The 65,558-nt window shown below is 41.2% G+C and overlaps 1 protein-coding gene across 1 annotated transcript; it reads right to left on the bottom strand.

Moving 5' to 3' along the window:
* Window positions 1–36,954: 36,954 nt before the first annotated feature.
* Window positions 36,955–62,574, bottom strand: NAMPT (nicotinamide phosphoribosyltransferase). Its single transcript, XM_063134159.1, has 11 exons — window positions 62,342–62,574; window positions 53,497–53,653; window positions 50,459–50,562; window positions 49,532–49,660; window positions 47,885–48,043; window positions 47,368–47,504; window positions 44,963–45,188; window positions 42,908–43,027; window positions 38,877–39,017; window positions 38,615–38,749; window positions 36,955–38,186 (listed from the first exon to the last, which is right to left on the bottom strand). Exons 1-11 carry the CDS (start codon window positions 62,399–62,401, stop codon window positions 38,073–38,075), a joined length of 1,482 nt encoding a protein of 493 aa, XP_062990229.1. The 5' UTR covers window positions 62,402–62,574; the 3' UTR covers window positions 36,955–38,072.
* Between the last annotated feature and the right edge of the window lie 2,984 nt (window positions 62,575–65,558).

The raw sequence follows: 65,558 nt of genomic DNA, 5'->3' as shown, positions 1-65,558 counted from the left end.
GCAAAAGAGGAGATTCAAGGCCCTCTCAAGCCCCAGCCTGCCCCAGGAGGGAGATTTCACCACCCTTCCCAATGGCGGTCAGGGGCTGCATCGCACTCACTGCTATGGCCTCCACCAATTCCTCCATGGAGCAGGTGAACACCAGGGCCCTCCCCCTACTCTTCTGGGTGGCTCTGCACACAGCAATGATGGCCCTGAGGAAGATGAACTTCGCCTTGCAGTCGAAATGCTGGAAATGATAAGGAAAGGATTGCTAGTAAAACTCTACCAACCCTCACCCCTCCGTCCCCTACCCCTCAAAAAGCTGTTCGCAGGCATCTCCCAGGTCATGGAGGAGGAGAAGAGGAGAAGAGCTGGGCTCCATCCCCCTCCCTGAACGTGACCAGGCCCTCTGCCCTATCAGTCCTGGAGACACCAGCCACCACAGGCCCTAAGAGACATGGACCTTTTCTCCAGCTTGGACCTGCTGTGCAAAGGCGACGACGGTGTTCATCAGGTTGGCCAGATCTTCCCCGGTACGGCTTGGTGGCAAAGACGTTGTGGAATCCAAGCCTGCCATAGATGCAACAGAGGGAGGTCAGGGCTGGAGGAACGGCTGGGTCCTTCCCCCTTCCAAAGACAGGCGGCTGCTGCCTTCCTGTGACACCTTTGGCCTCCGGACATGCCTCCGCCCAGCCCTCCCCCCAAGCCCTGGCCATCACCTCACCTGATCCCTCCGATCCGGCCTGCTGGTCCACTTCCTGGGCCTCCAGCCTCCGGCGCAGGGTGCACAGGTCCAGGGCCTTCCTCTGCGCCGGAGGTTTCAGCCCCAGTGGGGGGACTTGAATCTTCCTACAGCAGCAGAACTGCCTCCAGAAGGGCCTTGGAGGGGCTGCAGGAGATGCCGACCCGTTTCTGAAGCTGCTCCCTTCTTCTGGCCGGACTTTAGCTGTCCGATGGAAAATGGCTTGCAGCTTCTTCAGCCTAAAACAGAAAAGGCGGAAAGTGAGAAATGGGGAGTGCAGGGCCTATTCCCCAGGCAGGCGGCCCAGGCAGAGGGCAGAACTCCAGGTATTTTTCACTTCCACTCCCGGAAGCCCCTTTCCAGCATGGCTAAATAGTCAAGACTGCTGTGAGTGGAGGCCGAAACACCTGGAGATCTTGCTTTCTCCCCCTGCCTCTAATTCCTAATCTGAATCCTGTTTATCCTTGTGTTCCTCTGAGGAATTGTGGGACTTCACATATGTAGTGGTCCTGTAAAAGAGCAAAAGCACACTGGGTTAAAATACATGTATTAATGCAAAAATAATTAAAGACAAACATAGAAATGAAACCGGAATTGTTTTTGCTTGGACTCAGGGATGATCAATTTCAAGAAAAAAGAGGGTTATTATTTCAACATATGGTGACAGCGGCAAGACTACTCTATGCGCAATATTGGGGGGAAACACAACGACCAACAATGGAAGAATCACAATGCAGTCAATCAACTCCGAAGCAAGGATCACAAAGCTTTACTCTTATCCTCCTAGCCTCCTGGTTATGGGATGCAAAAGAAAAGGCATCTCTCTGTGCTGCTCCCACCTCACAGGGATGGTTTGCATTACTGGCTTTGAAACAATCCTTCGCTCACTTCGTTGTGCCCCCAGAAATGTCTGCTGCCTGCCTGCCTGCCTCCCTTCCCTTCTCCCCCTGTGTGCTGCTGTGTTTGGGCATCTGCCGGGACTGACTCCCCCATAGATCTATGGCATCTCTGCCTGTCTCTCTGCCCGCCTGATGCCTGGGAGCTGTACTACATGATGGGCTTTGTGGTTCAACCCCACAAGCCTCCAGCATGCTTGCTCCCAGTGCTGCCTGTCCTCCTCCTCTGTGCCCGCCTTGCAGGGATGGTTTGCATTACTGCCTTAGTTTGAAACAATCCTTGGCTCACTTCCTTGTGCCCCCAGAAATGTCTGCTGCCTGCCTGCCTGCCTGCCTGCCTGCGCCTGGGTGCTGTTGTGGTGGGGCATCTGCCGGGACTGACTCCCCCATAGATCTATGGCATCTCTGCCTGCCTCTCTACCCGCCTGGGGCCTGGGAGCTGTACTACATGATGGGCTTTTTTGATTCAACCCCACAAGCCTCTGGCATGCTTGCTCCCAGTGCTGCCTGTCCTTCTCCTCTGTACCCACCTCGCAGGGATGGTTTGTGTGTGTCTTGCTTTGACTCAGGGGATAAGTCCTTCCTGCACTCACTTAGACTTTTTGAAGTTCCAAATAAATTTTTCAAGTGTGGAAGAAGATTCATATTTAGGTTTATCTACTCCCCAATTCATGGCATGTTAAGATTCCCTTTGAAATGGCCATGAAGGAAGGCCATTGAGCTGTCTGCAGCTTCCCTGTGATACTGGGGTGTCCGATTTTCAAAAATCTCCCCAAAATCAGGGGAGGCTTGGATTTGTTTGAGGCTTGGCATGCATGTGTATACATGGATCAGGTGTCATGGTGCCTAATTTGACGTTTCTAACATGAAAATTGATGGAGTTCTAGCATGGGACTTGAATTGGGGTGAGTTAAAAGGTTAACCCCCCGCCAAAACTCAGGGGATGATGGGATTTGCTTGAAACTTGCCATGAATGTGGATCTAGATGGCATCTGTGAGGGGGCCTGCTTCAAAGTTTTTATCTGTCAAAATCCCATTTCTGAAAATGGGGTGTCCGATTTTCAAAACTCCATGTATACATGGATAAGCTATCATGGTGCTGAGTTTGAGGTTTCTAACATTAACAGGAAAAAGTTGTAGGCTTTTTTGGATTTCAATGCAAGTCTATTGGGGGGGGAGCGGAGCTCCGATCCAGATCCGGAGCTTTGCAGCGAAGCGGAGCGGACCATAGGCGGATCAGAGCAGACCCAATCCAGAAGTTGTGAATCTGGAAGAGAAGCGGATTGGGGGTCCGAGCACACCCCTAGTATGTGTGGTGTAGTAGTTTGCATAGTTTGTAGTGTTTTTTGTGGTTTTTGGGTACCTTTTCTTATGTGTCTGTTTTTGTGTGGAAAATAAATAAAAGTATTACAAAAGGAAAGAAAGCAACTGTCGAAGATCTACTATTGTTTGTTAAATATAGCAACTGCTTGTTAACCTCATCATACTTCTTAAAAATTAAAAATTAGCAACTGCTTGCTATCAACTGCAAATATATATAATTTAGCCATTCTTATGTTCTAAGATTCTATAAAGACCTCTAGAGTAAGCAATTGTCTATTAAGGATCTACTGTTGTTTTTTAAATATAGCAACTGCATGTTAAACTTTATTTTATTTTATTATAACTTCATTACAAATGCAAAATTAGCAACTGCTTGTCAAAAATTGGCTTTCTATCAAACCAATTGCTTGTTAAAAATTTATACCCACAACTGCAGCCTCTGAAAGTGATTACGTTGGTGATCTTTCAGCCACCTATTAGGTCCTTCTTTTGCTATCAGTTTTATTGTGAGAGTCTCTCTCTTCCTTTTTTGCTGTTAGCTCAAGTGGCAGCGGCATCCACTGTGGCCATAGCTAGACCTAAGGTTTATCCCAGGATCATTCTTGGTTCGTCCCTGCCTGAGCGCTGGATGCCCTGTGTGGCACTTAGATGAACAGATTTGACCCCAGGACAATCCTGAGATAAACCTTAGGTCTAGCGATGGCCCCAGTTGAATACTAAACCGAATGACACCGATTGGCCATTGAAATGCATTGTGTCATTCCCAACGGCCATAGGCAATCACTGAAGGAGTTTAGGGATCATCTACAAATTAAAATCAGCGAAGGGAGAGCCTACTCTTGGTATTGGGAACAAAGAGAACAGAGAGTATTCTGGATGAATTGAAGAAGAACACTTGAGGTTTTGTTGGGACTACAACATTTAAGGCTGTTCTGAAGAGTTTAGAAAGCTTAATAGGAAGAAAGAACCACATGGCAAAATACCTGAATATGCCAACTACTCTTTTCTAAACAATTTGCCAACAGGTTCAACTGAAACTATTTTTTCTTTATACGACTATCAAATGTTAATATTTAACAAAGAATAGACATATAAATAAAAATGGCTGCATTCCTCAAACCTAGCATCATGCTATCAGGTAACATTTTTTTTTTAATGTTTACTGTTTTTAACTTTTGTAAACCGCCCAGGGAGCTTTGGCTATGAGGCGGTATATAAATGTAATAAATAAATAAATAAATAAATAAATAAACAAATAAATAAAATACTTAAAGGAGTTAAACATTTAGTTTTCATAGAAAACCACACAGAATCAAAATACAAACTAACAAAGTGGTTTTGGGGAACAATTCCTATGACCCCCAACACAGTGGTTTCTAGGGATCATCTCCAAACATAAAAAGAAAACCGAATACAATAAAGAGAAGGTGACTGCAGTTTCATGCAATGCTTCACAGGCACCAGTTCAAAAAGACCAAAATAAGTGGAGGAGGGGTTGCCAAAAACTGCCACACATTATTACCATATTTACATATGCCCCCCCCCTCCTCACAACAATGCAGGCCTGCATTTCAAAGTAGCCGTAGGAATTTCGTGGGAATGTTACCACAAGCCCCTTAAGAACTAAATGAAGCTGAAAATGCTTGAGGAGGTTGAAATGAGCAACCCCAGCATCCTAAGACTCTGTGCTTGATACATGTTGCATTGAACTTGCCCCCCCCTTGCGCATAGCCATAATATGGGGTGTCATTCAGAATGGCCATAGGAAAGCATTAGGGTGTCACAAGCAGGCACAGAGAAAAGAGGGGGAGCCCCAAAATGCTCATGGAGATTTGAACTAAGACCCTAAGCATCCAAAGAGTTTCTGCTGGAGACATGCTCCCCTGGAATGGCCCCCACATTGCGCATGGGCCCGTTAGGTTCCTTCAGTATGGCCACAGGAAAGCATGGCGTTATCTGGCAGCCCCAGAAAATCAGGGGGAGCCCCAAAATTATCACAGAGGCTTGTAATAACACACTAAGCATCCTAAGAGTTTTTGCTGCTGGCGTGCTCTAGCATGCTCAGAGTCTCATTACAAGTGTCTATGAACATTTTGGGGCTCCCCGTGTTTTTCTGGGGCTGCGAGATAGTGCCAAGCTTTCCAATGGCTATTCTGAAGAAACGTCATGTGCCTGTGCACAACGTGGAGCACATTCCAATGGAGCACGCCTGCAGCAATTTTTTTAGCATGCTGAAGGTCTCATTACAACCGTCTATGAGAATTTTGGGGCTCCCCCTGATTTTCTAGGGCTGTCGGCCATTCTGTAGAAACCTCATGTGCCCGTGCGCAGCTTAGGGGTCGTTCCAATGGAGCACGCTTGCAGCAAAAACACTTAGCATACTTAGTGTGTTATTACAAGCCTCTTTGAAAAATTTGGGGCTCCGCCTGATTTTCTGGGGCTGCCTGACAGCCCAACGCTTTCATATGGCCATACTGAAGTAACCTAATGGGCCCATGCGCAATGTGGGGGCCATTCCAGGGGAGCATGTCCCCAGCAGAAACTCTTTGGATGCTTAGGGTCTTAGTTCAAATCTCCATGAGCATTTTGGGGCTCCCCCTCTTTTCTCTGTGCCTGCTTGTGACACCCTAATGCTGTCCTATGGCCATTCTGAATGACACCCCATATTATGGCTATGTGCAAGGGGGGGCAAGTTCAATGCAACATGTATCAAGCACAGAGTCTTAGGATGCTGGGGTTGCTCATTTCAACCTCCTCAAGCATTTTCAGCTTCATCTGGTTCTTAAGGGGCTTGTGGTATCATTCCCATGTATTCCTATGGCTACTTTGAAATGCAGGCCTGCTGATGGGGGCGGAGCTTGGCAGCCTGAGCGATGGCGGGTTTCTTCTGAGGCTCTGAACGGCGCTTGCCGGAAAAGGCAATTATCTCTCTTTTAATGGGCATGAATCTTTGAGCAACTGACAGAAAATGATTATAAAACCAACAGGAGCCGGGAAAGTGGAGAGATTTGGAGAAGGGAGGTGAGATGAACTATGATTAATGCAATGTCTGTCTAAACGGCAACTCTATGAAAAGTGAAAGTAAACGCTGACTGACGCAGTTTAAAAAGAAGGAATTTATGTTTGCTGGACATTGATCTGTGATATAACCTCTCATCTTTATCTCACATGGGAACGATTGGAATGCTGGCTTTCTAAGGTTAAAGTGGTTGACTGGATTTATTGGCGTGGCGAGAAGGGGGGTGAAGGGGTGAAAAAAGCTGCATTTGGCATTCGGTGAGGGAGATGTGGGATGTGAGAGACTTTGAGTGATTAAATCTGATCCCCTCTAGTGAATGCTGTTGTGAACTGGATTTTTCCCCCCTCCTCGTGAAGAAGGAGCTGTGAGTGCTATATAATAGAGAAGCCAGCATAAGTTGCTAAGGAAGAGAGTTGGACTCTAAGATTTATGCCCTACCCAGAAGGGACCCATGCCCAACGTTAAAAAAAAGATCAAAAGTTGGGAAAAGCTTAATAAACAAAAAAAGAAACCTTCAAATCATAATTTGGCTTACCTCTCCTTCCTGGGAAGTACAGCCCCTGGAGTTGAACAGGAAGAGGAAGATATAGACCCAGTCTCTTTGGATACAATACCAAATAAAGAAGGAAACATGGCAGAAGGGGGGAAAGAAAGTGGTAGTAACCCTCCCTCTTTAATGGAAATCAAGGCTATTATAGCAGAAAATAACATGATTATTTTTAAAAAAATGGATCAGCAAATGAGTGAATTCAGAAAACAAATGCGTACTATTATGGATAAAACGATGGAAAATTCGGATAAGATCCAAAAGATAGAGGCTAAAGTGGATCTGGACCAGAAGAAACAAGAGGCTTTCGAAAAATCAACTAATATACAATTTAAAGAATGGGAATTGCGTTTGATCGCCTTGGAAGATCAATCTCGTAGATCTTCGCTTCGAATAAAGCAGCTGAAGGAGACGCAAGGAGAAGATCTTAGAGAAATTATCGTGAACTGGTTCAAGGAGCTGACGCCTGACATTCCAATAGATGGATCGGATCTGGACCGAGTCCACCGTGTGGGGGGGAAAAACTACAAAGGGACTAGAGACATATTGGTGAAATTTGGCAACTATTACAAAAAAGAGCAAATTATGAAAGAATTGAGATCTAAGGTTCAGATACAGTGTAAAGGCAAACCAGTGCAAATTTACAATGATCTTTCTCAACGCACATTAAATTGGAGACGTAGTCTTAAACCAATAACGGAAACATTAATGAAGAATAAAATTCCTTATGCATGGGGTTACCCGGTTTTCTTAAGATTTACATATGGGAGGAGGGAATACAGAGTAACCTCATTGGATCAAGGTAAAGATTTGCTGAAGAGGCTGGGTCTGGATGGGGAAGCAGATGGGGCTGGAGTGGGTGGGGGAGGGAATGAGGCTGGGACATCTGGAGAGTAAGAGAATTGTTAATTATGTTGGAGATAATTGCAAATAAAAATGCTAATATAGAGACCTGCCGGCCAGGCACAGCACTGCCTCCCCCCTCCCCCTTTAAAGTAGATGGCTGGAGTATTAGACTCACGGGGATATGGGGGGGGATTAGAGTGGGGGGGTGGGGAGGGGGGGAAGGTAGGGGAGGAGGGATCGGGGTAGGAGGGTGTGGGTTTTATGTATGGAGTTTGTGTTTTTATGTAAGCAAGTTTGAATTGCTGAGCACAAGGGATCGGAAGAGATTTCAAAAGGGTGATTATGGATAAAAAGATAAAGGTATCAACACTCAATGTTAAAGGTTTAGGGGCAGTCGTGAAAAGGAAGAGAATAGAACAAATGCTAAATAAAGAGGGATCAGATATTATAATGATCCAAGAGACACACCAAGGCTCCGAGAATTCGAATATGATAAAATTAAAGTGGTTAGCCTATTATGAAAAATCATTAGGGACATCAAAAAAAAATGGAGTGGCCACTTTGATTTCAAAAAAAAGTGGGTTTATATTAGAAGAGGTAAAAAAGGATGATAAGGGTAGATATCTTATGTTAAAAGGTAAAATTGAGGGAAAGGTTTATACTTTGATTAATGTTTATGCCCCAAATGAGAGGCATAGAGAATTTTTTATAAAGCTGTTCAAAGAAATAGAAGAATTTAAGGAGGGGTGTGCATTATTAGCTGGGGATTTTAATATGGTTATGGATAATAAAAGGGACAGGTCAAATCCCACTAATGTTGAAAAGAGGAACAATATGACTATATTGAATAAATTAGTAAAAGAAAATGATTATTTAGATTCGTGGCGCTTACTTTACGGGAATAGGCCTGGATTTTCATACTTTTCCCCAGTTCATCATACATACTCCAGGATAGATTATATATTTGTTTCAAAAGACTTTGCAACGAGGATTTGTAAAATGGAAATGGGGGTAATAAAAGTAACCGATCATGCCTTGTTAAGTTTAGAATTTACAGTTAAGAAAGATTATAAAGAGGCATATAGATGGAAGTTGAACACAAAGATATTGAAATACAATAAAATAGTAGATAAAATTCGGAAGGAACTGTCGGAGGCATGGGAAATTAATGAAAAAGGAGGAACAGCTGGGTCAGTCATTTGGGACACCATGAAGGCTGTAGCAAGAGGAATCTGTATTAGAGAAACATGTAGTTTAAAAAGACAACAACGTGCAGAACAGGAAAAGTTAGAGATAGAAATTAAAAACTTGGAGGAAAGATATTGGCGAAGTAAAGATAAATATAAATTAGTGGAAATACAAGCTAAGAAGAAACAATTAGAAAACTTAAATATAGAAGAGATTCAAAAGAATTTAATGTATATGAAAAGGGAATATTTTGAAAACAGTGATAAGAACTCGAGGTTGCTTGCCAAGCTCACACAAAAAGAAAAAGGGAGGAATGGGATAGAAACGTTGAAAGATAGTCGAGGGAATTATTGTCATGCAATGAAAGCTAAAATAAAAAATTTTCAGGAATTTTATCAGGAATTGTACAAGGGTAAAGAAATTCAACAAGAAAAGGTGGAGGAGTATATTGGAAGGTTTATAAAGAAGGAAATAAAATCAGAATATAAGGAGTTAATGGAGTCAGTAATAACTCAAAGAGAAGTTGAAGAAGTTATTGATAAGTTAAAAGTGGGTAAATCACCAGGAGCAGATGGTTTGGGTCCAGAATATTATAAGGTCTTCAAAGATTGTTTAGTTCCAAAATTAATGGAACTTTATAATAGGATATTATCAGGAGAGAAGATACCTGAATCATGGGAACATTCAGTGATAATTCTGATCCCAAAACCAGATAAAGATTTGACTAATCCTGATTCTTATAGACCTATTTCTTTAATAAATCAGGATGCTAAAATTTTTACATCTATTATGGCCAAACGATTAAATAAATTTTTGGCAGAATATATAGGAGCAGATCAATGTGGGTTTGTGGCAGGAAGACATATGCATAATTTAGTGGGTAGAGTTTTAAATGTAATAAATGTAATAAAAAAAGCAAATATTAAGGCAGGTATTATGGCATTAGATATTTTTAAAGCTTTTGATTGTGTGAGCTGGCAGGCACTAAAGAGTATTATAGATAAATTGGGATTTGGAAATAAATTTAAAAATGTAATAGAACAGTTATATTCCCAAAATACGGCGGTAGTGGTGGTAAATGACGGACTTACTGAAAAGATACGACTAGCCAGAGGAACAAGACAAGGATGTCCGCTCTCGCCGGTCCTTTTTGTAATGGTTATGGAAGTTTTGGCGAAGGCACTAAGGGAGGATAAAGAATTAGAAGGAATTGGAGAGGTAAGGGAGATAAAGCTAAACATGTTTGCGGATGATACTTTATTGACCATTAAGAATCCATTAAGAAAATTAGAAAGAATTAAATATCAGTTGAGGGAATTTGAGGAAATTACAGGGTTAAAAATAAATTGGTCTAAATCAGAGATGATGTTGTTTAACTATACTAAGAAGGAAGAAAAGGATTGGGAATTTAAGGGGATGGAATTGAAAGTTAAGAATGAGATTAAATACTTGGGAATTAAAATTACAAAAAATCTAGAGAATTTAGAAAGGGAAAATTTAACGAGGTTAAAGAAGGAGGTATTAGAGAAATTGGAGAAATATAAAAGATTAAATTTATCTTGGTTTGGGAGAATAGCTTTGATAAAAATGAAGATACTAGCTAAAATTAATTTCGTATTTAGGATGCTACCTATAAAAATATCAGAAACCGAGATAAAAAGTTGGCAAAATATTATTAATAAATATTGTAATGGAGAAAAGAGAGCAAGAGTGAATAAAAATAATTGGTACCTAAGCCAAAAAAAGGGGGGAATGGGTCTCCCAAACATAAAATTATACTACGTAGCAAATAGATTAAGACATGTTGTAGAAGCAATTATGGGAGTAGGAGATTTATACTGGATGGAAGAAAAAATCATAAGTAAGGTAGAGATGAATCTGGAGAATGTTTTTTTTAAAGATGGAGGAAGAAAATGGGTTGGAAGTATAGATAATCCACTCCTGAGGACTCAATGGGAAATTTGGAGCAAATTTAAAGGGAAGCTGCTTCCGAGCAACTCTCCCTTAGCACCGATAATAATGTTAAAGAATTTCCCAGAGGATCTAAAGGGTAGATTATGTAAAATATTAAAAGAGAAAAATAAAATAAAATTAAAGGATTGGGTAAGAGATATTAAAACAAGAGAAGATATGGAAAATTTGTTAAAGGAGAAGAAGCTATCTTGGCTAGAATATGGTCAATTAGAACAATGGAATAAAAAGTGGATTAAAGATAATAGAATGTGCAGAAAGATGACGAGGTTTGAAGAATTAGTAGTAAGTAAGGAGAAAGGAAAAGGAGGTAGTATAGTTTCAAAAGGATTAATGAGTGAAATATATAAAATATTGTTAGAGAAGGAGTTTAGAGAGAATACAGAGAAAGTGATTTGGGAATCAGATTTGAAGATACAAATAGGGCGACAGAGCTGGGAGGGACTATGGAAACAAAGAGTGTTGAGAAGTTTATCAGTAAGAATAAAGGAGAATTATTTTAAAATTTTATGGAGGTGGTACCTAACCCCGGTTAGATTGAACAAGATAAGTGATCAACATTCAGCAAATTGTTGGAGAGGATGTGGGGAAAAAGGAACGTATTTACATATGTGGTGGCAATGCAAATATGTACAAAGATTATGGAAGATGGTGTTCTCAGAAATTGAAGAAATAGTGGGAATGAAAATAGAACAAACACCAAAAATAGCATTGCTGTCACTATTTGAAGATATAAAGTGTGGAAAAGGAACTATAGAGCTGATATCGAGTTTGTTGGTTGCAGCACGATTGATGATAGCTAGGAACTGGAAGATCCAAGGGGAATATTCTATTGAGGAGTGGTATAAAGTAGTATGGGATATAGCCATTAATGATAAACTGACATGTAATATTAAGTGGAGAAAAGGCGTAACTAAAATAAATGAGTTCGAAGGAATTTGGAAACAGTTCCTAGTGTTCGTGTTTACTAAGGGAAATGGGAAACCACCATCAGAAGAAACGATTAGATTTTGGACTCAAGAATGATCCCGAGGTGGGGGGTGCACTTTTATGTTAAGAATGAAAATGTTGTAGTGTGATAAGGCATATGTAATAGTTTTTGATATTTGTACTCAACAATTATTCAATATGTATGAAGCAGATATTTGATGTATTTCTTTTTCTTATTGTGTTTGTTTCAATTATATTTTGGAAATGTTCATTTATGTTTATATAGTGTTGAAAATGAATAAAAATTATTAAAAAAAAAAAATGAAATGCAGGCCTGCATTGTTGTGAGGAGAGGGTGCTGGGGGGGGGGGCATATGTAAATATGGTAATAATCTGTGGCAGTTTTTGGCAACCCCTCCTCCACTTATTTTGGTCTTTTTGAACTGGTGCCTATGAAGCACTGCATGAAACTGCAGTCACCTTCTCTTTATTGTATTTGGTTTTCTTTTTATGTTTGGAGATGATCCCCAGAAACCACTGTGTTGGAATTGTCATAGGAATTGTTCCCCAAAACCACTTTGTTAGTTTGTATTTTGATTCTGTGTGGTTTTCTTTGAAAACTAAATGTTTAACTCCTTTCAGTATTTTATTTATTTATTTATTTCATTTATATACCGCCCCATAGCCAAAGCTCTCTGGAAGGCTTACAAAAGTTAAAAACAGTAAACATTAAAAAAATGTTTGTTACCTGATAGCATGATGCTAGGTTTGAGGAATGCAGCCATTTTTATTTGTATGTCTATTCTTTATTAAATATTAACATTTGAGATTCGTATAAAGAAAAAATAGTTTTAGTTGAACCTGTTGGCAAATTGTTTAGAAAAGAGTAGTTGGCATATTCAGGTATTTTCCCATGTAGTTCTTCCTTCCTATTAAGCTTTCTAAACTCTTCAGAACAGCCTTAAATGTTGTAGTCCCAACAAAACCTCAAGTGTTCTTCTTCAATCCATCCAGAATACTCTCTGTTCTCTTTGTTCCCAATACCAAGAGTAGGCTCTCTTTTCACTGATTTTAATTTGTAGATGATCCCTAAACTCCTTCAATGGTTTCCTATGGCCATTCAGAATGACACAATGCATTTCAATGGCCATTCGGTGTCCTTCGGTTTAGTATGTCCCCAAAATACCCCCACATACCTAGCATCATTTGAGGGTGAGGCGGGGGGGTGATATTGCTAAGCCCTCCCCTCAATGTTGAAGACAATTTGGAGAAAATTCTGCCAAGTGTCCTTTTTGCTGTTGTTCTTACTGTATTTCGACAGCACCCAAAAGCCCAAACTCTCTGGGCCAATTACAGGGTTCAACAGTGGGTACCCTGGGGAAGGGGTCTCAGGTAAGATTAAGAAACCACCCCCAAAAATCCCTTCCAGCCCCACCCTAGGTCAGCAGTAGGAGCTGTGAAACAGAGGCAGGACAGGCCTTGGACCTCAAGCATTTATAACACACACAGATATTGACCTGGCCATGAGAGAGAGGTGGGAGAGCCCCCCTAGGGTGAGACTATAAATATTGTACTCACATCTTTGCGGATTCAATGTCTCCGTCTAGATCCAAAACCTCCCTCTAACAACTGCCTCTAACTGTCTAGAAACTAGAATTCTAACTCTATCCTACGATGTTTCTATAATCCAAATGACATTAACTCTCTAAGCTGTTTCTATCACCCTCTACCACTCTCTGCCACTCTCTCTAGCACTCTCTAATCTTCAAACACACTCCCACTCTCTCCTCCGCTCCCTCTCTCTCTCTCCTCACTACCCACAAAGACCTCCTCCCCCCACAGGCCTCCTGAAGCCCTTCCAGCTGGGGGTCGTGTCACAATGGAAGACATGCCGCCATCACTTAGCAACCTTCCTCAGCCATGGCCAGTGTTCCGCTCAGTACTGGTGGTTTTAGTGGGGGGCTATGGCCTGTGGTTTACAAGGGTGCCCAACATTGGGCTGGCCTCCTTAGCCAGGCCCATTTTGTGGCCACCCGAGTTCTGCCCCTCTCTTCCAGGCAGATGGGTGGTCCTGCAGACTCCTGGATGCGTTGTCTGCTCAGAGGGAGCATCACCAAGGGAAACCCTCCAGCTAGCTAAGGAGCAGACTGGGTGCCTTCCTTGCAGGGGAGGCGGTCATGTGGCTTATGGGAATATGACTATGAGGGGATGAATTTTACAGCTTCCTCCTTAGAGGTCTGATGCTTAGGACCTCTTCATGTTATTAGCTGTAGGAAGATTCTGTCTTTACACTTCTGTCATCAAGCACTTTGGAAAAACCCCAAATAAATATTAATGTTCCCGCAGTTCATGTTACCTCTAGTGCTGGTGCCAGTGTCATACTTTGGATATAACTTGAAAGACTGCCTTCACTTCTATCAACCTGCTCACATGCTCCAATCAGCAAGAGAGGCCTTCTCCTTGACCCACCTGTGAGAGTAGTTGATCACAAGTGGGAGGCCTGCTCTGCAGTGACCCCACATCTCTGGAAGAAGTGGCCCTCTGCGGTCCTCCATGCCCCATCACATCAAGCTTTTAGGAAGGCTGTGAAAACATATGCCTGGAACCTAATGGCACCCATTTAGAGAGAGGAACAGATAAGAAGATTCCCAAGCTGACCATGATGGAAGACCCAGTGCAAACAGGAAAGACCCAAATGCCCTGGATCCATCCTTCAGTCAAGGGAACCTGAGGCGAGCATAAACACCAGCAGGGGAAATCAACCGGACCCAAACTGACTCAAAACTCCTCCCCTTCCTCTTCCTGCCATTCCCCTTCCCATGCGTGTCATTACCTAGGGTGATCATATTTTGGAAATCAAAAAGGAGGACAACATGGCCGGCCCTACGGGGCATGTCCAGCACCAAGAGGATGTGCCCACCTAAACATAGCCTTGGTCACATATCTGATTTTACAGCACACAATTAAGACAAACCTGTTCTACATAACATCATAATGTTAAAATTAGGGCTGTGCATGGACCCCCTGACCTGCTCCGGAACCCGATCTGCAATTTCCAGATCAGGTCCGCTCCGCCCCGCATCGATCCGCCTATGGTCCTCTTTGCTCCACTGCGGATATCTGGATCTGAATTGGAGCGCCATGTTTTCCGCCACAGACTTGTGTTGAAATTGAAATGCTTATAACTTCTCTACTGTTAATATTACAAACCTCAAAGTTGGCACCATGAGAGCTTAGCCATGTACCCACATTCCTGCCAAGCTCCAAGCAAATCTGAGCATGCCCGGATTTGGGGGGAATTTTTGAAAATCCGACACCCCATTTACAGAAATGGGATTTACTCTGACATTTTTACAGATTCAAACTTGCAAATGGGAACCCTCACAGATGTCATCTAGATCCACATTTATGGCATGCTTCAAGCAAATCTGAGCATGCCCTGATTTTTGTCGATTTTAATTCGTTTTGAGCATCACCCCCTAACCCCAATTCACACCCCTTTCAAGAACGCTGTCAGTTTACATGTTACAAACCTCAAAATTGGCACCATGACAGCTTAGCCATGTATCCACCTTCACACCCAGTTGGAAGCAAATCCAAGCCTCCACTGATTTTTGGGGAATTTTTGAAAATCCTACACCCCATTTTCAAAAATGGGATTTACTCTGACATTTTCACAGATTCAGACTTCCAAATGGGCACCCTCACAGATGCCACCTAGATCCACATTCATGGCATGTTTCAAGCAAATCCGAGCATGCCCTGATTTTTGGCAAAAAAAAATTTAAAAAATCATTTTAAGCATGCTAATAGCTCTGACATCTTTCCATACCTGCCCATAAGGATCCATTGCAAAGCACTTGCCCATAGCAATTAATAATTAATTTCGTGGAGCGCTCTGCCCGCCATTTTGGATTTTTTCGCCCACAGCATTGCATTGAGGAAAAGATTAGTGGATAACTTTTTTTGTTTTTCAAGCTAACTATTTGAAACTCACTGTGCTTAGAGAGTCGTGGGTGGGGGTCATTTTGAGCCTATTTTCAGCACTCTGCGTGGTGCAGTTTGCTTGCTATAATTTTTTTTTAAATAGGGTAAAAAAAGCAGGAGAGGTAGATTCAACTCCCAGTCATGATCACCTGATGAAGCATCCTCCAATCCCAAAGTTGGAGGGGGGATAGGCAAAACAGGATACTTAGTAACTTGGAATACTGGGAAACTTCTCTTTCTTAGTCTCTGAACGGACTTTTCCCAGTGTTTTTTTAAACAGTAGCCCCACCAAATGCACAAACACAGCCTGAAATCATATAAATAAATAAATAACAGATAGGAAACACAGCACTGCTACCCACCCTAACCTTGGTGAACAACTGAATAGATGTGGTGCAAGGGGATGAGGTCCCCTAGGGCATGTGGACGTGCCCAGTGCACACACTCCTGCTCTTGCAGGGTCATCCGAACACTCCAAAGCTTAAACAATCTAGAACTTCTAGAAGCTAATGCCTGTCATGAGTTGAAGTGTCAGGTAGCTTCTTAAAGACTGGTACTTACTTAGGGCCAGTCAAATTGGCATATCCCCCTCCCCCTGGGCACGTGCCCTTTCCTCTTACTGGTAAAATGGCCCTGTGGGGAAGAAGAAGGACCGAGGGGACAGGAGCATGCAGAAGTAACATCGGGGCCTGCTCCTGCTGGACTCTTCCCCCCCCCCCACAGGGCAAACTGCCATCTTGGCCCTGTGGGGAAGAAGAAGGACCGAGGGGACAGGAGCATGCAGAAGTAACATCGGGGCCTGCTCCTGCTGGACTCTTCCCCCCCCCCCACAGGGCAAACTGCCATCTTGGCCCTGTGGGGAAGAAGAAGGACCGAGGGGACAGGAGCAGGCAGAAGTAACATCGGGGCCTGCTCCTGCTGGACTCTTCCCCCCCCCACAGGGCAAACTGCCATCTTGGCCCTGTGGGGAAGAAGAAGGACCGAGGGGACAGGAGCAGGCAGAAGTAACATCGGGGCCTGTTCCTGCTGGACTCTTCCCCCCCCCCCCACAGGGCAAACTGCCATCTTGGCCCTGTGGGGAAGAAGAAGGACCGAGGGGACAGGAGCAGGCAGAAGTAACATCGGGGCCTGCTGGACTGTCTCTCTCTCTCTCTCTCTCTCTCTCTCCTCCCTCCCTCCCTCCTTGACTCCTTTTCCTTGTGTGTCATGTCTTTATTAGATTGTAAGCCTGAGGGCAGGGACTGTCTTTTTTGCTAAGTGTAAGCCGCTCCGAGAGCCTTTTTTGGCTGAGGAGCGGGGTATAAGTATGATAAATAAATAAATAAATAAATAAATAATAAAAGACAGACATAGCCTTTTTTAAAAAATTCTTCTTGTTGTTTATTCAGCAACACTGCTGCTTTTATTTCTACCCCTCCTTTGTTTTTGTTTTTATTTATTACATTTTGTATTTATACACCCCATAGCCCAAGCTCTCCTGGCTTTTCCTCTTCAGTGAAGTCAGGCAGGCTTTCATTGTGGTTCAACTCCTTATTGTTATTGTTGTTGCTATTAATATTAATTAGTACTTCTATTATTAATGTTATTATTTTGTTCTTTTATAATGGCTGTGATGATCACAATGCAGTCAATCAACTCTGAAGCAAGGATCACAAAGCTTTACTCTTATCCTCCTAGCCTCTTAGTTATGGGATGCAAAAGAAAAGGCATCTCTCTGTGCTGCTCCCGCCTCACAGGGATGGTTTGCATTACTGGCTTTGAAACAATCCTTGGCTCACTTCCTTGTGCCCCCAGAAATTTCTGCTCCATGCCTGCCTGGCTGCCTTCCCTCCTCCCGCTGTATGCTGCTGTGGTGGGGCATCTTCCGGGACTGACTTCCCCATAGATCTATGGCGTATCTCTGCCTGCCTCTCTGCCCACCTGGTGCCTGGGAGCTGCACTACATGATGGGCTTTGTGGTTCAACCCCACAAGCCTCTGATATGCTTGCTCCCAGTGCTGCCTGTCCTCCTCTGTGCCCGCCTCGCAGGGATGGTTTGTGTGTGTCTTGCTTTGACTCAGGAGATAAGTCCTTCCTGCTCTCACTTAGACTTTTTGAAGTTCCAAATAAATTTTTCAAGTGTGGAAGAAGATTCATATTTAGGTTTATCTACTCCCCAATTCATGACATGTTGGGATTTCCTTTGAAATGGCCATGAATAAAGCCCATTGAGCTGCCTACAGCTTCCCTGAGATACTGGGGTGCCTGATTTTCAAAAATCTCCCCCAAATCAGGAGAGGCTTGGATTTGCTGGAGGCTTGGCATGCATGTGTATACATGGATCAGGTGTCATGGTGCCTAATTTGACGTTTCTAACATGAAAATTGACAGAGTTCTAGCATGGGAGTTGCTAGAACTCTGCAGAGCGGAGCAGACCTGATCCAGAAGTTGCAAATCTGGAAGAGAAGCGGATCAGGGGGTCCGTGCACACCCCTACCATTTACACAGACCATTTTTAAAAAATTTCCATGAAGCAGGTCAATAATTTAAAGGAGTGTGTTCATCAGTGGATATTAAAGACTGTTCCAGTTCCATTTTTTTCTGTGAAATAACCTCCCCGCACCAAAAAAGAAGTGACTACTGGACATTGCCAATATATATGTTTAAAAGAAGCATTAGCTGTATTGCCCCACCAGCAATTAGCTGAATTAGAGCTCCATCCAACGAGTGTTTTACTGCATGCTCTTTACTGGGCACTCACGAATTGCTTACATGACATCGTCTGCCTCTCACACATCTTCCGCCCCTTCTGGCCTTTGTTGCACTGCAAAAAACCCCAGAGAAAGTCCGGTTGCTGCTCTCTCCTACTGGATTAAATGGGGCTAATTACTTCCTGTTTTCAGTAAATGATGCTGGAGCAGCAACTGAGAAGGGACAGGAGCTGCATGTCTGACCTAGATGTGATCCCTTATTCAATCCGTTATTATAGAGACATTGTGGTGACCAATAGACACGAACCAACGTTGTTGTTTTTTCTGAATAAGATGCAGCCAAAGATCCATAGACACGAAAAGTAGACATCAAAGTGGCATCCCATTGACTAGGCATTTTATGGAGGTGGCCACAGCAGTATCTCAAATTCCCAACTGCCCACATGGGTTCAAAAAGGTTGGGGACTCATGGCTTACGATGTGGCATGCCAAGTGACGCACCAATGTTCATTCATACTGAAGTATCCCAGGGTGCAGGACACGGAATTATGGGCTCAAGTTACAGGAAGCTAGATTCCAGCTGGACATCAGGAAAAACTTCCAGACTGTTAGAGCAGTATGACAGTGGAACCGGTTGCCTAGAGAGGTTGTGGGCTCTCCCACACTAGAGGCCTTCAAGAGGCAACTGGACAACCATCTGTCAGGGATGCTTTAAGGTGGATTCCTGCATTGAGCAGGGGGTTGGACTCAATGACCTTATAGTGTCCTTCCAACTCTACTTTTCTATGATGCTAACTATTACATTGGTGTTATTGGCAGATGCACCGTTACATACAATTAGGACCATAGGGATTGTAATTTCACTTAATTTTAGATACATGACAACATTTCCCTGATATTTAACATTTATTCGCTAAGGGGATCCCACCCATTTGACATACTGCATTTCTTTTTAGGGCATTGCCTTTACTTTTGGAGATGCACGCCGTTCAGTCATTCTGAAAATCGTTCCCTGCCAAAGAGTATTCAGTGGAAAGCCTGCTGTAGCTGCCAAGCCAGAAAGTCTTGATTAGGATAGCGATGGTTTTAGAGAGTTCTTTATTCTTCTCAGTTGATGGAAACTACACAGATCAACTCTGAGAGCACTGCGTGCCTCAATATATCGTACTGCACCATTCTGAGTCTGATGCAATTTTACAATTAAACACACCGAAGCCCAAACTAGTCGGAGCGCCCTGTTCGATTGGCTTTGGGATTGTCCTTCCTTGCTTTTATTTATTTATTTATTTATTTATTACATTTTTATACTGCCCAATAGCCGAAGCTCTCTGGGCGGTTCACAAAAATTAAAACCACAATAAAACACCCCACAGGTTAAAACACAATTACGAAATACAGTATAAAAAGCGCAACCAGGATAAAACCACACAGCAAAGTTGATATAAGATTAAAATACAGAGTTAAAACAGTAAAATTTAAATTTAAGTTAAAATTAAGTGTTAAAATACTGAGTGAATAAAAAGGTCTTCAGCTGGCGACGAAAGCAGTACAGTGTAGGCGCCAGGCGGACCTCTCTGGGGAGCTCGTTCCACAACCGGGGTGCCACAGCGGAGAAAGCCCTCCTCCTAGTAGCCACCTGCCTCACTTCCTTTGGCAGGGGCTCACGGAGAAGGGCCCCTGTAGATGATCTTAAGGTCCGGGTAGGTACATATGGGAGGAGGCGTTCCTTCAGATAACCTGGCCCCAAACCGTTTAGGGCTTTAAATGTCAATACCAGCACTTTGAATTGGGCCCGGACCTGGACTGGCAGCCAATGAAGCTGGAAAAGGACTGGCATAATGTGATCTCGCCGGCCAGTCCCTGTTAATAACCTTGCTGCCCTATTTTGTACCAGCTGAAGCTTCCGGATCGTTTTCAAAGGCAGCCCCACGTATAACGCATTGCAGTAATCCAAGCGAGAGGTTATCAGAGCATGGATAACTGTAGCTAGGCTATCTCTGTCCAGATAAGGGCGTAGTTGGTATATCAACCTAAGCTGATAAAAGGTGCTCTTTGCCACTGAGTTCACCTGTGCTTTTAATATTTGGACTCAGTCTTCTCCACTCCCCATGACCAGAGCCAGAAGAGAGCATGAGAAAAGCACAACCAGGACTAAAGGGATGAAATGGCAGCACGATTAGGCTGCCCAGACCCTCCGGAAAATTCCGGAAACCTCCTGGGAGATCTGGGGGTCCGGAGGAACCGGAGTTAGGGCCCCAAATACCGGGGTTGTGGTTACTGGGCCTGCAGCAACCGCAACCTCAATTTTCCGGGCCTAAGTTTCCCCTGCGCGTGGCGGCGGCCATCTTGAATCTCGCCCGAACTCACGCGAGATCTCAGCAGCTGGCTGGGAACTCTCCTGACATCTCACGTGAGTTTGGGTGAGATTCAAGATGGCCGCTGTGAGGGGTGGGCAGTGAGAGCGAGGTGAGTGGTTGGGGGCTGCGTGCAGGAACTTCCAGCACCCACCCCCCGCCCCCCAGCACTGAAGAAGAAGGAGGCGGAAGAAGCAGCAGAAAGAAGCAAGCTGCAGGAGGAGGAGGAGAAGAAAGAGAAGACGCCAGTAGGAGGTAAGAATGAGGTTTGTGTGTGAGAGAGAGGGAGGGAGGGAGGGAATGTATTGGTGAATGGGGTGCATGGGGCCTTTGAGTGAATGCGTGTGTGCATGCGTGTTTTTGGAGTGAGTGATGCTGAGTCTGTGTGTGTGCGCACGCACACGTGTTCTGGCAGTGTGAGTGTATTGATGTCTGAATGGGATGCCTGGTTGTTTGACTGAATGAATGCATGTGCATGTTTGTAGTGGGGATGGCTGTAGTTTTCTGTGAGTTGGGGGATGATTTGGAGGTGATGTTCCTATTAAATAATGCATTTTAGACTCATAGACTTTTCTTTCCAATTTGTTTGCTATAATTGGCATGACGTATATTTTGTAACACTGGCTGACAATTGTCCATCCTTCTTAAAGAAACTTTAAAAAAATTAACAGGGTTGCTATCATCATCATCATCATCATCATCATCATCATCATCATCATCACTCTCTTTTGCTTGTGGTGGTTTTTGTAGATGAACATGATGGGCTTTGCCAAGTCATGCTGTCTTTTACTGATTCAGAAATGTCCTGACTATTGAACATGTTTTAAGTATGACTGCTTTCTGGATGTTGGCATGCATGTATTTTGGTAGGCCTAATTTCTGGAGGTTTTCTGAAAAAAACCCCACCGATGTCATGCTGGTGACTGATGTGACTAACAAATAATGGTAAGTTTTTTCTGTTGCCATAGTTCTTTAACTTCCATAGCCAGTGGTGTATATTTTCCTCTCTTTTCCTCTGCCTTTCCTGCAACATTTTTGTCATTAGGTATTGCAATTTCCATGTAGGTGTGTTTTTCTCGGTTGTTTTTGACTGTTATGTCTGGTTGAAGTTGAAACAGGCTAAGAGGTGGTAGCCTTTAATCCATTTTGTTCCATGGCTAATGTTTGCAGGCTAATGATAGTTTATACTCTTTCTGAATGCTTGGTTGTTTGGTTGTTGTATACTTGTCAACTGCTTCATTTGTTCAGTGGTAGCAGTACGCAGTAAGGTGATGGGGAAACAGTGTTAAATGTTAGGAAAGGTTAGACTATGGTCATCCAGTGAAGGATTTGCAGTCAGAAAAGATATCTGAGGGAAGGGAAGACTATATCACACACAGGGCTCATCTATACCAAGCAAGATATTCCACTTTGAAAGCGGTAGAGAAAAGCCAGGAGCCACACTACTGCTTTATAGCAGTATTGAAGTGTACTGATAACTATTGGGGCCCATGACACATACCATATACCACTTTCATAACACTTTCATAGTGTTATATCCTGCTTGGTATAGATGTGTCATGGGCCCCAACAGTTGTCAGTGCACTTCAGTACCACTATAAAGCAGTAGTGTAGATCCTGCAGTGCAGTTCAATGCCTCTATAAAGTAATAGTGTGGCTCCTGCCTTTTATATACCGCTTTCATGGTGGAATACCCTGCTTGGTGTAGCTGAGCACACAGTATAGCAAAAGCTTCAACGTACAGCAAAAGCTACAGAAGTAGGAATGAGTGAAGTTAATTTCAGATACATTGAATGTCTCACTTATACTTTATTCCAGTGATTTTAACATTAAGATGTTATGTAGAACAGGTTTGTCTTAATTGTGTGCTGTGAAATCAGACCTGTGACCAAGGCCATGTTAGGGTGGGCACGCTCCTTTTGGGGCTGGACATATTGGTGGGCACCCCTCTATAGGGCGGCTATGTTGTCCTCCTTTTTGGTTTCCAAAATATGGTCACCCTACCTTAGACTCTTGCAGTGACATTCCATCTGTCTGCTTTCAGAGCCAGACTTTCAATTGGAGGAAAAGATGCAAGCAAAACCTTGTAATCTTCCAGCCTTTTCTTCTTAATGCAGCTATTTATAAAAGGCCTCTGACTTCTGGGAATTTGTAACACCCTAAGTGTAGCTCCTGACACTCCTGTGCTCTTCTTTGCCTGCCCTTGGATTCCATGATGAAAGAAAGGTGGAGTGTCTATGAAAAAAAGAAGAAAGAAAAATAATTATGTGTGTGTTATAGTGACTAGTAGGTAAATCAGTTGCCTGGCCCTAGATTCCAAGGTCACCTGACATCAGAGTTTGAAGGCCTGCATTGATGGCCATTAGCTGCTCTGACTGCCAGGCCCTAAGGAAAACCAAGATACTTTTTGATTCTGAATTCCAAAGCTCATAGACAGCTTTATTATAAATTAAACCTCTTGTGTGGATATTTATGAATATGACCTTGTAGGCATGGACCAGTTGAGTGAAAGCAAGCCAGTACTGTTGTCTGCTTATGAGGTAGGATTCAGAGGCACAACAGCTGGCTCTTATCTGTGCTCCAGCAAAACCTTTTGTTCTCGTCTGTTTGGATGGGAACAAGTTATATTTGCCAATATATTATACACTCATGTTCTAGCCTTTGTAGGCAATAAAGATTCCCATTAAATTAATCTAAAGTCTTTCCCTTTATTTTTCTCTGAAATTATTAATTAGAATAGACATAACATGATAACTGGCCACACTCTGATATACTTTGAATTGATCTTGACCATATTCTCAAACCTTATGAATAGCTTCAAGCAGAATAGTAAGTTTTCAAGTTAGAAATGTATAGCAATGATTCCTGGAGAAGTGTATGTGTGCCCTCTAGTGGTGAAATAACACAAGGCTATACGAAGAGCCATGTTGAATCAGACTAAAGGCCTATCACGTCCAGGCTTCTGTAACACAGGTGCCCAACCTATGGGAAATCAACAAATAGGACATGAGTCTATTAGCAGCCTTCGCATTCACACTCCATAGTAAGTGGAATACAGAAGCATACTGTTTCTGCTACTGGAAGTAATATATAGTTATCATGACTAGGAACCATTGACAGTCTTATCCTCTATGAACTGCATCAACACAAAGAAAATAAAATTATACCAAAGAGTTTGCATAAGTGATGTAAGATTCGATAGAGAGAGGAAGGAATCCCCCACCATCATCCTGTGAATTCTTAATCCAGTTGGTGAAAGTACCCTGGGGAGGGAGGAAGTGACTGGATTTGCATGATTGGCAGGCAATTAACAAGCCACAGTGGCTTAATTCCCCTTCCCTTTCGTGCATGCTGGTTGTATACTGAAGGGATTTGCATAAATACTCTTGGCAGCACGACTTGACATGTCATGTGAACCTGGCCAAGGTGGCTTGTTGCCATGGGTAACAAGCACCCTGAACCCAGCTACCAGTAGAGTCTGAAATATGTGGGGTTTTATTATATTAGTTTGTGGGTACTTCCGGACAGACTTGTAACATTTTAGAGACTGTTCAAGGATTGCTGAATACAAGTGGTTTGGCTGTTACTGGAAGAAAGCTTATTTGAATGGGGAACAGAACTAATGTGGCACTGGGACTAGTGCTTCCCTGTGTTGTACTTGTTTCTACACCTCCACAGTGCCTGCTGTATTTCTAAATAAGCAGATTACAACTGGGATCTGCAACAAAATTTTGCAGTGTGGAATGTTCCTGTTCAGGGTTCCAGCCAGCAATGCCCTCTTCCAGGCCCCCGTCTATATGACAACGGGATTGCTTCTCATTGAATATAAACCCTAAGTTTCGTAGATTCAAATCTACGCAAAGAGCGTCACACTGCAGCAGTTATACGCACATACGAAACGCTAAAGCTTTATCTGTGGCGCTCCGCAGATTCATATAAGAGGAAAACCGAGGGGGGAAAGGAACGAGGCAGCAGACGAGGATGCGAGTGGGGGACTGAACACGTCTCCTCCCTCTTGCTGCCCATTCCCCTCTCTTTGTTTTAATTTTAAAAGCTCCATCTGTGGACCTCCGCTGATTCATATAATTCAACATGAAAATGTTGAGAAGGAACAAGGCAGCCAGAGGACACGATAGATGGGAAGGGGGGAAATCAACCAATCACTTTGTCCTGCCCTCAAAGTTACACCCACATTTCAAAATGCAATTTAACTCCCCCAAGGACACATAACTATAATGCGGTGCAAATTTGAAGGTTGATTTAAAAGTTGTGGTAAATCGCAACTACGAATATGCGCATTATTGCGTTAAAAACCCGGCACTGCGGCGAATGGGCGGCTGCGTCATGTGTCCTGAAATGCGAATCTGCACATTTAGGTCAGGGTAAAGTAGCCGTATAGAGTAGACATCCCCTGAGTCACAGCGCCACTGTGTAGCCACCATGGGGTAAACAGGGCATATAGACAGCCCCCCTGAAATCTTTTGTTACAGGACCTACATGTATTTTTTTAAATGTTCAACCACCTTTCCGCAATCCCCCACCTCCATCTGTTTTTCATCTACATGAGCAATTGTAATCTTCTCCTATTTTAGAGACCGAGGTCCTGCCGAAGTTTCTGTTTTGTCGAATGGAAGATATCCAACCTCCTTTCTCACTTGCTTTTTTTTTTTTTTTGGCATGCGTCCCACTTGTGATTTTCCAGGAACATGTGCTAGACAGTTGTTAGTTTTGGCACTTGCATGGAAACAAACAATCTGTAACACTAGAAAATCCACAGTGCGCAGTCCTTTGCATGTTTATCTAGAAGCGAGTCCCATGGGATCTATTTCCCTCCTCAGATAAGGGGCCATAGGCTAGCTGCCTTTCCATGAGTGGCTCTTGAACAGCTGGGTTAACATTTAAAGCACCAAACCGTGTAGGTAGGGCAAGAGCTAGTTATGTGGGATTTACCTTCCTGGTGGAGTGTCACATCATTGGTAGGATCACACAATCTTCCCCAGCCCAGTCACTGTGTGTCTGTGTCTGTATACTCCTTATTAACCCTGTAATGGCTGTGCAGTGGCTGCATTATTTATATGATGCAGCCACCAACTTGCAGCCACATCAGGCTTCCCCCCCACCTGAAACTGTGTATTTTCAAAGTGTAAATTTACCTCTACTTTCCCCTTTGCTCCACATTGTTTCTTGTGACTGGTGGCTTTGGTTCAGGTGAGCATAGCTCTGGGCAGATCTGGTAAGCATGAGAATGCAGGGCAGGGTGCGCTGCAGCTTTTCCTGGCGCTCTGTCCTGCCGTCTAGCTTTCTTGTTTTCTCCTCGCAGTAGCAATGCTGCAGGATTTTGAGGGAATCACTTACCACCACTGTGTCGCATAGACACCCCCTGGGTCATTTAAATGATGAGAGTTGCTCCAGGAAAAGTAATGATATTTAAAGGGGCTCTAAATGTGGCTAGGACTGCAGTCTTGAAGTAGAGCTCAGTCTTTTATTTATATGAGAAACACAATAGCTTGCTGGACTGCTTCTTAGGGGTGTGGTGTGGAAGACAAAGTAAAAATCACCCAAATCTCAATGCACATTTTTAAAATTACAACACTTGTATGCCAAAGTACATTGAGATTCATGATATAGTGAGTCAAACTTGATAATTCAGTGCATTTAGCAAATAACTTCTGAGAATCATTAATTAAACACAGAGTTCGATTCTAAGCATGTATACTCAGAGGTCCTCTCTAGTAAGTGTGTTTAGGGTTGCAGGCTTACATTCTTCATGACTTGAAGAAGGGCAAGTGTGGCGTTACCCACATTTCTATTCCCTTAGGTATGTCTGAGGTGAGTGTGTCTAGCGAGTACGGAACATTGGACTGAGTGGGTGCGGCTGGTGATGCTGTGGAAAGGGGGAGGAGTCTATATATGGAGGAACTGGTTTTGAGGTGTTCGGTTGGTGATTGGGTTTGGAGGGTAGATGTGTTTAGCTGTGTGATTTCTTAGCAGGAGTTGTGTGAGAAGTGAGCGAAAAGGAGGTCATAGGGACTAAAGATTGTTATTATTAGATTGGTTACTATCAGTATTATTCAGAATAGGCAGGATTGGAATATAATTCGAAGGAACTAAGAACTGTAAACAGCAATAAACATTTTCTTTATTTTACTACCATGAAACCACGTGTCAGTTTGGCGCTGTCTCCTGCCCTATTAGTTCATAAATAAACACATTACATTAAACCTTCAGCTTGCTATATTCACAGAAAAGCCTTTTCAAAACTCCTTACCTTTTCCCTCTGCTATAAGGGAAAGGTTATACTTTTCTTTTTACCTCTTCCTCTGGTATTTAAGTGGTGGTGCTTAGCCTGAGGGAGGTGTGCGTGTCAAAGCCTTGTGTGTGAGGTGGTGGCATTGCAGCAAGCTTACATTTTGTTTGTCCATTCTTTGGTGAATATTTGGCTATATGGCTCGGGTCCAGGTTATTTGAAAGAACATATTCTCCCTTATGAGCCTGCCCATGCTTTAAGATCTTCTGGAGAAGCCTTTCTTTCAGTGCCACCATCTTCACAGGCGCACTTGGTGGGAACATGTGAGAGGGCCTTCTCGGTGGCTGCTCCAGTGCTCTAGAACTCTCTTCCCGGGGAAGCTAGGCTGGCTCCCTCCTTGATGGGCTTTCAGAAGCAGGCTAAAACTTTTTTGTTCCAGCAGGCCTTTGGTAGGGTGACCATATGAAAAGGAGGACAGGGCTCCTGTATCTTTAACAGTTGCATAGAAAAGGGAATTTCAGCAGATGTCAATTGTATATATGAAGAACCTGATGAAATTCCCTCTTCATCACAACAGTTAAAGCTACAGGAGCTATACTAGAGTGACCAGATTTAAAAGAGGGCAGGGTACCTGCAGCTTTAACCGGTGTGATGAAGAGGAAATTTCCCCAGGTTCTCCATATATACAAAGGACATCTGCTGAAACACCCTTTTCAATACAACTGTTAAAGATACAGGAGCCCGGTCCTCCTTTTCATATGGTCACCCTAGCCTTTGGAGAATAATCTGGCCCTTCATCTATGTTAATGTCTTATAATTTTGTTGTGTATTTTAAACGTTTATGGTTTTGTTCCCCCACACCCCACCCCAATGTATGTTTTAAACTTTGTAAGGCCGCCTTGAGGCCCAGCATTGGGCAAAAGGCGGGATACTAATACTAATACTAATACTAATATTTACAGCAGCCTTCCCCAGCCTAAGACTCTCCAGATGTATTGAGTTACAATGCCCATCATCCCCAGACGGTATTGTTGTGTGCTCCCACCTTCCCTCTCCTCTAGTTCAGCTGCTAAAGGAGATCAGAAGCTTGCCCTTGCCACAATTTCTCATTACACTGAAGACTGTTGACTACCTACTCAGGAAAGGCCGGATTGAACAAACACATATTTAAAGCACAGAGCAGCAAGTAAAGAGTTCCATTAGTGAGGGGCCACCACTAAGAAAGCCTGCCCCTTATACTCACCAATCTAGCTGTTCTACCTGGTAGGCACATGAACAATGACCTAAGCATATGGACAGGATTATACAGTCCTTTATGGTTTAGTATTGTAAGCAAACCAGGCCAATGTGTGAAGAAGCCCTATGGGTTGATTTCAGTTTTCTTTCTCTAAAAGATATCTTGCTGCTTCCTCCAGTTTTCAGGAGATGGAGCTCATGCATCACAAAAAACCTGAAGGAAATTCCTTTTCTCAGTGATATATATTTATTAGTTTTGTAAGCAAATCTTCCTATATCTTAAATTCTGTTTTGTGGGATCATTGCTATACCAAATAATTAGGTTTCTAGAACATACTTCTTAAACAGTGGAAATTATTTTAACAGCTTCAACATAGAAGATGGTTGGTAATAAATTATATTTCTAAGGTTGGTTTTCTTCCAAAAATTTGAGGTTTAATGCAAAAGAACAAGAGTTTTGAACATGTTCCAGTGCAAGTGTTTTGGTAAGTTTTCAGTGGCTGTCATTACTAGAGAAAATAATTATTTGTATAATTAAAGAAGCAGTAGATATCTAGGATCTCCAAATTCTAGTTGCAGACTATGCCATTTAACAGACAAAGGGAGAATTTCTGATGGACATATCTAGGAACATGGGAAGCTGTCTTCTTCTGTGTCAAACCATTGATCCATCTAGCCCAGTATTGTTGACACTGACTGGCAGTGGCTTCCCAGGAGTTTTTTCTAGCCCTACATGGAGTTGCCAGGGATTGAACCTGAGACCTTCTTCTTGCAAAGCAGGTGCTCTTCCACCAAGCCATGGGCCCTCCCTGTTGGTAGGGAAGAGTGAATGAAACTTCCCTCAATTATCCTCTTATTTGGGTGATACATAGCCTCTTGTTTGTCAGTGTGGTGGTGGTCACCCTAGCATGAATTGTGGACTCCACACGTGCAGGTTTGGAAATCCTATGGCGAGATTTACTAAATCCAATGTTGGCCTGGAAAAAAATCCAAAAATCCCATCCATACAGTTGGCTTCACAGTATCCAAATTGGATTTATATAATTTACCTGTCGGCATGCCAGGCTCTAGACAAGGCCTAATGAGACCTGGCATGCTTTCAGTGCAACTGGTATGCCAGAGAGAAAGAAAAAGTGAGAACTCATATCTTCTTCATCAACAGCTACTAGCTCACTGGGCCAAAGTCTGATGTGTCACTGTGAGTCTATGTTGTCACTGACCTATGCTGGTATGCCAGGCCTGACTCCAGGCCTGCCTCATGGGCAGTGTTGTCACTGACCCAAGTTCGCACATTGGCAGAATGACGGCTGCTGCATCATGTGCCTCCTGCATTGCTTGTGTAAATGTGGAACAACTTAGCCACACTAATAGTTCCTGGCAAGAGCAACACAACTGTTAGAAGGACCCTCACTGTGATGTCGTCCCAGGTGGCCTAAATCTTCTGACATTATTTTGGGTGGTTTGGGAGGGGCACATGTCATATTGGGGGTCCTCTTCCCTCAAGCCTCTGCCCATGTATTGACGCCTACAGGATAGGATGTTTTCTGTTATAAAACATCGTTAGTTTTATAACCTGTTATGTGTTCCTGTGGGCTTCTTTTCAAAGGGGAAACCTTCTATTCTGATCAGGTTTTGTCTCCTGCTGCGTGTGTATGTATGCGTTTGACAGTCTGCTATTATTTAACCTCTGATGTAGCTGCTGTTTTAAGCTCTCTGAATTCCCGTCTTTGATTATTTTGACATTCAAAAGACTGTCAGGGTTCTCATCTCACTAGCTGTGCCACCTCCCTGGTATGTGTAACTGGCAGAGTTCTATTTGCTTCTAAAAATAGACTCATTTTATGCTCAGTGATTTGGGCCAGGTTGCAGAGCGAGGAATTTAAGGTGAGCCATGGAGTCAAGGCAAATGTGCTAATAGCGTCTGTAATATAAAGATTGTGTAAGAGCGGTTTGGCAATGGGATTGGGGGGGTGGGGGTCTTTAAGCCTCTTGATTTATCCAGGGACATGATCAAGGATAAGCTTAAAGCAATTATACAGTAGCTGGTTTAACAATGTAATTTCAGCCACAGGGGAACAAATGTGGAAATCATCACCTCTCAGTAACAATCACAACATGAGGCCTCATCCAGCAGCCCTAAGGGGAAAAGATGGACCATTTGGTTTTTGTTTAACAGATGAGAAAAAGCACATTAATTTGCAGCTTACGAATGGAAATGGGAGGGTTCAGCTGTGCTGAAGCCTGCACTGCCATAACCACTGATAAGGGAAGAAAAGAGCCATACAGTGAAGAGTCACTAGCATTGTCTTTGTGCAACCCCCTCCCCAACCCACCATCAGGAGCATTTTAATGAGCCATAGTGTCAGGCTTGGGGCGCCTTGCCGAGAAATTTAGCTAAAGCAAAATGTAGGGATTTCAACCACTGAACAGTGTAATACACGCCCTCCAGAGTCTGGTAAGGTGCCTTTTCGATTTGAAAACACTATTTTGTTTCAAAATTAGTTCACGTATTTTTCATTTGATTGCTCTGCTGCAAAGGCATGTATTGTAATAAAGAGGAAGAAAAGGTAGGAGTAAAGATTCTGATAGGATGTACCTAAACAAGGGATGATAACAATTACAGGATTGTTGAATCTGCAGCCAACACCCACTTGTAACAGTATTTATTTTGACCAATCTTTAAACAGGCATTGCTGACTCCTGAATTGGACACATAATCAGCGTTCATGCTGGATAATGGAACATTCCATTGAATAAACAAGAGAGAGCCTTGTGGCACCTTAAAGATTAACTGTTTTATTATGGCACAAGCTCCTGTAAAATAGATGTCACTTCATCATATGCATGAAGAGTTATTCCCAGTTGGCCATGTGTGCGTACATAGAGCCTTTCTACCAAGTCTTTTATTGTGTGCTCCTGATTGCTCCCTCACAGTAGTTTGTGGGTCCTTTGCATGACACTGCCATCCTCCAGAGCCTCTCCTGTGCTTTGCAACCATTATCACATTTTTTCTCTAATGAGGAATATTATTTATAAATGGCCAAACAAGAGTCTTGTATAATTATGCAATTCTGCTATACCGCATTATACAACCATTATATAGTAGTTGTATAATGAAACATATAGAAAGGTGGAGAAAGAAAAACCCACGAAAAAAGCACATGTAAAGGAACTGAACTTAATCCCGCAAAGACTCAGAAACAGAAGGCTGGTAAATGTGTGGAATAAAAGCTGCATGTAGAAATGATCATCCATAGAACCGCCCCCCGCCACCAAATAATTGTAACGACTGGGGCCAAATGTAAGCTTAAATGTATACAAGTTAGGCACAGTGATATTCACAACACCAGTAATACTTAATACCCATCTGGAAGATATTCCCTGGATAAGATTTTTGGCACAGCATTGCACAGATCGCTTTTTAAGCACATGTAGAATTTGATGACGCTGTCTTTCTCCCCCCCCCCCCCCAAATCCTCATGTAATTTTAACAATCAGACAACAAATTAGGATGAACTGGAGTGTGAGTCATTCCAATTCAGTTAATGCAGTTCTACTATACTGGTCTTACGAAGATTTGTAGTAGCGTGGACAAAGGTTAAAACATTAATAAGTAACAAAATGACAGGCTACTATGATAGCAAAAATACACAATTATTTTAAAAGCCCCAAGAAATTAAAGAACAGAAAAATACCCTAGAATTTTAAAAATCCCAAATCACTGAATGCATTTAGGGTGCAATCCTATGCACGTTTCGATGGGAAAAGTCCTACAACTCTCAGGGTTCCCCTGGCCAGTGAATACTGGCAATTATAGGACTTTTTTCTGTCTAAACACAAATAGGATTGTACCCTTCGAGTATTATTCAATTATCTCTTTCTCAAATGTTAGATAAATCATCACTTTTATCCACACTCTACTTAGAACAACGTTGGTTTTAGATTAGCAGTTTAATTCTACTTAAATACAGGACCAGAAATGTAGATGGCGCTTCACAGAGTAAAGCATTATGCCTTTCTACATATAGATGCTAATGTGGTATTTAGTGGTGCTGCTATATTGCATTTTATAATGTCCTTCCAAAGACTGCAAATTGGCCATTAGAAAACAAGTCTTCTATTCTTGGACTTTTAGATAAGAGTTTCTAATATATCAAAGGGCAATATTCAGAAATACTCTATCTCGGGTGCTGACTTCACAGAGCCTTCACATGGCAGACTGCCAATTTGAAAGTGAAATACCAAAGAGGTGAACCTTGCAACTTGCCAAATATGTGGAGATAGTTGGACAACTCACATTAATTTAATGCCCATGATCCCGCACATTTCTTGCTCGCTAAAAATTATGCATGCTCTAGGAATCACATATGTAGATCTTGCTTTATGGATTGTGATTGCATGTACATTCCCACTTAATAGCAGGAGGTATAGCAGGAGGTATAGATCATGAGGACATGACCACTGATTTCCTGACTAAAGAAGTAGGTGTACCATCATTTCATTATGTTGTTGCCAGTGTGCGTGCTCCAGTTGTCTCAGAGAAACAATAAGAGGGTTCTTATGACTGGTTATGTGGTTTGTCAATGAAATGGCACAGGACAACGTGATTCATGGGATACCATGACCGAGTTAGAAACTGTGCTGTAGAAATGTATTTCCCACTTGGTACTCTTCTGCTGAGAACAGTGTCAAGTCACAAAACAACCAAAAATAGCAGTGTGAGCTCATAGAGCAGCTGCTAAAAATATAAGGAAGAATGTAGCGAACAAGTGCTCTAGCTTAGGGGGGTTATAAGGCAAGCAGTAGAGGCATAGGAGCAGAAATAGTTGGATCCAGTAGCCTCAACTTGGTTTTATATGCTAGCTGATAGCATGAGACAGCTTGTTAAAAGTTGTCTGTACGCCACCCTGAGATCTTGAAGATATAGGGCGGGATACACATGTTTTAAATAAATAAAAGTGAAGCAAATATGTAGAAGTACACTTCTTCATTTGAACATCCTCTTTTTCTTTGCCTCCTCTCCTTCCAAGAAAAGCAGAAAATCCAGTTAAGGGAGAATGGAAAGATTTAAAGAAATTTGTCCTCAATCTTCAAGGCAGTTACGAATTTCTATGCCATGGACAAGGGACAGACCCAAGGGGCAAATTCAGCCCTTGGGAGTCCCCCAGTCATGTTCTCTTCTCCTGCTCCTCCAATTTTTGTGAACTGCCCAGAGAGCTTCGGCTATTGGGCGGTATAAAAATATAAATAAATAAAATAAATAAATAAAACCAATCATTTGATGGTTTTGCAGCTTTTGCAAGGGCTTCGGCTATTGGGCGGTATAAAAATGTGATAAATAAATACATTTTAATTTGAAAGAGTTGAAATGCTGCTCTTAAGGCTTAGTCACTGGCACTTAGAGCTTTACACTAAAATATGCTGGCTTTCTGGCCCTTTCACCTTTGCCACCCGCACCCCAAGAGTTTCCGTAAAATCAGGGGTTCAACGCCACTTCTGTAGAGCAAGAGTGGTGTTAAGCAACACTAGGACCACAGCTAGACCTAAGGTTTATCCTGGGATCATCCATGGTTCGCCCCTGCCTGAGCACTGGATCCCCTGTGTGTCACCTAGATGAACAGGTTTGACCCCTGGACGATCCAGGGATAATAAACCTTATGTCTAGCTATGGCCTAGGGTGAGTCATACCTTGAAAGCAGAAGCAAATAGCTCTCCTTGCCAAACTTCTCCCTATACCACTTTTCCCCCCCAAGTATAAACATTAATCATTGTGTTGTGTACAATAAAGGTGAGAACATAATGTAAATGAACTATTGCAAGCTATGAGCACTATGTGTAAGGGAACAACAGATCCTCCTGTGTCCATCACCCTGCCAAGACGTTGTCTGAACCTGCCTCTTGGCAGAATGCATATTTAAGTCACTAACGTATTAATGTACATTAGCTTCTTACTACATCTAGTGGTTTTCTATACTAGAGAGTGATTTATATGGTTACAATCTATTGGAGAATGTCATGGTTGTCTGCTTCTAAATAAAAGCTGTAGCCTTCAAGGTTTTGGAGTAAAGCATGTGGACAAAGTCTGTTGATTTCTCAAGAACTAAATGGTCTAACCAATCCAAACTCTATTTACTTATGTTGTCTGTTTTGTCTCCATCTTGTTTTATTTTGCTTCTGCCACCCAGGGGGAGCGGCCAGACATTCTGCTCTATTACTCAGTGGAAGCACACAGCTCCGTAAACCTAGTTATGCTTAGCCTCATCTGCCGTGGGGAATGTAGTTTTAACATACCATTAAGTCAGGGTACAAAGCCACTCACTTACACAAAAGGCATTTGCATTTCCCCCTCATTGTGTTAACTACAACTAAACCCTCTACATGAAGGGTGCACAACCCAGAGCCCACCAAGGCCTTAATTGCATCTCCAAATGTGCCCCTGATCCCCACTACCAAATTCCCTTCTCCAGTGTCCCTGATACCGATTGCTCTTTCCTCACTAATAGCAGCAGTGAAGGAAGAGCCTTCACTACACCCCTCCCCTAGCAATTCCCACACAGATGATCACACTTTCCTTAATGCTAGCAGCAGCAAGGAGTGGTTTATATCAGGATCATTAATGGCAGGCAGCACTCAAGACTGAAAAGGTCGTGCACCCCTACTCTAAAGTAATCTTAGCCATTCTATGGCTCAGCTGTTATGCACATGGGTCTGCAGTAAATTCCAGTAGTTCTAGATGAACTACTTAAGAAACTTCATGTAGCTAGACTCAAGTACATTGCATAATATTTAATGCTTTATTTTAAAAAGAAATGGGGAGGCTTTAAGATCTAATTTACATTTTGAAAACAAAACCAAAGCAAACATTTGAGACATATTTCTGCTCAGGAATTAAAATTCATTTCTACATTTACTCTTCAAGGCCTGTACTATATTGATCTGCAAAGAGATATGCTATTTGAACATATGAAATTGCCTTTAGAGATAGATTATTAGTTTGTCTAGCCCAGTTGAAGCTAATGTAGTTCACCTTTTCAACATGTCTGCAAGAACTGTGCCTTGTGATAAGGTTAACTGGGATATGGAAGGGATGACAAACTGGCAGGCTAACCTGGCCTGCAGAGAAAGTCTATGTGGTTCTAGATAGCTTTAACAAACTTTATTCAAGGAGTAGCAAAAAAAGGAAGTGGTGGTCACAGCATTACACATATTTTATAGTATTATTTCATGTGCATTCTAGAAAGGCAAAGGACTACTGCTAATCTGCGTCTTGAGAAAGTATTACAGGAACCTCATAATATCTGAACATGTCCATACCTGTGAGTCCAATACCGTTAGGTGATGCCAACTTGATTAAAGAGCTTGACCATCCAAGAAAGGGTCAGATTATAAATTAGTATAATGGCCTCCAAGTATATAATGGCTGGCTATCCCTTGTTTATAGAATTACAGTTCTCTCTGTCCTAAAAGAGGTTTCACAATAAATATAGAAATCATTTGCTTGTCAAAGAGCGCAAGTCTATAATAAAGTCAAATAGCTATACATTTCACTACTGGAACTAAAACTTTATTTCCATGTTTGTTTACATTTGTCTTTGATGCCAAGTACATTATGACTACTGAAACACAAGATTTGGGTGAAGAATGCTTACTTGGCTAAGTATGTTAAAAAGGAATGTAAAACTAGAGAAAATTCTGTTTATGGTTTGATTTTTGGCAAACAATAAATACATCTTCAATCTTCCAAGATTGATTCTTTGCTATAAAAAGATTTCATATCTGTCATAACCATTCCTCTGAGAAAAAAATAAGTCATAAAAATTTCTTGTTCAATACAGGTAACAAATAAATTATTTTTAGAGTAAACACAAAATGCCTCCCACTTGCCATTTCTAAATACAAGTACTGTACTATGATGAATAGGAGCTAAAGAGATCAATTCCTACAAACCTAATTGTTTAAAGCAAACCCAAACATGCTGCTTGCCTCTGCATGGAAGAATTAGGATATTTTAGGTAATCTTTAGAGAAAGTTGTTGCCAACACCAAACTGATTGGTGTTTTAGGTATCAACTATATTAACATTAGAACCTTGATGGTAGAAGCTCAGGATTCTTTATTAAGTATAGCTGAGGAAATTTATTTAACACACACACACACACATATCTGTATATCTGAAACCCAAACATTCACTCAGGGAATTCATGGTACCCCAGAGTGCCTTTCTATAGCATTCAAGTACAAAAATATAAGTTTTGAGGGAGAGTTACCTAGTGTCTTGTACCACCTATCATACAATTAATTCCCCAGTATATTATGTGAGGAGGTAAAGCCTTGATGACCGTTAATCAGTTTTTAAACTTTTTCTCACCACAACAAACCTAGATCAGGATAAGGAAGGCTATTTCTGGGCATGGAAGTCACTGTTTAGAGAACCGAACCACTGTTTTTAATAATATATCAGTTCCATGCATAGTCACACACATAGCAGTAGGAAACCTTAAGAAAAATAAACTATTGAGACAGGGTGTAAGTGGTGTAAACCACATTTGGGCAATTCAATTTCATTTAGCAAAATATTAAAATATGGCTCTTCAACATTTTAAAAAGCATATTATCTTGGTTTATTCCATTTCATTAGAGCTCTTCTAAAGCATTCTCCAGATATTTAAATCCCTTCAGTGCCACCTGTTCAGTGATCAGAGATTTTATTCCCTCACCAGGGCTAACAAACCAAAGTTATATTGCCTCCTCTAGAAAGGCCGTCAAATCCTTATCTTCTAGCAACCATCCTGAAATATGGCTGTACACCTGAGAATGTGAAATAGCTTGTCAAGTCATTCACTAATCAACTTGTTCTTTAGTAATCAATTCAAAGCAAGTGTAGAAAGTGAATCAAGTGCAGTCATGAAAAGAGTACCTTTCATTACCTTTAGTTTTTAAAATAGTTAACCTCTGCATAGTGTCCCCTATAGGGGAGGCTACCAATGTAAAAGGAGCTTGGCTAGGATAATGTTTTATTAAAGTTGTTTAACAAAAAATAGTTAAGACGTCTATACAATTTAACATCCAGTCCGACAAAAAGGCAAAACCAATGAACAAAATACAAAAAAAGTAAAAAAAAGTGCACTATTCAGTTCAGCATTTTGTTTTGAAGTTTGTCACAATATATGGAAAAATAAACCCAGAAGTGTAGTTACTTTACTATACTACTTCCATACTTGTCAGTATTTTACATGTGTATGTTCTGTAGTGGAAGGAAATCTCTTGGTTTCACAGCCAGACCTCATGCATATTTGGGTGTGCACAAGATTGCAACCTTGCTTTTGGAATATTGAGGTGCACGTGGCAAAGTTTGTTGCAGCAAGAAGTCCTTTCCACATTTGGCATTCCATTTATATCTCTTGCTCTCTAGCAAGGCTTATGTATTTATAAATTTTTTATTTATAGTACCTCACAATTCCAGTAAGAACAGAACTTACTGTCAAATGACAGATAACTACAATGAACAGTGATGTCTGTTTTTCTGTGAGATCTGAGGGAGCTATCCTGATTAAAACTTTCAAACAGTACAGTTGTCACAATAAAACTTAAGGCCATGTTTTATTTGCTGATCAATGGACAAAAAGGCAATGAATTCCCCCATCCCCAAATATTTCCTTGAAAGTCTGTGCTCATAAAAATCATGAAAAGTTGGAAAGACGTAATTATTGAAACTTTAAATATATTTTACACAATCTTGTTTGTACAAAAATACAAGTTAAATATAAACATAAAGCAATGATACTTTTATGCAAACCTGTTTTGTGGTATGCTACTATATATATATATATATATATAAAAAGTCTTGGCTCTGTCTCATCAGTGAGGAGATCAATACCAGATTGAATCACTACTGGCAAAGGGCCCCTAGAAACACACTGAACATGTTTTGAACTGCAAATATTTCTCCAATTCCATCTTTTCTAAAGACCGGCAAAAAAAGAAGATAGGGCAGTGATGTCCATAAACCAACAAATAATTTGGCTATAATGTGGCAAACACAAAACACACAAACTTCTACATGAAACCATTAGTGGTACATAATTGTTACACATATACAAACACGGAATGAAACTTTAGTGAGATGCCGTTGTGAGTTCACTAGTCTTCAGCTTGGCATTTTTTCTTACTTCATCAAACGAGTAAGACTTCGTTACTACTCCATTCTTAAACACCGTATGAAGGAGATCCTGTAAAAAACCCCAAAAGCCACATCATTTTCTTTCAGTAATAGGGTATTTCACTTGCTCATATGTCAAGGACTCTACAGACCCTAGCACAAGAGCGCTAAAGAACTCAAAATAATAGCATAGTAAACATCTGTGGGGACAAGTGAAAGAATGGCTTCAAAGCAATGGGTACAGTATGCTACAGAAATGAAACAAAACTTATAAAGGATATTTGAAAAGACTGTCAGATAAATCACCAAAAACTGTAATTTGTTCAGTTTTCTATAAATTGAGTGCTGAACCCATGGCTCCCTTTGGCATTCTATTTTAATTAGTCTTCAAATTATTGGATAAAGTGTTGGGTGATCTTATAGTCCTCTAAAGCACTGCAATGAGCTATACAAGTATTTCCGTCATGCTTTTCAGTCAAGGTTTTAAGGCATACATACCTGGCCATATTCTTCAAGATCCCCCTTGCCTTCTTCAAGTGTAACAAAGTGTCCGTTTGGTGCCCTGTGTAACGACAACCTGCCTTTCTTTGACCTTTTGTTAGGGTCAGCTACAGGATCTTTAAAGACATTTACCTAGAATTCAAAATAAAAGATGCTGTGAGTAAAAGATAACGCTGTCTCCAAAATGAGCTTACCCACGTTGAAGAGTGAAATCAATGGGTTCATTTCCCCATGTAAAAGCAATGCTTAGAGAACCTACCCCAAGTCCGTTGGTGACCACATAACTGCATTTGAAAGAGCAATTCAAGAAATCCCTAGTTAATTTCTGCAGTAAAGCTCCACCTGATCCAAAGGCAATGTTTTCAATACTCCACTTCTTTTGTTTCATTCCCTCCACCATCTGAAAGTGATAGAAAGTATTTTAAGAGCTGGGCAAAAAAGTACATTTCCAATATTATATATTTAGCACAGTATTGTTTTATAGAAAAGTGTCACTTAGGGAAACAGAAACTTAAGCGTTAAGAGTGGTTGATAGTTAGCATGTTGTCTGAATGTTTTAAAGTCTCATCTGAAGTATTTACGAGAACTACTGCCAAAGAATACCACAATCTGTACATACGTCATTTCTTTTCCCAACCAAAAGACACAATCAGGAAGACTTTGCTATCTCTCTTTAGCTAAGGTTTGCTCACATGTTATTTCAGTTCAAGGTTAGTGCTTTGTATATGCCAAGTGACATCCAGCCAGTACCAGTAGTGTTCAAGCAGTACAGGGTTATCAACCATTATAGGTCTATGACATTTTAGCCATTGTTTATGATTAATCCTAGTTGACTAAGCCTAGTTCAGTTAATACAATCGTCTACCATATTGTCTATAATAAGAGCTTCAGCTATTGAGTGGTATAGAGATGTAATAAATAAATAAACCACCATTCCAGTGTAATTAATGTAATTTCAGGGTTTTAAAAAGTTTATTTATTGAACAGTTAAAACTTTAAACATTACTTTAGAGTACAAGTGCTTATTATACTGCATAAACATCCACATTCCATATTGCAGTTCTAAAGTTACATTAGATAAAGAGTCGCATCCCTCCAAAGTGAAAGATCTGAGGTCCAATTTCTATTGCATTTAGGAGGCTGGTATTATTTGAAACCAGAAGTTAATATCATACACATCCTTGGCCCTCTATCCATCATATTTATTTTGAACCAAGTCTCACAAATTTCAGTGGGACTTGCAGTACAATCCTATGCATGACTACTTAGATTTAAGACCCACCGAGTTCAAAGGGATTTTCTCCCAGGCAAATATGTATAGAATTGTAGCCTTAATACCAAGCAAATGTGCTTAGGTTTCCAACCACAGACATTCTGTATAAGTCCCTTCTGCCAGGCATGCAGATTTTTTAAAATAATTTGACAATGATTTTATGGGCCTTGAATTATGAAGCCTGCCTTTAAAACTAAAGTTTAATATCATATGGTAATATTTCTAGAAAGGGAACAAGACTTTAGTTTATGTTCCACCAATGCAAAGGAACAAGACAGAAAGATGTAGTTGATTCAAATTGTATTTTTATCTTCATCAAGATAAAATAATAATAATTTAATAAAGTGTGTCTGTACAGTTAAGAATATTCTTTATGATTATAAATTGAGGGAGAAGATCTCCAAACTAATTTAATGTATTCTATCGCTGGGTGAAAAGATCTAATTTACTGAATTTAGGTGATTTTCTTATGATTGTTACACAATTGCACAGACAGGGTCTGCTTAGAATTTATCAAAGGTCCCATTTATGCATTATATGCATGAAGGGGCATCACATGATGAAAACAGACTGCAGGGCTGTGCTGCTGGTCCCACTACCTGAGGCTACATAGCTTCCCTTGCCCGGAATCTGCATGCATTAGGCATGGACAACGGACGTGGGGAGGTCTTCATTCCCCCAGGAGCTGGAACACTGTGCAGTCAAAGTTCCAGTTCCCAAGAAAATCTATGTTGTAGGTTCCTCCAGCTCAGACATTCACATATAACTCATGGAGGTCAGGGACAGGGGAAAGCATATAACCTTGGGGCCCCATTAATTGTTTAAGGCCCCCTTCACGTATGAAAGGAGCTTTAGAGAAAACTGTAAGGAAATGAGATTTGCTTTTCAGGTCTCACCACACCAGTCTCGTCATTTATATCCTAACTATAGGACAGCCACAAAAAGATCTAAACTTTCTCTATAAGTGTTTGCTAGCGATGTATACACATTCCTAAAGTTTCCTTTCAGCATTCCCTTGTATTTTATACTAGCTGATATACCTGGGACTAAACCTTCCATGCTGCAGACCTGATCCAGGTCCATGCACAACTGCCTTTTCTAAAAGACAAAAAGACACCAGGAATTCCATTAATGGAACTCTCATGTCATGTCTAGCTTGACTCTAAATCTCCCTGCTAGAGCAGAGTTTCCAGTTTCCAGTCAGGAGAAAATAAGCTTTAAGGGGAACATTTCTCTGTACGTTTGTTTTAAACAGGTTATGTAGCTTTTGAGCCTCTTAATGAGATAGAGTCTTTAATATTGCAGGGTATGTGGACCTAATTGCCCATACTAAGTAACCCACTAAAATACATACAGTACATTTCTGAGAATACATGAACCTCTTCTGATCTGCTTTCAGAAGGGATGGAGGGGATTATGGTCCATATTTTACCAACTACATTTAGCTTTTCTTAAAAAAAAAAGTTTATGTTATGGTTAAAAAAGGCTGCATTTGTTTTCAAGCTGTTTCACTCCAAAGCATGGGTTTTAACTTAAGATACAACATGTTTCATTTCTATTATTTATTCTTTTAATTTATATCCCATTTTCCAGTCAAATTGGTGCTCCAGGCAGCTAATAATAATCAAATAAAGGTTTAAAACAAGGCAATAATTAAACCATAAGAACAGATCCATAAAAACACAACTAAAAACATAATAAAAGAAATGATCAACATCAACTAACTAAAATCCTATCAGCAACAGACCCGCATATATGCCAAAGACCTGTCTGAATAAAAACATCTTTGCCTGCCAATGGAAGGAGAACAGGGCGCCAAGCTAGCCTCTCTCAACAGGGAGTTCCAGAGCCTGGGAATGGCCATCGAGAAGGCTCTCTTGTATCCCCAGCCAGGCATGCCTTCAGTGATGATGGGAATAAGAGAACGGCGAGTATGGTCTTTCAGGTAGTCTGGTTCCAAGCCTACCTGAAAGCCCAGTATAGGGCTTTATAGGTCATAACCAGAGCTTTAAATTATGCCCAGAAATAGGCCCAAACTGTTGTAACTGCAGTCCCTCTAAACAACTCTGATCAACATTTCACCTGCAACAATTTGGATCAACTGAAGTTCCCAAAAACTTTCCAAAGGCAGCCCCATGTAGAACATTTTCAAATGAACTGTAACTAAGGCATGCATGTCTGTGGCCAGTTCCAACATCTCTAGGAATGGGCACAGTTGGTATACTCACTCCAGCTGTAAAAAACACACTCCTGGCCACCTGGCATTCGGGTTCAGGACTGAATATAGGAGTACACCCAAACTGTGAACCTTAGTCTTCAGGAAGAGTATAACACCATCCAACTGAAGTTGAATCCCTATTCCCAGATCTTCCTTTCAGCTATCCTAAAGCACCTCTGTCTTATTTGGATTAAGCTTCAATTAATTTTCTCTCATCCAGCCCATTGCCCACATCAGACACAGATTTAGAACTAGAATAGCTTCCTTGGATTTGTCCCAGCGGTTTCATGAATGTGTAATAGAATACAAGATGGAACCTGAGGACACTGAACAGACCATGGTGTCAAACATGAATTCCCCAGCACCACTTTCTGAAATCTCCCATTGAAGGACCAGAGCCATAGAAAAGTGCCAGACAGACACTTCAGAAGGATATCCTGGCCATAGTTAATTAAGAGACTTGTTAAACCTGCACAATCCAGTTCAGAGTCTTGTGCTGCAATCCTATAAAAACTTCCCTGGGAATAAGTCAGACTGAACACAGCAGGGCGTACTTCTGTGTAAACACATGTAAGATTGTGCTGCTAAGACATTGGACATTTAGTGGGGGGAAGGAAAGACAATATTTTATTTTGTATATATATAATTTTCTCAAGCTTTTAAAGAAAATACAGTTTGTGTATTTACAACAATATTACAAAGACCAGGACATTAAGTATTTTTTTATAACACCTGATTTAACTACTACTTCAGAGTAGCCTTTGAAATAGCTATCCACAAATTAACAAAAAAGCCACACCTCTTGCAATGTGTTGATATCAACACCATCTCCTTGAATAATTCTGAGGTAAGGAGGCAACACTTTATAGCCTTTTTCATTTTCTGTAATAGGGAACTTCTTTCCTAAAATTTCCAAAACCTGCAGAAAGCAAAAAAGTCAATTTAGTCCATTACTCCAATGAATAAGCCAGTTCAATCACAGGAATTTCGGAAGCCATTTGAGACAGCTAAGTAAAAACAACTAAACACAGTCACTATGCGGAATGGTATTTGAAGGAAACCTTTGGGAAGGACTGAAGCTCTGGGGCAGCTTTGCATGCAGGAGGGCCTAGCTTCAATCCACAGAATCTGGGAAAGACCCATTTGTAACCATGCAGAGCTGCTGCCAATCAAAGTAGACTGGGGTGGGGAAACCTTCTTCCTGTTGAGGTCTGCATTACCTTGGTTTAAAACTGTTGGAATCCACATTCCAATAGTGGGCAAGGCCAGAACCATAAGTAGACAGAGCTATGGATGTGACTCTTGACAACCCACTGCCCAAATATCTGCATCCAGCCATTCACATTCCACAACTTGCGCAATATTCCCTCCATCAGCGGTGTAGATGGGGGACAGAGCAGGACAGAGTAAATAATATTCATAACCTGGAGTGGGGCTGGTAAGGGGGTGTGGCGTGGGGAGTCTGGTGATCCAAATTGTGAGGCCTGGAGATCCATATTTGGCACAGAGGCCGAAGGTTCTTCACACCTGATGTAGACTGTACTGAGGTACATGGACCAGTGGCCTAACTTGGTATAAGGCAGCTTCCTATGTTTAGAAGGAGAGACCAGACTGAGATTGTAAAAGCCAAACAAGGTTTCAGTACTGGATCCTCAACAGATGGAAATTTCCCTAATAATAGGATTAAGCCACTGATACAGTTGTCAGTACTACTCTGTTGAATGTCCTCACCCAAGAGGTTCATCAGTATTCCTCCTCATGGCCTTCAGTTATCTCTATGAGATCAGTCTCTTCCATTGGTTAGACATGGGGAGAAATGTTCTTTGGTTTTAGTGGAGTTCCTATGTTAGGCTTTAATATTCATGGTTTTGATGTTCGTTTTTAGTTTTATTGTATGGATTTTTTCAAACTGATGTGAGCTGCTTTGAACTTGGAAAGGCAGAGTACATAAATATTTTAAAGAAAATAAATACACCTGAAAATCTACTTTAGGAAGGTATTTACATTACACAGCATCTGCCTGCTGGAGTGAGTGCCAATTTAAACAAACTAGATTCATTCATATTTGTTCTTTCAGATAGCTTCAGCTGAAGCATTTGTGACTGTTTATCAAACACTCTATTGTGCTGGTAAACTGAAATCATTAAATTTTATTGGTAAAATAGAGGCGCCATACATGCAATGTAGTGTTATTTCTGTCCTGTGATCTGAATTTTGGACACAGCCCTTCTAAACTCTTATTTTGGAAACATTTGAGTTTACATATGATCAGTATTACAACTTACAAGAGATCTGCACTATGCAAAGGAACCAGGGGAATAGCTCACAGCTAACTTCTTTACTTACTGCATTTATATCCCACCTTTTTTCCTCCAAGGAACTCAAGGCGGCTCTCTCCATTTTTACCCTCACAACAACCACCTTGTGAAGTAGGTTGGGTTGAGAGCCTGTGACTGGCTCAAAGTTACTAATTTATCTCAGATAATCTTTTCACTACCTGAGCCATGATAGTTGGGAGTAGAGGGGTAGGACAATGATCATTTTATGAGCAGCGAACTAGAAGGATGAGAACTAAAATGATGGGATGGGAATGTAGCTACCACTAGTTACTGGGATGCTTCCTTCTGATTTTTGGAGATCCCCACTTCCACCCACATCACCTCCCAGTCAGCAGGGTCCTCCTGAGTAATTGGAGGTGCTGCCATGGGAAGGAGAGAGCCAGGATCTCTGCTTTCCTGCCCAGTTGCATGCACTTCAGTCAGACTTTAACCAATTAGATAAAAAAAGCAAGATTTTTCTTTTAATAACTTCATTAAATAATGTTAAAATCAGAAGATAAATTTTAAACCATTACCTTTAGCACAGTGTCAAGAGGGTTTCCTGAATCTGGCCTAATAATCAGTGGAGCCTCTGCACTTCTTGATTCAATTAAATGCCTCAAGTCTTCACCCCATATTTTTTCGCAAGCATTGTAAATGTCGTAACTGTCACTGACCACAGATACAGGCACTGAAGAAAACTGTGTCACAATGTGTTCAAAAGCATCTTTTTCATGATCTTTCCCCCAAGCTGTTATAGTACTGGAAGAACAGGAGATATTTATTAACTTGGGGTGTGTGTGTGTGTGTGTGTGTGTGTACGTTCATGTGTGTAACTGCATTTCCCTTTGAACGTATATAGCACTATATTATGCAATATAATATATTCAAATACAAATACAACCATTCCTTATCTTTACACTATTTATAGTAAACCATAAATGTATAGGTTTCAATCAATGATGGTTGCAAAGGTGTTGCAAGTATACATTCTGTCTTTACTCATATGAGAAAGTTTTGGCTGATCACCTCAGCTAATATCTCTACTGCCTTATCAACATTTTTGGTTACTCCCAAATAACCTAGGAGGGGCAGATGTCAAAGTAGCAATAATAATGTTCACCCTGAAGACTGATTGCATGCATACATGGATGCCAACGGAACATCAGAATAAATGTGGCTGGGAATATTAAATTTGCATTTAATCTATCCATCTCTACAGTGTAATCAGATCTCTTAGGAAAAGAGTTTATGCTGAGTATCTCTTATATAAAACCGGTTCCAAGAGAACCTATATATTGGAAGAAGTTCTCACTGACAGTTTGGTAGTAGGGAAAGAAACAGAACAATTAACGTTCTGGAGACAGTGGCCCTGTTCAGACAACATGCTAAGCCATGAGGCTCAAGCATTTTGAGCTAAACATTATGGCTTAGCAAGGCCTGTGCACCATGACTTAGCGTGTCATATGAACCATTCCTAACCATGGTGGTTACATAACCATGGTTTAAACACGCTCACTAATCATTTGCTGCAAAAGGGTTAGTGGCCTAATCATGGCTTAGTGTGTTGTCTTGACAGGCGCAGTGTAAATAAGGAGAATAGATCAGCCTATATTCTGGATGAGTGATAGCAAGGACCAGATTTCTGGAGTGCATGGTAGAAGTTCAGAGAAGTTCTCAGGGACGGCATTCCTGTGATGAGTACTGCTAAAGGTAAAAAGGGTGGGGCAAAACCACCAAAACATTTTCACTTGAAGCTCTTACTGCCAGTAACCAGACCTTATGAGAAGCATTTCAAATCTTTTAGAATGGGAAAAACCATTCTCTGTGCTCAGTCAGAGAAAGGGGTACAGCCAGGAAAAAGGGGCATGGCTACCTGGGGAAAGCCCAAGGGCCAGTTTGGGACCCCAGGAGGGCCAAATTTAACTTGCAGGCCTGAGGTTCTCCACCCTGGGCTACAGCACTCATAAGCACATGCTCAGCATGATCTCTTTATGATAGTTACATAACTGACCAGCGTGAGTACCAATTTTATGGTACATTATTGCCCCCACTGTATTTTCTCCATGTACACCATGCAGCACTTGAAATAGTACCTATGGTCTCATTAACAGTACTATTCTACAGGAGTCCTCAATTGAAAAACAGGGACAAACAATCTTTTCTTTTTTTACCACCTAAATAAAGTAGCTTGATAGATTATTAAAAGGAATTGGAAATACTAAATATAAGTAAAATCATAGATGCCAGCATCAATTCAGGTACCCAGGATTTTTCCAGCACTGCTTTTCTATGAATTATGCATACAAGTTATTGTCTGTTCACACAACCATATCAAGCTCGAGTTCTAATAGATCAAATTTCACGTCCATTGTACTGTGCTAAAGCAATGCAAGTTTACAACATCTTCCTCTAGAACACTTACAAAACGCAAGACTTTAAACATTATAGTATAAGAATGTAGTAGGTGATGGAAAAAAACATGTTGACAACAGAGGTACTCAATTCTTAATTAATTACAAACAGCAGAACAGCAATCAATATATGATGTGAACAATGTCTAAAAACATGGAACATAATAAATTTACTGAATCTGACTTCTACTCTCCTTACATGTGACCTTGCAACTTTTCAGGTTAACACTTCACTGCATACTTCAATAATGTAAAACAGTGGCATAAAGAAAATAAATTGAATGCTATTGTATATATGAAAACAGCAGAATCAGTAGGGATCTGTTGATGCTTGGAATCAGACTTGCTAATGAACTTACTATTTTACATGAATTCGCTTTTTAAAAAATGTATAAAAATGGGACATTTGTCATTGTGGTATTCACATCTGCAGTAAGATCACAGACAGCTTCAACTAATCCAACTTGATTGTAAACATAAGAAAAACCAGAATGCTACATAAATGTCTCAAGAAAATACAAAGATACCTGTGTTCAGCAGCTGGAATAGAATAGCCCGGCACAGGATCTTTTGTTCCATAGTATTTCTTAATCAAAGCAATTCCTGCTACTGTATCAGTTCCTTTAAAGTTCACCAAATGCGCAGAGGCTCCTATTCCTGCAGTCTGAGAACAAGGCATGACTTTGAATTACAGGCACAACCAACCGAAATGGAAATTACTAGAATATTGTTTTAAGGCACAATAATTCCAAATTAAGCAGTACTTTCTCCAGTATTACAGTTAGTGTCTGTAAGGCAATATAAATAACACATGAAGAGCCATACTTATTATTATTATTACTGCACTTTGGGGCTATAAGAAAAAAGACAATGTAGTACAAGGTATTCAAGTTTTACTAATTCCAGTTTTCGAATGAACTTTACATGAAATACAGTGGCTCAAAGAAGTTGCCAGAACTGTTTCACTATGATTCATTCTTTTCACTTTTCAGTATAATTTGCTCACCAAGACAGACTTCAAACATAATGAAAACCAAGCATTACCTCTTGTGAGGACACCCCTCTGTAACCAAAATCATGTAGTTTGTACTCCAGTCCTTCTAAACTGCCTGATGTTTCCAGGAGGTATTTTGCCAAGATCTTTTTTTGTTCTCTGGAGTTCGTGGCTACTGTGATTGGATACCATGACTGAACAAGAATAGTCTAGAAAAATATAAAATTTACCATGACTCTTGGCTCCAAAGTAAATATAGTAGAGAAAAGTGAAATGTTGAAAGGAAATGGGCAATTAAATTATAGCAATCTATTCACACATTGGCCAACCAGTTGCCTATGGGAAACCCTCAAGCAGGCATGAATCTAATAGCACCCTCCTGCTCATGTCCCATAGCAATTATTATATTGTTTTCGGATGAACTTTACATGAAATACAGTGGCCCAGGAAGTTACCTCTGTAATATATACAGCCATCATGACTAGTTGCCATGGCTAGCCTTATTTTCTATACTCAGGGTTCGAGTATTGAGAATTTTTTCTCCCTACCCACTTTTTCCAAGGTATATACAGCTCTATCATGTCCCCCTTACCTTAACTAAAAAGCCCTAGATATTGTAACTTTTCCTCTTTGGGAAACTGCTCCCACCCACCCATATTTCTATTCTTCCCCTACCACCGCTACGCATATGTGTGTGGGGTGGGGTGGCTGTTTGTGCATAACAACCTATTGGTTAAATAAGTGTTGGTTTGTCATGAACAAGCACAAGAGAGTGCCTGCCTTTTCCACTTTTACTCCACAACGGGCTCCTTCATAGGTTGTAGACCATGATGTTCAAACCTGGAAGGTTAACCAAATAACAAACCATAGGTTAACTCCTGGGTTGTTAGCAACCTACGAAGGAGCCGAGTGGAGGTTGCAGAGTATAAGCGGTAGAGGCGGAAACAATGCAACCCATTCGTTTTTAAATGTCCAAGCCAGGTCACTGTGTGTGTGAGCTAGGTAGGGTGCCTCAGTGAGGAATCATTCCCTATGGTCATCTTAACAAGGCAGCAGAAAAACAGACACAAATCAGTTCCCTACTAGCACTTCCCATGGACTTAGGGACCAGAAATGGAGACTACCAGACTGTATGTAAGGTTGTATATGTGTCTGTCTCAGCAACGCCCTCCAGTTGACCTTTGGGCAGAAGGCAGAGGGCAACATATGCAGAGCCTGACAACAGTGGCCAATCCTGGCTCATGTTCTCTCTGCTGAGCTGTGTGCACAGCTGCATTGGCACGACCTTGTACTGAACAGGGCATGAACGGCTTGTAATCTTAAGAGACTCATAACCCCAGAATATTGAATTAAGCAGTACATGAGCCAAACAATTGAATATATAAGCTGCATTGGATATATTTGGTTGCTTGGGGGGGGGGGGGAGAAGGGAAGGAGACCCAAGTGCATTAATATACTCAAAGCCTGCTTTTTGAGACTTATGCAAAATAATCTGTCATTATAACAAATAAATACAATCTAAAAGCACACAAGCACAACAAGTATTTAATTATGCATTTCCCCAGTGGATCATATCAGAGGACAGAATGATACCTTCTAAAGGTAGCTTCAAATACACAAGCAAGTCCTATTGAAAATAGAAGCCAATAAGCTAGAAAGATCTCTCAATCAAACAAAGACAATTTTTCATTACTTACCTCAATCCAGTTTGTGAGCCAATAACAGTCTGGATCAGTATTTTCAACAGTGAAGAGTACATTTCCTCTGGGAATTACACAGCCCTCAGGAACAGCCTTTATTTCTATGGGAAGACAGCCTTCATACTTCTGTTATATAAAGAGAAAAACATATAAGTTATTTGGATGTACACAAATACTATTAATTCACTGGATTAAAATACATTTTAGTATCAATGGGTGTTTTTAGTGGACAGTGTATTCCTTTAAATGGGAGTTACTCAAAGGCATAGCTACAAAATTCTCTAGCTTGATTCAAAGAGCATTAAAGGTCACAATTCAGCACACAATTAACTCTACATATTTTCTTCTTCTTCCAATTACAATACTGCAGTGACATTAAATTCACCTTAGCAAGGCTGAATTCAAATTTCACATTTTCTGGATTTGGCAATGCCACTCGGAAAGTAAAATGATGATTTCGCCACGCAATTTGGAGCTGACCCATCGCAAAAAGTTTCAACTCACCCCTGACTTTAAGGAGCATAACATATAAGACACAACTGGTTTACCTATACTATTGGTTACATATTCATTATCAAGAGATATTTAATCATAGAACAAATAAAGCTCTTTCCGAATTTGCTATAATTTGCTTTTTTATGTGAAAGTATGTCCAGCAACTTTAGTTTCCCAAATGTGGCAATAAATCCCTCTTACCTGGAAATCCCTGCTTAGCATTTGAAAGTATGAACATTGCTATATTCTACGGACTTTTTTTTCAATAGAGTAACAGCTGCTAGCTCTATCAAACTGAACTCATGAAACTAAGCATTTGTCACTTGTAGCCCCATAGCTAACATAAGGTGCCTTTTGATAGCTGTATGAATGACAGTCATTTTAACAAAGTTTTCTCCTAAATTTAAGAGTACGCTAAATTCTTTTTACCTCAAGAATGTAGTTCCACCCTGTTTCATTAAAGACATCATCTTGAAAGTGTTCCTTGTATACCTCTTTGGCTTCCTGAATTTTCTCTTTGGTTACCACTTTGCCTGTGAGGGAAAATTAAGTTGTGTGATAATTACATACAAGTAACCAATGAAACACAAGAATGCCTACTAAAAGTCAGCTGGGCATGATTATTTATTATTTTATAGATGTATTATGATGGAAGCAGCTGAATAAATTATGAAAAGAAACTTGACCATGGCCAGTACAATTCTTTCTGGTTTAGTAACTGACAGGCTGCAACTAGGACTATATTGTACTGAACTCATTAAGACTTATTTCCAAATATACATAGAATTGGACTGAATGCATCCCGACCAGCACACTGCTTACATCAAAGCAGACCTCATTGGTTAAATTTGAATGTACTTCTAAATAAATATTTTACTAACAGGGTACAGAGTAAAATAGTCAGGCTTATCACTACCCATTGGTAGGTAGTCTTCTGAGATGACTGAATTATCTATGACATCAGTTTCAAGTAATCAAGAGAAAGCTGCAATTGTCACATACTAAATCTTATGTTTTACTCTTGGTTAACCCCATATGTTAGTAAAAAGAAAACAGATTGCCCTAGAACTGTTCCTCAGATTCAGGCACTAGGCATTCTATGCTGATCAGTATGAAAATGATGATCTAAGGGAGACAGCTGCATGCCGATGACAGGATGATCGCTGTAGCCCAGGTTACACAAAGGAAGCTATTATTATTCCTGCAGTTGCACAGGCCAATATGATAAACCAGAAGGCTCCACATTAGGGCTTTCATAAGTATATTAAAAGCTAACACTATTCTACAGAATCAACACATATTTGTCAAAGTTATTTGGAGGCAGTTTTCTTAGTCAGACTTGGCACCGTCTTTCCAAAGGCAGTTAACAGTAAAATAAAAGACATCAAAACATGAAAATAGGTAAGTAAAATGTAGATGTCAAGCAGGAGTCTCCCAGCACCAACATCTGGAAATGCCCCTCTAGGAATGACTGGACCCGCCATAAAATTGTGCTTCCAGGTCTCATCCCAGCCAGGCAGTACAGAAGGAGACCATGGTCAACGACATTGGACACTACAGAGAAGCTCAGCAGAACTAACAGGGAAACACTTCCCCTGTCCAGCTCCTGGTGTAGATTGTCCACTAAGGTAACCAAAGCTGTTACCATCCTATATCCAGGCCTAAAGTCGGACTGAAATGGATCTATGCCTCATCCAGAAACACCTAGACCTGAGATTCCAACACACACATACACTTTGCACAATAATGGAATATTAGAACTTTGCCACAAATTATAAAATTCAGTGTAGTTTTCTTTAAGTGAGGTCTCACTGCTATCTCTTTTAGGCATAGTAGAACCACACCCTCTTAAATACTAGATACTACAGGGGTGGGGAACGTCTTTCAGACTTAGAGGGCTGAATTCCATTTTGGAGAAGCTTTTGGAAGCTGCATTCCAGTGATGGGTTGGGCTGGGACCAAAAATACAAGAATATTGTAGCTTAAAGCTCTTGCTGCCAGTACCTAAGCCTTAGGAGAGGTATTTAGACCTGTAGAATGGGGAGGGGGGAGACTGCACAAGTCCCAGAAAACTACCAAACAACTGGTGGGGGGAAAGGGGGTTGGCTTTCTGGGGAACCCCAGGAAGGCCAAGCCTATGGTTTTGCACCCGGGATAGTAGACTGAAACCTTCAAATATCAGCCAGTAATATATTCCATAGCATAGTGATAACAAAATATGGCATGTTATCGATAATATAATTTATTACATAGGATCATCGAATTGGAAAGGGCTATTGAGACCATCGAGACCAACCTCCTGCAGTGGAGGAATCCCATTTAAATCCTTTACATTTTAGAACCTGTCTTTCTTCCGTGGGATTCATTTTACTACTTAAGCCATAAAATAAGTCAAAAGAACAAATTAGGCATATTTATTAGAAAAACTAGTCTGGATGGGTAGAACAGATATTCCTTGCCACACTTCAAAATAAAACTATTAAAAACTAGTTCTGATATTATGATTAAAAATGCTGCATCTACAGAAATTATCCATTTTCACTTTTTGAAAGTGAAAACTTAACTGAATCCTGGGGAAAATAGCCCTATTGCCCTCCTCGGTTTGTCCAATTTATTATTTCATTCTCTCTCTTTTTTTTAAGTATCTTAACATTTATGAGCAGTTCATCTGAAGACAGACTGTAGCACAATGATAACTTAAGGGAGCAATCCTATGGTCACTATGGTCTAGGTGGCCACAGGATTTTTTGGTTTCTGGGAACCAAGGTCAGAGCCAGTGCTCTGCCATCTTACCCCGCTGCCTCGTAGTTGGCGCGGTTCTTTCCGCCACAGCTTCTTCTCTGCGTTCAGGAATGGAATGCAGAGAGAGAAAAGGGAGCACGTCCAGAGATGGTAGAAGCTCTTTTATGCAGCTTCCTATGTGCTGTGCTTCCCCACTCTCCTCCGAAGCTCCCCGGTTAGACACTCAAAATCGAGTGTCTAGTGAAAACTGCAGACTGGATGGAACACAGAGGAAAGGATCTTCTCTGTGCTGCCGCCGCCCTGCATAAGGAAATTGTTAGCTTCCAAGGTCTGAGACTTACGACTATCTTGATAGGATTCCACCCTAAAGGCATAAATTACACGCTGTACAAAATTTAGTATCTAGATAAGGACCTCCAACCCTAACCCAAAAACGTAGGGACAACCACTGCCAGACTGAGTAGACACTACAGAGCAAGAGAGACCATTTCACTATGAGGCAGCCCTTTTTATACAAGACATATTTGGACACAAATCTTAAGTACAAGGGAGCAATTAATTCAGAAGTCAGAATAGTTTCAGGAAATATTTCCATTTGAGAATTCGTTTCTGTTTTATCGTTAATGCAGAGACTGAATTAAAGCTATTCCTACTCCAAAGAACTTTTTTAAAAATGAAAAAAATGTGGAATTTACAAACAGATTTAAAATTTTAGGATGAAATACCTTTTAAGTATTTATTAAGAATGTACTGCAACCCGTAAAAAACAGTTTCCTCATATTTCACCTTCCTGTATTTGGAGTTCTCGGTCTTCTTTTCACGACATTCAAAGTAGGAATATACTTTGCTTGTATTGGGTGGATATTGTTTATAATGTGTCACCTGCAACAAAAAAGCCTCAGTTAAGAAAACATTTCACACATGCCAAAAATAGTTAACCAAAATAAGCTATGATAGTTCTACACACAGCTCTAGGAAAGATCAGTTTCATCCTTCAGCCTTGCTCAGCCTAGCAAGATTGATATTACTCAACTTTTCCTGAATTTGGAAAACAAGGAGCATTTCATCACTCCACCTCTCCTCCTGGTGGTATATAGAACAGGCAATTTTTGACCAGTCAACACTCTCCCTAGTTTCCAGCTAGCCAACATAACCCTGTTACTGTAATATTTCCCCATGTGGCTCCTCTTCTACACAGCTTATAGAACAACCTTTCCACAACTGAGAAGTGAAACTGACCAGGATTCTGTATAAATGTGAAAAGTGACAGGTTTGGTCCATTTTCACTCAGTGGCTCACTGTCAGATCTAGTAGTGGCGGCATGCTTTTAGAGATGAAGCTATCATTTCAGGGATCTCCAAGATTTTGGCTGGCCTTTTACAAAGTTTCCTTCAAGCAGAGACCAAACAACTCAAATTCCGCTTGCTAACAATTATTTTGGTGGAGCAGGTGTATGACCGCAAGAATCATCACCAAGTACAGCCATGTATTTCTTATTTGCATTTTAAGACTAGAAAACTTTGTCTTGTCTATAAACAAACAAGCTTCTTTTAGACATCACCTGTCCATCATTTTCTTCCTGGCAATACTAAATAGCAATGTTACATGTAAGAGATAAGCAAGGGTGCGGGAGATGTAAACTAAACTATTGTTTCCCCTCTCCCACAATAGTGACATAGGAAATAATGACATGGGCTGAGTTGCACAAGTCCATATAGTTTTTCCCCTCAATTATAACACGTATTACAAATAATGTAAAATTACAGGAAATGTTATCAAAAAGAGCTTAAGAAGAAAACAATGCTTTTGGTTGATACTTCCAATAAATTACTCCGATAACTATCTATTGACACATTCTCCTAAAATAAGTCATTATATAAGTCATTAAAAATGGGATAATTTTATAAACAGAACATTAATTTGATGGCATCTCCTCAGACAAAGATTTCCAAGTTTATTGAAAATATATATACTCCTGACATTTTCAAGACAAAAGCATTTGATTTTTCCCTTACCTGAAAAACTAAAGCTGCTGATTAAAGTTTTTTAAAAGTCAAAATTTCCTTTCCACCACTTAATGTTTTTTTTTTTTTTTTTTTTGCATTTCTCTCAGTTGGGCAATGAATTAGACTGGTCAGTTTCACTCTCTTTTTCTGATACATCAGCACAATGCTGTAGTGTTTGGATTTCCAACACTGTAAGGGAATGTTTGATAAGGGTCAAAAATTCAAATAGCAAAAATATTTTCAGTCAGATTTTTAGGTCTAAAAATCCTCAACTTTGAGCTCAAAGTATATGGCAATGTGTAACCACCTTCATATAACCAAAACACTCTTAAAATAGTATTGGTAAATTTTGTATTTTATGCTTAAATCACCTGAGGGTCTGGCTCAGACCTAAATGCAGGTCACAAATATCTGATTTGTTAAATAAATAAGATGGACACATTTTATTCTAATTTTTGTCAGTCATTTCCACTGAAAGCATTTGCAACAACCACTGGCTGTTGAACTGCAGTCCACATGCCAACACAGTAAATGCCAGCAATGTACATCTCTATTCCAAAGGCAAAATCAGTAGTGTCTAATCCAGAAAGGTCAAACTACTCTTCTTTTCAATGCAAAATTTGCTGGAATGCTTTACGCTTATTAAAAATAAATAAATCCATGTGATCAAGTCTTCTTATTGCTTATTTAACATCACATTTCAAGTTATAATCAACTGATAACATAAAGTATTAAAACTGAAACATTAGTCCACTAGACTATCATCTCTAGATTTTGCCCTAATGAATGTGCTTAAACTACAGACCCTTGATTAGGAAATGCTTCCCTTTTGTTTTTCATCACATTCTATGTTTGCTTTAAAAACTAAATTTCTATGCAGTCAGCATTTTGAGGTAACAAATAAGATTTTAAGTTTCAGGGTTTGGGGGGGGGGTATAGTTTCCTAATCCAATAGCTACTATAATAATTTTTAAAGCCTTCATCCCGAATTTATGTGAACTATGTATATAGCAACATCTAAAGAGTGGAACAACTGAAAAGGTAAAGAAAAACTTTTTAAAACTCTGCAACATGAACTTCTTCAGACAAATCAAAATTGGTATTCAAATTTCTGAATTAGATGCATTTAATGCCGAAATAAACAGGAACTTGACAGATGATGGATTGGGTGCCTTCTTTATTTGAAAATAACTTCTATTCAGTTTAACATGCCATGCCAAATTAGTAATATTCAGCTCAGCAATCAATATATACATTAATCATAAGTATGATGCATGCTACATGCCAATGAGTTGGATTAACCAAAAGTAAAAATAAAAAATAAATCTTACACATATTGGGAACTTAAGGACCAATTGCACTACAAATCTATTTGTTCAGTTCTTTATATTTCCTTTGGCTTTGATTCTTCTAATCACCAAAGCCTCCATATAAATAGGATTTTAGGAAGCTCGTAAGATGAGCAAGGTATTTCAGTAATGTATGTTCAATTGGCCCTATGTACTGGTATATTTCCCCAGTTAAGAAATCAACTGTAACTATTTTGCCTTGGAAAAATATCTGGGATAGCTTTTAAGATTGGGTTCAGATGACAAGCTGTGGCTCACCACGGGTTTTTTATCCATTATAAGCTGCAGCGACTACAGACACCATTTTAAATATATGACCCCTGCTTGGGAGTTGTCAGGTCATGAGAACCAGGCAAACATAGGTTATGCAACGGTTAAGCAGTCCATGTCAGTTGCATATTTGAAATAGCAGCTACACCCTGCCCCTGCATGTATAACAGTTTTACCATGGCATAACAACACATGATGGGCTGTTGTGTCATGCAAACTAGCCCTAAAATTGCCTGCTTTTTTTCCCTTTTTTTTTTGCTTCTATTTTCTTCCAATCAAGGAAACTCTGTGGTTTACCCATGATAGGAGGCAGTTCTGAGTAACAACTGGATTTGATATTTTCAAAAATAAGGGAAAATCAACAATTGTTTGCTTCTTTCTTGTCTCCAGCAGCCCTGTGGCTGATTCAGCCTGAAGTCACCACATCATCTGGTAAAGTCCAATTTGAATGTCTGTAAACCTTCCTCCCCCATTTCATATTGGCTCAGTTCAGACAACACGTTAGTCAACATAGCATGAAAACTCCACTCAATGGTTGGGTTTTTAGGGGGTACACCCCACACAACATGTTCTAATTCCACTGTTGTAGGACTATGGTCTACCGTGGAGTTGAGTAAAATCCATCACAATGATTGACAGTTCCTCCACCCTCTCTCCTCCCCCTGGTCCTTGCGATGGTATCCCATCAGCCACTGCTGCAAAAAGAAAACAATCCCAGTGGCTCTCGTAGAGCAGCACTCACTCCTTTCACCATTCTTGCCAGGGAATTCTGTAGCCAGAATTCTACAGAAAAGTCAACGCAACGCAACACTCCAGGGAGCCCGCCACACAAGGTTGTACAGGAATTCTCCTCTGCACAGCGTGGATATTCTATGTGGAGTGTTTTCCAAAAAAAACCCTCCACCGTTGCAGGGAGTTTTCCTGCCAAACAACACATTTCTCAATAGTGCTGTAAAAGCTCCACAGTAGAGTTCTAAAACCACCATTGAGAAACATGTTGTCCGAACTGAGCCACTAAGTGTTTGACCATGGTGCAGACTTCATGATTTCAAGATCAAATCGGTCTCTTTCCCTCCATGCTATTTTCCCCTCACCCAACAAGGATTTTAGAACATCTTACCTGACAAAGTGATCTGGAGATCTCAAAACTTTGCACACTTTTTGTGAGCTTTGAATTGGCCTAATAAAGGTATTACATTAAAATGGATTTTGGAACTTTTAAAATGGCTAGTGTGTACACAAGTTCCGGAAGGTTAAGATTCTTTGTGAGGCTGCGTCTTGACTAGTGTACATGCATGTAAATCAAAGATAGATGGATCTATTTCAAGTCTGTCATTTTCAGATGTATCCTCTGTTCCAGACCATTCCCACATCATCAGACTTAAAAAATCATAAATGCTTGAAAATTCTCATTTTAAAATATTTCATATATATAAAATAGTATTTCCCTCCAAAATATGCATTTCTAAAATTATTTTCTCTGAAATGTGCATTTTGATAGATATATTTGAGCCAAGAACTGTGTCAGAAGAGTGATGACTACATTACAATCTGCACATAAGCCTTGGAGGTGTTGATTGGGTAAGTACATATCGGAACTCCAAGGTCAGATTCCACAAGCATCCCTAATGTAAATTGCATTCACATGGACACAATATGCCAATGCACTTCTTCAAATCCAATCCCCACTCATAATCACTTCTCCAGATAGAAGATGCTGGGTTTTTTTGTGTTTGAACTGTGCTCTTCTGTAATAGATAAAATCTGGTCCATTATGAGGCTAAATGCGGTTTCTTATTATGTTATAGTTAGTTTACTAACATGCTTGCTTCAGAAGCCAGGCTAGTACATGATACTGCAGAGTAAATCAATGCAAAACTCAGCAGGTAGAAGAATCTTTAGCAATATACATTGAAGGGCAGCCTTGCATTTAACTACTCCCCTAGAAGCCATACACAACCAAGAATTCCACACAGGAAAGTGAGTTGGCTAGTAGAAGGATTAATCACTAATCCACTTGGTAGAAGGCATACATTTTATTAGCCTGCTAAGAGGCTAGTAGCCTGTGTTACTATGCAGATCACAGAGGAGGTATAGCCATCATAGAAATGCAGACTAGCTCCTTTGCAAGCTACATATTTTTGAGGGGAGGCTAGCAACCTTTGTGGGCTGTTGAAGGGCAGTGATTGTAGTTGTAAGAACAGGGGTTTTAAGTACACAAGATTGTTTCTGTTTTCATCTGTGAAGTGTTGAAGCATATCCTTGTTAAAGCACCATGAACAGTGATGGTATTATATAAAACAGTATTGTGGGTCAGTGCACATTGGTTCTGAAATACAAAGTAATGAGGACATCATAAAATGCAAACCACTAATTATTTCTTATGGTACTGTCTTATGCAAATGGTTTTGGTTGATGTTGTTTTCAACAAACTGGTCATCTTATATAAGAATTCTTGAGCGCTACCAGACTAATTTTGCTTTAAAGTGAAGCTTGGGCAGTGTAAATGTGCAGAAAATTGTTAAAGTCTGAAAAAGTTCAAAGCTCAAGCTTTAATAGCCAAACAGTATGTTTCCACACCCTGGCCAAGAACCTGAGGCGGTCAGGGAACTACAGCTCCCACGTAGCTCTGCACCATGCAGGTGTACAAGGGACGGACGGACACAAAGGTAAGGATGGATTTAGGCTTGGGCTTTGGGCCTTGTGAGTCTGAGGCCATGATGGCAGAAGAAAAGAAGCGGCCCTAGGAAAAAAACGGGTCTTAAAAGGTGGGGGAAGAGGGAAGAAAGAAGTGAATGTCATTCAGTGGTGACAGGTGTGATGAAGTGGTACCAGCAAAAATCCTTGGTTGCGTTGAAAGAAAGTAACCTCTGTACAACTTCTGGAGGACTGACATAATGGGAGTCAAGAAACAGTATGTTTCATCATCAGGCTATAAGCGCCCATGGTGACATGAGCTTTACACTAACAACCCAAGAGAAACTAGTAACACAAATGTAGCTGCTTGGATGTGAGTTCAGACAATAGGGGGTTATATGTATATCCTGTCCTTAACAACCACAGTCTGAGGGGAGTCATTTAATTTTATTTTTAAAATGTATATCCCATCTTTCAATTCCTAAAGGTGTCCAAGCAGCTAATTAACATAGTATTAAAAACCATAAAAGAAAAATATATTATACAATACAAAAATAAGAACAGAATTAAAACCACAACAAGAAAAGCCACTGCAGAAAAAAAAAACATCACAAGTTAGGCTGAGAAATAGTGAAGCAGCCAATGCCACCCTTTAAGATCCAAAGCTAACATTCTAATTACACACTCTAGACATTGTAACATAATAGCTAAGAGACTGAGCTGTGAATCAAGAAGTCACTAGGAGCCACTTTTTCTCAGTGGGGAATAATATTGAGTTATGCTGCAGAGTTACACCTAGATAATACACGTGAAGAACTTCTGAGTACTTGAAAATGTTAATTATAATGATGATTTATTATAGTGCCACAAGGCTCTCAGTAATTTTTTTTTTCACTGTTGATTGACAGAAGTATTTTGGGCAAATATCGTGATGCTTCGTATATTACTTAACAGGAAGATTTTAAAATATATAGTAGGCATATGAGAAAAATGGTTACCTCACAGTATGAGGATATCTCCAATTAAACTTAAGTACATGATAGGTTTAACTCTAGCTTTTAAGTTTTATGTTTTGTCTGCACAGAACTTTGGCTTAGTAGTAGAGCACATGCTTTGCATTAAGAAGGTCCCCGGTTCAATCTCCAGAAGGGCTCGGAGAGACTCTTGTTTCAAATCCTGTCAGTGTAGCGTAGAGAATACTGAACTACATGTACCAATGATCTGATTTGGTATAAAGCAGCTTCCTATGTGTACTTCATTCCCATATTGAAATGAATGCAATTTGGAAGAGTTTAACTCTGGCTGGATTGTACCTGAATTGCTTAGTAAACTGGTAGATGCTAATGTTAATAACACAACTACAACAGACACAGTAGGTGTATCACTACCTCACAATTAACACAGAACAGCAATTTAAAAGCATAGCCTTTAAGTGAAGAACTCTGTGCAATTTCCCTCAACACAACTTTCCTCTGTATTCCCGTTGAAATCAGTGGGGCTATACATTTACATGCTTTCATAATCAGTAGTTGCAGGAGTAGTATGACTGGTTTAAATTGTTTGATGATCTTGTCGGCTTTAGAAATGGTTTCTGTTTCACAGCACTACCATATCCAGTTCCAAGCATTTCAAAACTAACAACTGTGTGGAGGAATTAAACTTTGGAGACCACTACAGAAGCAATCCTAGCCAGCGTAGCCAATGTTGAGGGATGATGGGAGTTGTAGGCCAAATCCTCTGCAGGGCTACAAGTTGCTCACACCTGCTCTACAGTGTTGCAAACAGTTATTTGTTTTTAAAGCCCAAGTTGTGTACCTTTGTTGTCCAAGTTAAGCAAGATCTGTAATTAGGAAATACTAGTAGCACAGGTAAGGGCTTTAAGAGCTGTAAATCTCTTTACAAATTAAAAGATGGAATCTATTATATTTTGATAAAGAGCAAACACATGCATACTGAGCAGAATGTTTGCTAGTTAGAAACCTGGTACTTTTGTTATCAGATACATTTTAGCCAGCTTGTCTACAAAAGATGATCTTTCCTCAAAAACATTTACATCCTCCTTTCTCACCACCAGTCAACTAAAGTTAGCACTTTTACTGGTCTAGTAACTGAATGAGGCCAGAGAATTTCAATGATTTCCACCCGCCAGGACTGGAATGGAGAACTTGAGCGCCTGGATGAAAAGTGTAAATGGCATATGAGTGCACTGCTGAGCCAGCTCCTCCCTGCCACAGGTTTCACTTTCTATCTTGGCCATTTTCTCTCAGTGGGTAACTTTCCTTTTACTGGAAACTTCTGAGCACGAGGGAGACACAGGAGAGGGGGCTACTGCTTCAAGATCCCCTACTCACTCTCCACTTATGTCAGCATTTCCATCTTTGCACCAATCCAAGCCCATTGCGATAAGAACGGTTACATTCCAGAACAAGCCAAGCACTTCATCCATCCTCCCTCACCGACCAATACCACTGCAAACACACACACTCCACTCTACTAAATGGGGATGCCTGCCCCTGCCCTAAGTCGCCATCCTAAGCCTTCGTCCACTTTTGCTCCAAAAGACCAGCCAAGTTACCTTGCAACCGCACGCATATTTACTTCGAAGTAGTCCCTGCCAATTTCAATGGGACTGCCTCACAATTAAGCGTACAAAGGATTGCAGCCTCGGTCTGTTGCACCAGGAGGCTCGTGACTCTTTAAAAGCTGTTATTTAAATTTATTGCAGCAATAAGCTTTCCCCCAACGGCAAAGAGCCTCCTGTCGCCAGGTGCATGGGGGCACAAAGGACAGAAGTGGCTGCGTGCCCCACTCCACCTTCTCCCCCACCCCTCCCGTTTTTAGCAAGGCGCTGATGGGCAGGCATGGCCTGCGAGCCGTCACACACGTAGCCCCCGGCACCCAGCGCCATGCAGCACTCTGAGGCAGGTCCTCCAGACCCTCGCCGCCTCCTGGCCCGGTGCCTGAAGTGAGGTGGTGGCGATTAAGAAGCATGGGAGGCGGGGAGGGGAAGGATGAGGCATGAGCCGTTGCCGGCGTGGTGGTGGTGGTAGCGGTGATGGGAGATAATAGCGCAGTTGCGAGTCGCGGAGGGAGGAGAGACACGAAACGGAACCCACTCAAACACCCAGCGATGCTCGCAGTCAGCCGAGCCAGCCTAAAGGTTGAGAGGCCGGGATGGCCGAGGGGGGTGGGGTGCAGAGGTGAGCCAGCTCCTCCCTCCCTCGCTCCCGGCGTCCCTCCCTCCCTCCCTCCCTCGCCCCAGACCCATCTTCCTTCCCGCCAGCCTCCCCTCGTCCCTCACCCCCAACCTTGTAGGAGTCGGTCGCGAGGAGGATGTTGAACTCGGCTCCCATCGCCGCACTTTCCATGTCGCCTGGTGGTTGAGAGAAACGCGACTCTAGCCGAGACGGGAGGATGGGGCGGCGGGGAAAGGCAGTGCGACGCGCCAGCACCAGCCGCGGAGGGCGAGAGGAATGGAAGGGACGCGAAAACGGGCTTCGCCGCCGCTCCACTTGCCCACTGCCAAACGCCTCAGGGGCGGCGGGGGTGGGGCCAGGACGTCACGGAGGGCCGGGCGCCGTCTCGGTCCCCGCCCTTGATTGGACGCCGGCCCCCAGAGTGGGGAGAGGGACGGGCAGATAGGAGTTGTGAGGTCACTGGGAGGAGGACCCTTGGCGTGTTCGTCAATTGGTTCGTATCCCCGCCGAGGAGAAAGAGGGCCAGTGACGTCACACAGTTAACAGCGCGCCCGCGCGCGCGCTCTTTCCGCTTCGCATTACCCGACCGTCACAAAACGAGAAAGGGGCGGGGTTGAGGAATTAACGTCACAGGAGCTAAGGCTTCTCTTCGTTCTCTCTCGTTGGACGGGGATGGTCTTTTGCCCTCGCTCGCTCTCATTGGACAGGATGGTTCTCCTGGCGCGCGGGAGGGAGAAAGGGCGTGAGGGAGGGCTCGGCAGAGATGGCGCTGGCTGAAAGAATGAGGCGCACGCGCAGTAAAGAGGCAGGGCTCCGCTTTCGATTCTCCGGGACTCAGGCAGAGGTGGCTGGTGGCTGGTGGCGGTCCCGGTCCCGCCTTGGAGGGAGGATGGAAAGAAGATGGGCGGCGAGTCCCAAGGGCGTGAGTGCCGCCAGGAATCTCCGGGGGAGGATCTCGCACACGTGGTGGTGCTGGTGAGGGGAGCTGCTATGCGTTCCCACGTGTAGGACCTGAACACGTGTAGTACTCAGAACTTCATCCCAGTGAATTTAATGGCACTCGCTCTTTAGGAAGCGCGTTTGGGATTAGAGCCCGATCCTATGCTCTCTCTCTCTCTTTTTAATCCAGAAGGACCTCCAAAAGTGTACATCCCATTTAATTCAATACGAGTTACTCCCTCAAGTAAAAGCAATAATAGATTTTAGCCCATATTAGTCTAAGTTAAGTCCCATTTATTTTAATGGGTCTACTCTAAGTAGGACTAACTTTCAGTGATGCAGCTAGGTAATTTTAGACCCTGGATTGAATGTCCTCATCGGAGTGGGAGTGATTAGTGACCAGCATAGTCAGTGATTAGTGACCATGGGAGTTACAGTCCAAAATATTGGCAGAGTACCGGGTCGAGGAAGGCTGCTTTACACACATTTATTATGGCATAATAATAATAATAATAATAATAATAATAATAATAATAATAATAATAATAATAATAATAATAATTTGTTACCTGCCTCTCCCTCCGGATCAAGGTGGGGTACAATATAAATGCAAATGCCATAAAATACATATAATTAAAACATTTAAAACTAATACATTATTAAAAGCGGCACATTATTAAAAGACATCTTAAAATTCAACTGGAATATTATTATTAATAATAATATAATATTCCACCTCATCAGATATGAAGTGTTCCCTGATTGAGGAGTGTGTTTGGGAGGGATTGAGAACTAAACAGTGAGGTCAGAGGAAACTGAAGTGCAGAAAGTACTGACAGTGATACTTTACAGTGGTCATTCACAAAACAACTGAGTGATAATGCAGCCATCCATTAATGGTGAGCTAATTAACACATATAATGTGATTAAAAAAAAACACCACTTAGCCCCTATTCAAGTCATGGGAGACAGAGTTGGTGTGAATTGTAGAATCCGGCTTTCAAGTTCCTTTTCCGAGAAAAGAACAGTGACGAGTGTCCTGGGAGGTTGAAGTGTCTGTCTGGCATAACATTGCCATTTCTGATGTCAGGCTGGCAGAGGTGGGGACACAGCATTCTGTCCCTCCTGTGTGCTCAGCACAGGCTGGCAGAGGAGGCAAGTCCATACCTCAGCACAGAAATGGATGACCTTTTGGAGGAGGCACAGACTTCACCGTCCTTCCTTTGCTAGTTCCCAGCCCACCAATGATTTTGGGGGCAGGGGCAGGCTAGTAACTTTTGTGGGGTTATTTATTTATTTATTTATTTATTACATTTATATACCGCCCCATAGCCGAAGCTCTCTGGGCGGTTTACAAAAGTTAAAAACAGTAAACATCAAAAAAGTATACAAAATTTAAAACCATCAAAAACATGAGAACAACAGTATCCATTTAAACAGCAACAGTTCTGGGGTCAGTTAAAAAACAAACTTAGCGTTGTTAAATGCTGTTAAATGCCTGGGAGAAGAGAAAAGTCTTGACCTGGCGCCTGAAAGATAACAGTGTTGGCGCCAGGCGAGCCTCATCGGGGAGATCATTCCACAGTCGGGGGGCCACCACCGAAAAGGCCCTCTCCCTAAAGTGTGGGAGTTCTTTTTCTTCCCAGTTAGTTCATGCTAGGTGATTTCGCATTCCTTGCAAAGCAATGACCAGGGAGCCAACTGTGTGAATTTGTGCTCCAGAGGGTTTCCAGAATGGGATGGGGTTGATCATTCTACCATGCTGATATTAATCACGCTGCTGTTGTCTTATTGCATTATTATTATTATTATTTATATAACACCATCAACGTACATGGTGCTGTACATAGTAAACGAATAAAAACAGCAACACCCTGCCACATAGGCTTACATTCTAATAAAATCATAATAAAACAATAAGAAAGGGAAGAAAATGCACCAAATAGGCACAGGGAACAATAAAACTAACAGTGTAAAAGTAAGAACAAAGTCAGGTTCTAAAAGCTGTAGAAAAAAGAAAAGTTTTCAATTGAATTTAAAAACAGTAATTGAACTCATGATCCGCAAATGCTCTGGAAGAGAATTCCAGGCATAAGGGGCAGCGAGAGAAAATGGACCAAGCTGAGCAAGAGAAGCAGAGACCGTTGGGTGGGTAAGAAACACGGCATTTGATGAGCGAAGAGCACAAGTGGGGCAATAGTGTGAGATGAGAGATAGGAAGGAGCTAGACTGTGACAAGCTTTGAAAGGCAACAGGAGAAGCTTATATTGGATTCTGAGGTGAAGCCAATGAAGGGATTTCAGAAGTGGAGTAACATGATCAGAGCAATGAGCCAAGAAGATGATCTTAGCAGCAGAGTGGTGAACAGAAACAAACAAACTGATGTGAG

Source organism: Elgaria multicarinata, chromosome 9 (assembly GCF_023053635.1).
Source record: "Elgaria multicarinata webbii isolate HBS135686 ecotype San Diego chromosome 9, rElgMul1.1.pri, whole genome shotgun sequence".
Taxonomy (NCBI): Eukaryota; Metazoa; Chordata; class Lepidosauria; order Squamata; family Anguidae; genus Elgaria; species Elgaria multicarinata.
Note: the sequence above shows the minus strand (reverse complement) of the source record. Positions and strands in the feature narration are given on the sequence as shown.

Excerpts from the sequence above, each read along its gene's own strand:
- NAMPT (XM_063134159.1), bottom strand. The coding sequence starts at position 62,401 with ATGGAAAGTGCGGCGATGGGAGCCGAGTTCAACATCCTCCTCGCGACC. Across the intron at positions 53,654-62,341 it reads TCGCGACCGACTCCTACAAG|GTGACACATTATAAACAATA; the intron begins GTTGGGGGTGAG and ends TTTTTGTTGCAG. Across the intron at positions 45,189-47,367 it reads ATTCCAGCTGCTGAACACAG|TACTATAACAGCTTGGGGGA; the intron begins GTATCTTTGTAT and ends CTGTTCTTCCAG.